The sequence below is a fragment of the Myotis lucifugus genome, unplaced genomic scaffold, assembly GCF_000147115.1.
Source record: "Myotis lucifugus unplaced genomic scaffold, Myoluc2.0 scaffold_77, whole genome shotgun sequence".
Lineage (NCBI taxonomy): Eukaryota > Metazoa > Chordata > Mammalia > Chiroptera > Vespertilionidae > Myotis > Myotis lucifugus.
Window position 1 is genome coordinate 2269842 of NW_005871125.1, and position 72089 is coordinate 2341930.

At 40.5% G+C, this 72089-nt stretch overlaps 2 pseudogenes; one reads left to right on the forward strand and one right to left on the reverse strand.

Annotated features, from left to right (window-relative positions):
* Positions 1-34976: 34976 nt before the first annotated feature.
* On the reverse strand, positions 34977-35413 carry LOC106697511 (annotated as a pseudogene).
* LOC102428707 lies at positions 35412-38074 on the forward strand (annotated as a pseudogene).
* Positions 38075-72089: the final 34015 nt, after the last annotated feature.

Sequence of the window (72089 nt, forward strand, 5' to 3'; positions counted from 1 at the left end):
TATATATGGGTCATGTTTTCTTATCCATTCAGCTACCCTATGTCTTTTGATTGGAGCATTTAATCCATTTACATTTAAGGTTATTATTGATAGGTACTTATTTATTGCCATTTTTCTTTATACCTATGTTTCTCTCTATACATTTGTTCATGGTTCTTTAAAAAAAAGAAAGTAGAGATAGTTGTTTAAAGAACCTTAGAATTCTTTCCTCCTTCAGTCTCATTTCTTGCCACTTTGTGCCCATCCCATCCCCTCACCTAAACTAAAATACCGCTTCCCAAATGCCCAGGTTCTCTTGTTGTCTCAGAGCATCTGCACATGATGTGCCATTTGATGTCTTTGCCCTGCTAACTCCTATTTGTTCTTTTTAAAATATAAAATATATAATATATATATATATTTGATTTCAGAGAAGAAGGGAGAAGGAAAGAGATAGAAACATCAATGATGAAAGAGAATCATTGATTGGCTGCTTCCTGCATGTTCCACCATGGGGATCAAGCCCACAACCCGGGCAGCCCAAGAATCAAACCATTACCTCCTCCTGGTTTAGAGGTCAACACTCAACCACTGAACCATACTAGCCAGGCCTAGTTGTTCTTTAAGGCTCAGTTTGAGCACCAACTTCTCAGGAAGCCTTTCTTGATATCTTCTTCTAAACTTCCCCAGCACCTAGTGCCTCCTGCTATTACAATGTTTATCACACTGTATTGTAACTGTCTATGTAGATCCCTCTCCCTCTCCCTTTCTAGGTTGTGAGTTCCTCAGCTCTGAATATGAGTGCCTGCAATGTGTCAGAAACATAGGACAGGTTCAATAAATGTTTGTTTAATAATATATAGACAGATTGCCAATTGTTTATCTCCAGGAGATGATCAGCAGTTCCACATTGATCTATATCTTATCTTCCTGCAGATTTTGACATTTTGTCATTGGCTGATTGGCAAGGCCAGTTTGTGTCTTGGATTGAATAATGAAGTTAAGATTCATTTTCCATGAGCCACCTCTAAACATTGCCCTTGTGAAGTCCCTTGGTGCCACTTTGCTAATGGAAGGAGCTCAAGGTGAGTGACTTTTGAACCTTCATCATTGAGGACAGCTTGAAGCTAGGTTATTTGCCATCTGGCTGCACTTGAACATCCCAAACCATGTTTTAAGGAGGGGGCTCCAGAAAGACATGTAGGCCTCAAAGAAAGTGTGGCTGCTATGAGTTTACAACATCTCGTGTACACAGGTAGCCTCTTTAGAGTTCTGGGGATTTAGGTGTGATGTTTTTCTCTGCAGTGGGAGGATGAAAAGAGGTCAGTCTTTTAAAAAATTATCAGAGGTTTTCCCCTCTGAGTTTGCTAAGTGGTTTCTAACATGTTAACTCAGGCTGCTGCTTCTGATTGCTGGTTAATTGCTGGCAATAGTGTGGCTGTCCTGACAGCAGCTAGATATTAGGGGTAAGAATAGAATGGTTTAAATGGCAGTAGAGTGCCGAGACCCACAAGCCCAGATTGCCCTAGGCAGCTAAAGAAGCCACTTAGCAAGGGGAGCTCAGAAGGGAAAGCTTGCTTGGGAGCCCAAGGCTACCAGGAGTATGAAAGCAGAGGACATGATTCTGGCAGGAACTGGGACTCTGCTGTGTTAATTTTCATGCTAACCGATAAAGTTGGTCACCATGCTTTTGGAAAGTTGTATCTCAGTATCTCAGTGTGTTGGAATTCTGAAGGAATCCAGGATAAAATAAGAGAAGTATTACCAAATGGAAATCAGAAAATTCAAGATTTTGATAACCTGAGCAAAATTAATGCCCATGACATGTAACAGAAAAGTAATTTCATACTATTGAGATTACCTAATAATTATTGGTAAACGTTATGAAAGAGGCTTTCCCCCTTCACCTCTGCTTTTCCTTCTCTCCTGGGCTGGGGTGGGGATGTGGACAGAGGAAGTCCTTTCTGTCATTCATTTATTGAGCTCACTGACTGCAATGTAGCAGGCTTTAGGGATATAACATGAAACTGGATGGAATTTAAAGGGTATTTGTCCTTTCTGCTTTTTCATTATTCCTCTGAATGTTTAATTCAGCTATTGACCCTGCTGGATGCTATTTTCTTTTCTTTGGTTGGGGTGAAATGGCTGGCTGGCTATGTTTGTGTGTAGGTGAGGCAGATGGATGATAGTTTCAGCAGGAAGACCAGGGCACTTTCTTTGTAACTTGGGACTCAACAGCAGACACACAAGGAAGAAGGCTTGGATTGGGAGCCTTTGGATCTCTGAGGCCTGATTGAATTTGTTACGCTTTGTCAGAGTGAAGTCACCACAGACAAACATATTTGATCACTAGTTACATCTGTTGAGACTTTAGCAGGAAATTGTTGGCACACTGAAAAGGTCTTTTAAAGAGTTTAATGAATGAACATTTTCCCAGAGATATGGGCAGGGCTAAGGAAATCAGCAAGAGATGAAGAAACATCCAGAGAGTAGCAACAGTGGACAGAGCTTTCTGATTAAAATTTGGCAATTTCATGGAACTGTCACTTGGAGACAACATATCAGCTGAGGACTCAAGCATTTGACCATGGTGATGAATCATTCCCTTCCCATTGGAACATCTACAGATATTTTTAAATCATTTTATAGACGAAGCATGTTAAGGAGTTAGCCCAATACCATATCTCCAGTGAGTGGAAAAATTGAGGTTTGAACTCAGATATATCTGAATCTAAATGCCATGTCCCTTTTGGCTATAGTCATTATATCTCTCATACAAGGCAGTAAGAGATGGGGGTAAGGGGTGATGTCATTCTTACCTGTCCCTTTTATTATGAAAACAGAAACTACTGTAGAACCCTCTGGAAGACTTTTACTTATTTCTCACTGCTAAAATTATGTTACAAGGCCTCCTTACACACCCATCCCCACCACTAAACCTGCAGAGAAGGCTAGGAAGATGACAAGTATTTGGTATTTCATCTTATATAGTGGAAAGTGATAAGGGAGTAGCAGTTGAGAATGATTCCTGAGTCAACCAACTAGTGGCTGACTTCTGTATTCTACAGTTCTTATGGCACATTCTTTCTTTAGATAACTTTATACATTGTAGCTGGTTTGGGTCAATACTGCAACTATTTGCCCTCTGGGTATTTAAGGTGGCAGCATATTTCTGATCTATTATGTATTGATTTTAAGTTGAACTCTGAATGCATTTTGATATTTCCTGTCTTGGGGTGTATGAGAGACACCTCACAGGAAAGCCTGTGGATGTTAACAATAATGCCTGTGGTACCAGCTTAGAGCAAGAGTGGAAAGCCCTGAGTATATTCCCTGGCACATAGCAGATATTTGGCAAATGGTGGCTATTATCACTACTCATCATTTGTGCATTTGGATGGGACTTGATGATAGAGAAAGATCTTGGATAGAAATGGATGGCTATGCAGATGGTTTTGACAAATGGGGCTTAGATGTGTGAACTCTGGTTTAAGACACCAGGTTATTCATTCTTGGCTAAGTGTGGAGAATGGATGGAGGGGCAGAACGCATTTGTTCAGAAGCTAGCTAGAGTGCTTTGAATTGCACAGGGCAGGAGAAGGAGAGAAAACCACAGGCAGATAGCTCTGTAAAATAAGTTCTATAAGAATAGGACTTGTGAGTTAAAAGAAAGGTAAAATGATGGCAAATTGTTGCAGTTCACATGAGAGAGGATTGGGGAGTGAACTGGAGATTGTAATATTTAAGCTTTGCCCTCTCATTGGACTGGTCCCGTTATATTACAATCATGTCATATTTACATTTATTTTGCCTTGTCAACATAATCTGAGATAAGACAAGCACCATTCTAATTTTCCTGGAGGGGATGGAAGTAGATTCCAGACCTCAGATATGGCATTAAGTTTAGATGATGGCTTAGATGAAAAAAGAGATGTTCTTGTGCTCTTGTATAAGGGTCTATGGGAAATTATAGTAGTATTGCTTATATAGCATTTGCTATGTGCCCAGCATTGTTCTAAGTACTTTACTTACATTATTTCATTTAATCTTCACAATGATCATATGCAGAAGATACCATTATCATCCCGTTTACAGTTGAGGAAACTGAAGGAAGGGAGGATGAGTGACTTGACTAAAATCACACAGCTCATAGTAGTTTAAACCCTGGCAGTCTGCTCTGGAAGCCAGGCTGATTCCCCATATCAATAGTTATGCTGGCTTAAATTTCTTTCTTTTATAGGATTAATAAATTGGCAATTGCAGTAATGTAGTTGTTATTCCTTGCTTTTGAAATATTCAATTCTGTTATAGAAGATGAATAAATTTATAAAACATAGGTGAAACATTTTAAGGTCTAGATAAGCAGTTAGTAAATAGAGTATGTTTGTGTCAAACAGAGATGGGAAGAAATAAAAAGACCAAAATATATCAAATATTCATGAGGTCCTGAGTGCCAAATATTCATTATAAACTAAATATATATGGGATATAAGATATACTAAATATTAAAAAGGCACAAGGTATTCTGTTTACTAAATGAGCACATAATATTTATGACACCCTAATTCATAGCCATTCTGACCACATGTGCCCCCTTGTCCAAGAAACACAAATAAAGTCACGGCTATTTATTAGCTAAGAAGTGAGTTATAGCTGTGGCCAGAGATATTTGTCCCTACATCTCTCCAATGAAATAAATGTGTAATGGGCTGGGTACCTTCCACTTATGGGACCCCCTTGTGCAAATCTCAATTCCGGTTTTTGTAACCATGTCATCAGTAGGAAACGTGTGTGTGTGTGTGTGTGTGTGTGTGTGTGTGTGTGTGTGTGAGAGAGAGAGAGAGAGAGAGAGAGAGAGAGAGAGAGAACACAAATGTACACTGCTAGCCCAGGATTTAAGCAGTGAGGCCTTTTCACTCTGCACCCTCTTAAGTGTGTTAACTTATCATGATATCACTTCCCTTCTTTCTATGTGTTATAAATGGATCTTTAACAAACCATTCTATGACCTCCTGGTAGTATTTTTGACATTCTGGTTACCTACAATGGCATCAAGGTAATTTCCCACAGAACAGTGGTAGATGCAGACTATGGATACCTCAACAAAGGCCCCTGACAATCATACATGGGATCCTTGTGGGAAAATATAAGCTGGGAACTACTACAAACAGAGGGACACCTGTCTGCTCCTGGTGGCAATATTTTGGGACCTGAAACCCAGGAAGAAGGTTTCTGGTGATGCTTCATCTCTGTGCTCTGTTCTGGTGATTGAAGACACAAGGTAAGCTAATCAAATTTAAAGACATGGTAAATATCGAAAGGTTTTCATGTTGGAATGGTGTTTCATCTGTTCTGATTCTATGAGTGGAGCCGCGGGAAATCAATTCCATTTTGGACGAGATTATGAGATGTGAGGTGAGGGGAAGGAGGAGTGTGGGAACCGGCGATGGACTTTAATGAGGTACAGTTGAGTCCACAGAATTTTGAATGAGGTGATATAGGGAAGAATGACAACAGGGTTCAGCCTCAAGAGGTGTGTATGACAGGAGGGAGATAGGAAAATAGGTCCTAGGAGAGGAGTACCACAGAGCAAGAGGTGCCCAGTAGAGGGGACCAATGGTTTCCCGGGGAATATGAAGGAAGCTGCTAATCCCGGCATCCTGGGAACTAAATCTCTCTGGTATCTAGGGTCTGCTGTGCCTGTGATAAGTGAGCCCGGCTCACTACATACTATTGATAGATATAGGGAGTGTGGACACCTCAAACCTATTCTAGCAATTACTGGGGTTCCTGCTCTCATACTGTTCCTAATGAGTTCTATTCCACTTCCCTCAAAATCTGAATTACTGTGCTGTGGGCCTTTGGGCTGGGACTTTGAAACCTGGTTTACTCTAAAAAGTAGTTTTCAAAAATTTTACCTTGACCCACAGTGAGAAATACATTTTACATCACAATTCAGTACATACATTAACATATATATACATATGAAACCAAAATAAGAGTTTCATGAAATTTACCTCTACCTCATTTGATGAACTCAAATGCTATTTCACTCAAAAAATGCTAATCACAACACACTAAATTGATATAATGGGTTGTGACTAATAGTTGGAAAAAATGTGTTAAAGGATTCAGGCTTGACTTTTGCTCTTTTTGTTGTTAGAACCCTGTGCTATATTGGGTAACAACTCTTGCCCCACTTGATTCCATGGAACCTAATTCATGCCGCCAACCAAATGCCTTAATTTCTTCCTCACAGATGGGTTAAAGATGAGTGAATTTATTTACTGGGGAACCCAAAGACTTTTGACCCAAATAATTTGCATATATTTATTCATGTAATTCTCATAGTCATGCTATCTATCCATTTATATACTTTATTTCTCCTTTCACAAATGAAGAAATGAGGATCAAGAAAGTTGTGTGATTCATCATCAATGGTTACCTAGGTATTAAGTGGGATAATTAGGACTTGAACCCAGGACTGTTTGGCTATAGTTTCAAGACAAGATGCCTCTCTTTATATCAACAAGATTCCTACCCCAAAATCTCTTCTATGTAGCAACTCTGGAGCTTGAATTCCCTTTCCATTTTCCCTCCTGAATCCCAAGCCCTCTTTTTTGCTATATATGCCACTGGAATAACTTGAAAGTAAAAATTTTATGTAGCATTTTTTTGGTCTTGTACATGTATCATTGGTGACTGTCCTCAGCCCCCTGGGTAACAATATATATAACTTTAACTTATCCTCATAAGTATTTCCTAAGAAACATTTTGATTGATGCAAAAATTGCCATCATAGAAGTAGCTGTCTGTTATGTTGTCTCCAATGACACATGACACTTTTCCTCCTTAATTAGGAACAGGATGCACGTATGATTTATATCCTCAAGTTATGCCTAACAGGTGACATCTCAGTTGTTAGTATTTGAAATATCCTTTATAAAGCCTAGATTTAGTACAACAAAATGTGAATGGCAAAATGGCAGATACACCACATTCTGGGAAAATTTCTTATTACCCTGTGTCTTCTTTATGTATAAGATAAATGTGCCAATACATGCCATCTAGAGATGTCTAGAACTGTAGACATCTTTTAAAGCCTTGATGATCTTTGTTTAAATATGAGGTTAATGTCTTTGTGCTTGAAGAATATTTTCAAATGGGTTAGGGTGGCTTTATTGCTAAAAAGAACATGAATCATGCACGAATAAGTAGAAAAGATCCTAGAGTTATATCAAGACAATGGAAATTTGGTCACTTAAAAAATACAACTTTTTTTCTGATTATAAAACAAATACACATTTATTATTTTTTGAAACAAAAAATGTATAACCTGGGGGGCTGAGTAAGGGCTGGGAGGAAGGAGGTAAAGGGGGAAAATGGGAGATATCTGTAATATCATCAACAATAACAAATATATTTAAAAAATGTGTAAAGCAGAAAATGATATGCTCAATACCAGAGTTAACTGTTAACATTTTAGGTATAATTATCTCCAGTGTTTTTTTTCAACATGTCTCAAATAATAAACATATGTTTACAAGATTGGAATTAAACACATTATATTGAAATATAGTTTCATATATCTGCTTAAGAAAATTAAATTAAAATTTGAAAATTTTATAAAGAACTTTTCCTATGCCACCATATAGTCTTTGGAATTATATATTTTTAAATTTATTTATTCCTTTCTTGGGCATTCTGGTTTGTTTTTAGGATATTAAAAGTATAGTCAAATATTGTTATGTTTTTCCATGCAAACTTATGAAATTACTACATACATGAAAAGTAATATGAGAAGGTGGAAAATATTGGAAACACAAACAGTTCATGTAAAAGCAATTTTAACATTAACATTGCCTGGTTGCAATGGTTTGACTTATGAGGGCCTGTCAGCCACACTGCTTTGTTTTGTTCTGTGTTTTGACAGCATAGGTATTTGTTAATTCTCTATATATTTGACTTTATACAGCACACTTCCTCCAAACACCTTCTTTCTTCGGAATGCTACACATGTCCCCTTGATGATTGATGTTAGCTGATGGTGCTGATTAGTTAAATCATTGGTGCAACTTGAGAAAGAATGCCTTTTATTAATGACATTCTTTGACCAGTATATTTTTCATTAAATGTCACTGTTCCACAGAGAGATATTTCAATAAGACCTAAAATATTTCAATAAATTTCTATTTTAAAAAAAGGTTATTTCTAAAGAAATAAGTTTGAAAGGAAAAAATCTCCTACGTTTTCCTCTATTACCATTCCCCTCATAGCTCAGTGAAACAAAAGTGACAGGAAGTCACTTGGCCTGGGTTTGGTCTTGGGTGTGCCTAGGACCCCAGGACAGCCTATGCTGGCTGCCCTTTAATTATTCTCTGTGATTGAAGCTTTTGTTGTGGTTTCCACTTAATATTCCACATAGAGATCTGATTTTCTCTCTGTTGTGTTAACTATTAAATTAACTTTGTAATACAGTGATTTTAAATTGTGCTCCACAAGGCACAAAGGTGTTGATCTCCAATGTAACCGGGGAGGTTGCTATATGTGCTGATTTTGGACCTTAATTCTAGACATTCTGACTCAGTAAGTCTGGAATGGGGTCCACATTTTGAGAGCCATCCTTCTGGGGAGGGGACTGGGTAGTGATAGGCAGATGGGTGGGCTTTAACAATCCCTCTGTCCTACCAGAATAGAAGTTTTTAAAAAAGAATCTGAAAACAACCTTTCTAAAGAATGCTGTTCCTCCACCGTAATACAAACGTCAGAAAAGCAATAACTTTCAGAAGCTCATAGAGACTTTCAGAATCTTACAAGAGGTATCTCTATAACACAAGGAGGTTGCCAGCTGCTCCATTTCTGGAAAAACTTTAAAATGTTTTGTCCATACTTTTGCCTTCTTCCTGTTTTTCCTCCTGTTATTTACTCTCAGCAATTGAACAGACATTCTCTATGATGTGAAGAGTGATATTAGTGGATGTTTTCATGAAGAATGAGAAAAGGGACAGAAACAGCTACTAAGTTTTTGCAATAGCATAAAAATATAGTAACACTAGAGGCCTGGTGCACGGATTTGTGCACTGATGGTGTCCCTTGGCATGGCCTATGCTGTTTCTTTCAAGTGGGTTGTTTAAAATAGGTAGAGTAAGTTATTTTTTAAAAATGTGTGCATGCCATGGGCTCACTCCCAGTCACTCCCTATCAGGAAAGGCTTGTGCCACCACAGGAGCGTTCGCCAGCCATGAGCTCGGCATCTGGCACCTGGCAATCAGCTGAGCAGCACTCCCACTGTGGGAGCGCACTGATTACCAGGAGGCAGATCCCGCGTTGAGCGTCTGCCCCTGGTGGTCAGTGCGCATCATAGTTACTGGTTGATCGGTTGGTTGCTTAGGCTTTTATATATATAGATGCTTCGCAATTTTTAATGTGTAGGGGGTCATCCCACAGTAACATGTGACTATGCTGTTTCTTTCAAGTGGGTTGTTTAAAATAGGTAGAGTAAGTTATTTTTAAAAAATGTGTGCATATATGGCCAATAACTCTTGATTTAAATAATTCAGTATAGACATGTAAGTGGGTGTGTCTGAATTACCTAGAGTCCACTCAAATTTGGGCAATCAGTTAACCTAGGCTGCATGCATGTTTCTAGGGATGGTAGTTGATATTTAACCAAACAGACAGCCCTTCAAACCTTCCAGCCATCTTTATCTGTGATCTAAATGGGACTAGACATTTTGTTAATGTTATAAATTGGTTCTTATTGCTGAAATTAATGGCTTGATCTTTTGTACAATGGCTTTTAGAAATAGTTTTTTTTCGTTGCTGAAATTACCAGAATTTAAAATATATGGATTGTTCAATATATTTTACAGGCACTTTCCAACTCTTTATGAAAAAGTATAAGAGGCTAGGAAGTACATTTCCCTTCACATGTGGGGTTGGTGCCTGAGGCTTCAATATGATATGATACTGAGTTCCCACAATTTTGAAGATTCTGGTCCCTTGAGGCTGACTGAGAGGTTAACTGAATTTTGTCTGTATAATTTATGTTTTTTTTATTATATATTTTTTGTGCAAGGTGTGGTCAGAGCACTTAAGAATACAGAGCCTAGGACTTCATCTAGCTAAGAAAACAGGTTGCTTTTGTGCTATCTGCTAGTAAATGCTTGTAGTTGTTGCAGAATTTTATCTGAGAATTGCTTTACCTATAACTTTCCACAAATATAAACATTTATTAACAATATGTTAACACAAATATACTTTCATGTAACAAAATTTGTTATCAAAATTATAATGTTTTGAACAATGTTTTGAATTATTAAAATAAACCATTCAACATTAAAAGAAAACTCCTATTTGCCTTAAATAGAAATCTAATTTTCTGATAAGAATCAGAATAAATGTAGGTTTAATTTAAATTTTATGATAACTAGTATGTATTTATCTCACAATTAATATATTTACCTAATAATAAATATATTTATCTGACAAAATAATGGATAGCTAGTGCTTTGTCTTTTCAAATCATCTGTGCAAATAGTCTTTCAATTTTTAAAATTATTCTTCATCAAATAGCTAAGGAACAAGCACTTCTTCTGGGAAGATGAAGTAGACATATTTTTCCCTATTTCTTCTGCTAAGTATAACCATGGACAGTAAATATACAATAATCATAAGGAGATTCTGAAAGAAGAAAAGAAGAAGACAGACAAGCTAGGATCCTCAAGACCCAAGGAACACCAAAATGGTCAATGCCCTGGGTTTTCTTTTTGTCTCAGGTATCCCAGAATTAGAGCTTGATAAACTGGTAACCTGGGAACACCAACAAATGGAGACCAAAAAAAAAAAAAAAAAAAAAAAAGCCCCAGCTCAAGCCTGCTTTCTCTAGCCTAAAATCCAGGAAAGGGGCAGCTTAGGAAGGCATAAAACTTTTAGATAATAACTGCTTTACTCCAGCCAAATACCACAGAAAAACCATGGTTCCACTTCACCCCACCAGAAAAGACTTTCCATCCTCTCTGAGCTGTAACAAGGAAACCCTTCTGCTGGAAAGGTACCAGAGAAGACCTTCCATCACTGCACAGTCGTAATAGGACCACCTTCCTGCCATCCATAGTACTAAAAAACTATGCAAAAAAGATACATTAAAAATAATACAGATCAATCTAAATGGAATTCTAAAAATTGTTTAAGTTACTGATCAGATGACAGGAAAAGAAAACAGAAATGGAATACTGAGAGAACAAAAAGAAAACTAAAAATTTAAATGGTAAGTTTAGGCCACAGGATTTGAATGGTTTAAATATATCAGCTATAAGACAGAGATTGGCAGAGTATATTAAAAATGACCCAACTATATACCCTGTATAAGAAATTCACTTCAAATATAATGAAATAGAAAGTTTGAAAGTAAAGAGATGGACAAATATCTATCATGCAAACATTAATCAAAATAAATCAGGAGTGGCTATATTAATATCAGATAAAATAGACTTAGAGAAAAGAAATTTAGAGTCAGAAATGACATTATAAAATGACAACAGGTCAATCTACCAAGAAGAGATAGTATTCTAAAGGTGTATGCACCAAACAACAGAGCTGCAAAATATGTGAAGCCCAAACTGGTAGAACTAAAAGAAGAAATAGGCAAATCCACAATTGTAGTTGAAGATTTCAGTACTTCTCTATCAATTGTGATAGAACAACTAAACAGAAAATAAGCAAGGATATGGAAGAACTCTGCATCACCAGCCTACAAAACCTAATTGACATTTTTAGAAAGTTTCACCCAACCTCATCAATATACATATTATTTTCAAGTGCCCATGGGACATATACCAAATAGAACATATCTTAGGCCTTAATACAAACCTCAACAAATTTATAAGAAGTCATATAGTATGTGCTTTCTGGCCACAATTGAATTAATCTAGAAATCACCAACAGAAGCAAAATCTCCAAGCACCTGGAAAGTAAACAATACACTTCTAAGTAATCCATGGGTCAAAGATTATACTGAAGAAAAAATAAATTGAACTGAATGAAAATGAATATACAACATATCAAAATTTGTGGGATAGCTAAAACAGTACTGAAAGGGAATTATCCTATACTAGAGGCCCGGTGCACAAAATTTGTGAAGGAGGAGGTGGGTCCCTCAACCCGGCTTGCACCCTCTCCAATCCAGGACCCCTCGGGGGATGTCTTACTGCCTCTCGCAATCTGGGACCACTGGCTACTAACCGCTCACCTGCCTGCCTGCCAGATCTCTCCTAAGCCCTCTGTCTGCCTGCCTGATCTCCCCTAACCACCTCTGCCTGCCTAATTGCTCCTAACTGCTCCCTGCGGACCTGATCACCCCTAACCACCTCTGCCTCACCCTGCACCTGGGACCTGGGTTTCCCTCCCTCTGGCCAGCCGCAGGTACCCAGGATCCGGGCCAGCTTCGCCCGGGCCGGCCACAGCCGCAGGGGACCGTGGGCGGGCAGCTTCACCCAGGCCACAGCCGCAGGCGCCTGGGACCACGGGACTTGTGGCTTGTCCCTCTCCTGGGCTGCAGGCGCAGGCGCAGCCACTGGCACCTGGGACCGTGTGGCGGGTGGCTTGTCTCTCTCCTGGGTCGCAGCCCCAGACACTGGCGCCTGGGACCACGGGACGTGTGGCTTGTCCCTCTCCTGGGCTGCAGGCGCAGGCGCAGCCACTGGCACCTGGGACCGTGTGGCGGGTGGCTTGTCTCTCTCCTGGGTTGCAGCCCCAGACACTGGCGCCTGGGACCACGGGGCGTGTGGCTTGTCCTTCTCCCGGCCGCAGGCGCAGGTGCAGCCGCTGGTGCCTGGGACCGTGGGGCCGGCAGCTTGTCCCTCTCCCGGGCTGCAGCTTGGCTGGTCCCCATTCCTCTCTTGTGAGCTCATTTGTACCTGGCTGGTCCCCATTCCTTTCTCCCCAGTGTTGAGTGTCTGAGCCATCACAGTGTGATGGCATGACAATCATTTGCATATTAGCTCTTTATTATATAGGCTAATAAAACCCTTATATGCAAATTGACCGAATGGCGGAACAACTGGTCACCATGATGCGCACTGACTACCAGGGGGCAGACAATCAATGCAGGAGCTCCCCCTGGTGGTCAGTGTGCTCCCACAGGGGGAGCGCTGCTCACCCAGAAGCCAGGCTCACAGTTGGTGAGCACAGCAGTGGTGGCAGGAGCCTCTCCTGCCTCTGCAGAAGCACTAAGGAGCAGCGAGCCGAGTGGTAAGAAGCAGTGAGCAGGCAGGTGGTAAGGAGTGAGGGGTCCCGGACTGTGAGAGGAATCCCAGACTGCAAGAGGGATGTCTGCCTGCTGGGGGTATTGGGCCTAACCGGCAGGTGGACATCCCCAAGGGGTCCCAGACTGTGAGAGGGCGCAGGCCGGACTGAGGGGATCACCCCCTCAGTGCAAGAATTTTGTGCACCAGGCCTCTACTATAGCATTAAATGCTTTCATCAGAAAAGAGGAAAGATCTCAAATTAATAATCTAGCATCTCACCCCAAGAACCTAGGAAAAGAAGAGCAAAATAAATCCAAAGCAAGAATAAAGGAGGAAATAATAAAGATAAGAACAGAGATTGAAGAAATTAAAAACAAATATAGAGAATACCAATGGAACAAAAATCTTGTTCTTTGAAAAGATCTATAAAATTTACAAAGTACAACAAGATTAACGAAGAAAAAGCAGAGAAGATGCAAATTACCAATAGTAGGAATGACACAGGGAGTATCACTAAAGACCCTGCAGATAAAAATTTTATTTATTTATTTTTTGTTTTCGTTGTTTTTCAGATACAAAATTTAACTCAAAATGGAGCATGAGCTTAAATTTAAAATGCAAAATCATAAAACTTTTAGAAAAAACAGTAGAGAAAATTCAGTTTGGGAATTCAGAGTAGACAGAGTTCTTAGGCTAAACCCTAAAAGCACAATTCATAAATGGCAACTTGATAAATTAGACTTGATCAAAATTTAAAACTTTTGCTCTGTGAAAGACCGTGTTAATAGGATTAAAATAAAACTACAGGCTAGGAGAACATATTTGCAAACCCATAGATCTTACAAAGGACCAGCATGTAGACTATATAAAGAACTCTCAAAACTGAAAGTAAAAAACAAATACTCCAGTTACTAAATAGCCAAAAGACAGGATATACCTGATACATATGGCAAATAAAGACATGAAAAAGATGTTCAGCATCATTACCCATTAAGGCAAGCATGTCAAACTCGCGGCCTGCGGGCTGCATGTGGCCCACAACAATATTTTTATGGCCCAGCCAATATAACGGTATGTAAGAAACGTTTCAATAAAAATGTTGTAACTTAATTTTTACAATATCCTGTTATACATGATCTGTATATATAAAGAGGTAATATGCTAATTGGTCCTAACAGTGTCCCAGTCATGACTGGTCAATAGGCTGCATGTGCACAGGAGCTGGTGGGCAGGGACAGGGGTGGGGACTTCCGCCCCCAGCACAGACGTGTGCAGGCCTGCCCAACGCTAACGTCACATTGCCTTGGAGGTGGAGGCCGCTCCTGATGGAGGAACACGCAAGCAGGAGTTGGTGGGCGGGGACGGGGATGGGGGTGGGGACTTTCACCCCCAGCGCAGGTGCGTGCAGGCCTGCAGCACCTCCTGGCCCAGAGGGGGGTGTCAGGATGGGGCTGGGGCCTTGGCAAAGAGCTCTCAGCACTCCTGCACCGGAGTCTGAAGGCAGGAGAGGAAGGGAGAGCAGATGGGCAGTTAGGGGATTTAGGCCAGGAGGGGAGAGCAGATAGGCAGTTAGGGGGATCAGACCAGGAGGGGAGAGCAGTTAGGGGCATCAGACAGGCAGGAGAGCTGTTAGGGGCATCAGGCAGGCAGGCAGGTGAGCGCTTAGGAGCCAGTGGTTCTGGATTATGAGAGGGATCCCAGATAGGAGAGGGTGCAGGCCAGACTGAGGCACCTCCCCTACTCCCATGCATGAAGTTTGTGCACTGGGCCTCTAGTTATTAATAACAAACTACAACATTTGCTAATGACTGATTACTATCATCATGTTGCATTCATTTCCTTTATGTGCCTTATGCTGAGGCACACCATTTCTCTCCACTAATACTAGCAGTGAATATTTTAGCAGCCAATTGCCACATCATTAGTCTTGTACTGACTTGTTTGGTGTGCGCAACAGGAAGTATTTCACTTTCAGAGAACAAGAAAAATAGGTTTATTTGCGTTACACTTATTAATTTGTCCAGTTATTCAGTGGTAAGTTAATGTTCAAGAAAAAATATTAGTTTTTGTTAAAATGTTTTATTATTTTATGTTAATAATTACTCATTTACTTTAGCCCTTTGTATTCAGCATGTCTCTATAAAAATAAACCTATGTTTCTATGAAAATTGAAGCTTTTGTTTTTTTGTGGTCCACATAAACTGAAACCTTATTTGGCCCATGTTAGCCTTTGAGTTTAACATGTTGCATTAAGGGAATGCAAATTAAAGCTATAATGAGATATCACTACTTACCTATCAGAATGGCTAAACTATATATACATATATACTATAATACCAAATGTTAACAAAGATTCACATAAACTGAATCACTGATATATTGCTTGTGAGAATGTAGAATGCCACAACCTCTCTAGAAAAAGTTTTGTAGTTTCTGTCTATGCAACTATTAAGTTATTTTTTTGTAACATCAATAGCTAGGAACCATAAGAGCTTCCACAGCTGACCTATCTTTGTTTTGATGGACTTGGTCTTTTAAAAATAGCAGTTACTTTCAATGAAGCTATGGTCAATCCCACAAGCCTGGGAGCCATCTTGTCTCAGATGCTTTGGGTTTCTTTTGCTCTTTCTTGAGTATTTATTTTAAGCCATCCTATTGCCTTTATTTCTCAGTTCTTGGTTGAACATCATATCTCTGAAATTTTAACAGCTTTTAGTTTTATAGTTGTAATCATTACTCTTTTCTCTGAAACATTGACTTTGATCCCATTTGGGACTCATAGTGAGGTTTTCCATGACTGGCCCTGAGTAACATTGGGAAAATGGCAAACTTGACTCAATTTCCCACCTGCTACCTCTGCATCCCATGCTCCAGCTGTGAAGCCAAAGGGAATGAATGCACTATTAGTCAAGTATGCACCTGTAACATGAAGTATCTCTGGAAGTCCCACTGAATTCTCAGTCCCAGACCCAATGAAGAGGACTTGAATGACTCCCATTAGACAAATGGCATGTGGCAGAGAGAAAATAAAATTCTGCTGGGGGTGTAGAGTGACTGGACCCAGATGGTCCTTCGGGTTCTGCATGTTTGGCTGACCTCCAAATTCAGTAGTGGTTTTAGGGGTTTCTTTGCCTGTTGAAGTGACTGCCCCAGAGTGATCCCTCCTCCATGGAACCCACAGTGTTATATTCATAGGGCAGACGTCCTTGGGATTTAACTAGACAGTGGTCCAAGTCAAGCCTCTAGCATCCAAAGCCTAAAATGATGCTGCCACCCCATTAACAACATTTCTAACATGAGGTTGGTGGTTTTGAGGTAAGGGAGAGTATTTAGCATGTACTCTCTGCCTGATTCCTTTTCGGGTATGGGTATCTGGGCTCTTGCTAATTTGTCCAGCTGTCCCAGTGTCTTAAAGACCTAGAGTGAGAAGTACTATGTACTGAGTTGGAGAGGTCAGCCTTGTTAGAAATAGATTCTGTCCTTGTTAGCATCTTGGCTTGATTAATCTCTGCTGTTTCTGTCTTTTCCTGTAATTTTTGTTCATTGGCTCTTTGGTTTACCAATTCTTTTATTTCCTGAAATTTGGAAGGTAGAGATAGAAGAAGCAAAGAATTTGAATTCCCACTGTTTGGAGTCTAGCACATGGTGTTTGTTTGTTTTTGCTTGTTTGTTTGTTTGGAAGTATGTGTATAAGGCTAAATTTTAATTTTCTCTTTAGTAGATTATCCTTGGTATTTCATTTTATTCTATCATTTTTCCAATTTGCCCTGTCTGTATGTATCAAGATTGTTTTGTATTATAGGATCTTCAGATATAAGTGGAGCTTATTTAGCTTGTTGTAGTCAGCACACATAGATCTTCAGTTATTTTTTATGATAAAAAACTTCTTAAAATGTGAAGTAGCATAGCTGTTCATAATGAAAAATTCTGGTTGGTGGAAAATAAACTTCATTTTTGAGGCAATAAAATGTCAGAGACAATAACCACTTGCAATGCTTACTTATAATACAATTTCTTGTTAGATTCTACACTTAAACAATAATGAAAGGAAAAACCAAAATGAGAACCCACCTCTCCTGAGAGTTTACTTTTTTTCACTCTACATTCCCTGGCCAGAAGCCTCAATATTTTTAAATCATGAGTTTTAAAAAGAGCATCATTTTGCATTTCCTGACAATATATCATGCAGTGACTCACAGAGCTGTTTCTGTAGGACAGGCACATTGGGTTGCTCTAACTGAGAACAAGACATGATGTCACAGGGTCAGCTCTGTGTAATGCGTCATCCGCCCAATATTACCAGGCAGCACTTGCCTTGATTCTGAATCTCAGATGCTGCAAAATTCTGGAGGGAAATATCTGTCTTATGGGATTGTCTACTGCAGGCATAAAATAAAAATCAATTTGATCCATTGGAGGTACCTTTACTCCTAAAGGATCCCGATGTACTCAGCTCCTGCCCCAGGAGTATTAGTCATACATCTCTGAAACATTGTCTCCTCTGTGCTGGAGAAGGCAGACTCCTCTGAGGCAGCCCTCTCTGCAACAAGTTTTATTTTGAGTGAAATATTAAAGAGCACTTTTAATTAAAATGACAGAAGAAAGTTTGGGGAGGCAAAATGTAACTTCCCACGATGGAATTTGATCAAGACGTAGTGGTTAATAATCCTTTTTTAAAGGATTGTATGATTTATGTGGAAAAGCCCCTCCCCCCTTTATTTCAGAGAACAGTGGGAGTTCTCAGGAAGATGGATAGAATGAAAGAACAGAAGGAAACAGGTCACACAGTTGGCGGAAGAGTGGACAGTACCCAATAACTTGGAGAGAAAATCTAACAGGTTTAAATGGGTGAGAAAGCTATTAGGACATCATCTGTATAAGAAATACGTGTCTGGTGTTTTAGAAATGTTTACTAAAATTGAACTGCCTATCAAATGACTAAGTATACTTTCCTCTTGAAGCTTTTGAATGCCCAACATCTTAAAGATGAAGAGTCCTTAAAAGACCATCAGCTCCATCTCTGCATTCAAGTTTAGTGGTTTAAAAGCATCTCAGAAGGATGAAAATACCCTACTTAAAAAAAATTCCAGGGAAGGAATATCAGAAAGGCAAAATATTAAGTGAAATTCCTCATGTTTCAACTAAAACAGTGTTCTCTTTGTTCTTCATTTAGAGTAAGTGAAAAATAGCTCTTCTCAAATGTTACCCTGAAATGGATTCTGTGGAACCCTGAGGAGAAATTAGGAATCAGATTATGGGCTAATGAGGGTCCATGTTAGGATGGCGAGAACTTGATTTGAAGAATGGGGTCAGGATGGGTGCATCACTGTGATGTCACAAACCTCAGAGAAGAATAGTTATTGTTAGTTTTCTGTTTGTGCTTTTTGTTTTTATAAGGGAGGGGGAGTGATGTCTGGAAGCAGCAGATGAGAGCAGGAAGAATGTCTTCATGGTGTGTGGGAAGCAAGTGAATGAGCAACTTCCACAGAGAGGCCCTCAGGAAAGGGATAACAATACTATTCAATAAATATGTGTTGAGCACATGTAGGTGCTGGGAAAGCAATGTGTCCTTAGAGTCATCTGGGGAGATAAACATGAGGCAGTACCAAAATCAGCACCCTTCTAATCCATCTTTCAGTCAAGTCAAGGAGTGTAAGTCAGGTGAAGGTAGAGCTCCATGGAGTCTAAGAGGGTCCAGTAATTCATTTGCAATGGGCAGGGTCCAGGGTCAGAAGGAAAGTGTTGGAGGAAGAGAGCAGTGAAGGTTTAGGTTAGGGAACCCAGGAAGTCCCTCTCGTATCTCTGTTATGCTGCAGCTGCTTCCTGCTTCTTTTCTTCACATTGGCTTTCTCTTCTACTCTGTCCACTGGCTGAAAATGGCTGTTCTCAAAGCCCCTGGGTATTTATATCTCCTCTGTTCAAGGGGCCAGCCCAGATTGAAACTGCACACTTTTAGCCCTCATTCAAAATTTCCAACTCTGGCCCAACTTAGGTCACCCACATTCGGGAGGGTGGGTCACAGAGGACAGATATGCCTAAAATGCCGAGCTTGGCAAGAGACATTTTCCAGAGAAGGGAGATTGTTGAGAACTGGGTGAGCAACCTAAAACGTGTCTTCCCTAGACTACTTTTTAGGACTCTAAGGGTCAGGGAGAATGTTGGGTGTGTGTCCTCCTGTGTAGAGTTTGCATGGGAATGGAGATTGTAGTAGGTTCACTGGCATGTTGTTGCTATTTTCCTGAAGCCTCCTCCAGACAACTCCAAAGGTAGAAAAATGCCAGAATTTCCTCCAGCCTAATCAGATTAACCTTAGTAATAAAGAGGCAGCTTTACTCCTCTGCTCTAGAATTAAAAGGAATCAACATTGGCTTTCCTTCTCCTGAGCAGGTCAGTGTTAATTAGCAGCATGTTTTTATTCATAACAAAAATATGATATATCTTTAATCCCAATGAAAAATGAATATACATCTAAACAAAGTAACATTTTATTAATTTCTCCCAATCAGCTAAGCTTCATATCTGCACAGTTCTCATCTTGTTGCACAAAAGCCCCCTTTGCTTCTCAGACATGCTCTTTGGGCATCCAAAGGTAATCCGTCAGAGCTGGTGCAGCTGCTGGTGTCCCTGAGTTGTGGTCTGCGTCACTCTTCTCACTTCCAGGTGCAGACCGCAATATCAGCCCCGTTATTGATGATGGCAGTCTTGGCCTTTGGAGTCTGATGGATGAAGCCTTGGCCCACGTTTATGGATTATATTTTTAATGGGACACATTCAAAATTCAAAGAACCTGAATAGGTCCTTGGTTTGGCACTCCTTGCTTGGACAGACTCTGTCAACAAGACTACAGGGGTCTATTTTTAGAGCAGATAGAAGAGGCCTCTCAGGGGCAGAAGGAATAAATCAAGCTTCATCCCTGTATTCACTTACTCCATTCATTTATGAGTTCATTTTTTTCAACACAATATTGTCCACCTGATGTACAGTAATGATATAATGATCTAGACCTACCCCCAGGGAGCTTTCTGACTAGTAATAAGCAGTTTCAATCAGCATGAGTGCTTCAATTGGGTGTGGAAATATTAGGAGACAACTTAGGAAATGTACTGACCCGCAACTCTAGCATCTGAGATGGCTTAAGTGGGAGGTGGTGAGTAAGTGGAGAGGTGAAGGATGAGCAGATGCCATCTGGTAAGGAGATGTGGGTGTGGGAATATTTTTCTAAGTACAGGGCACAACTACTTTGGAGACAGGAGAGCTAGATGTGTTAGAGAATCTAGAGAATTCTAGGAGTACAGGCCTGGTGTGGCCTGGGGCTGGAGTAGGAGCCATGCTATGCAGGCCTCATAACCATCCAAGATGCTGGGACTTCTACCCAAAGGGAATGAGAGCCACCGAAGGGCTTCAAGCAGTGGACAGGGATGAAGGCTCTTCTTCCTTAGTGCCTCCAGCTCCTCTGGCAGAGTCAACGATGCTTTCATTAAATGTCAGAAGTCCAATTTTATAAATGTTCTCAGGCCCACACTTATTTTATCCACAAGCATGAATTAGAAGTGAATTAAAATGAAGAAAATCCATGTATTTGGTCCTGTTTCTGGGATCAGTGAGGGCCCTTCTCAGCTTCCTCTCTTCATATACATACCCAGTTCCTGAAAACTCTTGTGACTGAAGCCCTGGACTCTCATCCAGCATGAGTTCTTGCCTTGGCACAAGAGTGACTTCTGTAGGAGCCCATGACATATTTTTATCTTTGCTTGCCCAATGTGAGCTGAGTTACTCTCCCTGTGAGGCATGCAGGAACCTGTGTCATTTTTGAAAAGTCTGTAGAAAGTGTGGGGACAGGAACCCAAGTCACAGCTGTTACAATGAGGCTGTGCAAGGATCCCCACAGGGTCCAATCTGCTGGAGCTGTACTTGGGCACAGGGAAGTTATTTTAATCTCTTTGGTACTGCTTCATTCTGTGCTTCCACCCAGGTGGCCTTCTTGCCTCATCCCACCATCTGTGTCAACAACTGGGGGCAGCAGGGAGTGGGGAAGACAAGTGACGAAGATTCCTTTTTTGCCAATAAGATTAGTTTATGTACTCTATGCTGGAAGTGTAAAAGGACAAAATTAAGTTTCATTCAATTCAAAGTTTTATTTCTGTCTTTGATTTCTGAAGCCCTAAAGACACTGAAGGTGAGTTAGCCAGGGATATGGACTCCATTCTGGAGCCAATCTGGGCTGGAATGCTGGATCTGCCACCTACATTAAGGGGCATTAAGTCCCCTTGGGTAAGCAGCCCTGCACAGAGGTGACAGCATCCCATTTCACAATTCATAAAGTTAGAGAGGAAGGGGTCAATACAGACACAATCTTAGGTGTGCCAGTTGTTAAAGGACAGCTGTGATCTATACTTCCAAATGAATCTTCAGCATTATTATGGTAGCCAAGGTAGAAGATAGTAGTTTTAGTTTCAAACTTACTTTGAGAAGACTAGGTGCTATGGGCAGGAGCAAAGGGCCCAGCACAAAGCAATACTTTTGGCTACTCCAGCCACAACAGGGATCAGGGCCAACTCCAGGTGGCCTTTGACATGGCAGGGAGTGTGATAAAACTAAAAAAAAAAAAAAAAAGACCGTACCCTTTTATGTAATGATGTTTACTTTGAATTTATATTAGTTCACACAAACACTTCATCCATGCTTTTGTTCCGGCCCTCCGGTCCAGTTTAAGAACCCATTGTGGCCCTTGAGTCAAAAAGTTTGCCCACCCCTGGATCAGGGCCAACTCCAGGTGGCCTTTGACATGGCAGGGAGTGTGAATGTGAAGAAGCAAAGACAGCCGAAGCCTCATGACTTTCCCACATATTGGAAGAAAAGTGAGTAGCATATTGTAGCTCTGAGTCTACTATTGATGATCCAGCTCAAGGGTCTTCATCTAAAAAATGGGTTCACAGGGCTTAGAGAGAGGTCATTAAGGAAAACAACCAGAAAAAAATCTGTCTTTGCTTTGTCAAAAATTCATGAGCAAAGTTGAAAGATGACATTGAGGACAAAGGTGTGGAGCTCCTGAAGTTTTACCCCATGGGTCCCTGTCTTTGCTGAAGTCTCCAGCTGTTGGGACCAGGATGGTATGAGACAAATGGACTAAATTTGGCAGCTCATCTAGCTGTCCTTGAGGCTAGAGCCCGCTGACCATGTGTTCCCTTATAATCCCGTGGTGAAGGCAGGTAAGGAGGCCAGCCACACAGCTTGCAAAATTCATCATCATCTGCATTCATTCATCAACAAACATTTGATGGCCACGATTTACCCAATACTGGGCTGGTAGGATCTAGAGCTACAGAGGTGAAAGTCTTGTGTTGTTTTTTTTCTCTCAGAGTCATGGTCAGGTTGAGGACAGAGACAAGTGGACTTTATAATGCAGTGTGAAAAGGAATAGACAGGACCCCAGGGAAGTATAGGGGGATGGGCACCCAGCCCAGCTTAGTCAGGAGGCAGTGCTCAAACTGTGGCTTTAAGGACTGTTATGAGCTAAAAAGTGTGACCTCCCCCCCAAAAAAAGACTTGTGGGAGTCCTAACCCCCAGTACCTCAGAATGTGACCTTATTTGGAGTTGGGTCTTTTCAGAGGTAATCAAATTAGAATGAGGTAATTAGGGTGGGCCCTAATGCAGTGACAGATACATACACAGGGATAATGTCATGAGAAAATTGGTATTATGCTGACACTTTGACTTCAGACTTCTGGTCTCTAGAACTGTGAGAAAACACATTTCTGTCCTAAGCTAACCAGTTTGTGGTACATTGTTATGGTGAGAACTAGAAAACTAATACACACGCTTGGCGGAGAGTAAAGGGAAGGGAGCTGCCAGCCAAGGCATGAGACAGGGACATTGTGTGCTGTTTGCTGCTACAATTGAGGCATAGGAACAGGAAGGATGGGACTGTGCAGGAATTGATGCAGGAGAGGGCTGTGGGGGCCCTTCCCATCATTTTCCACCTGGATAATCCCCAAGTCCTTGTATTCGTTTCCTAGTTCCTGCCATAAAAAAAAAAAAGGTGGAGAAGAGAGTATTGCTTACATTGTGAAGATCTTGACCTAATGCTAAGAGTTTGGGATTTGTCCTAAAAGTAACGGGGAGCTACAAGGGAGCTCCATCACAGTCAACTTGCCCTTTGGCAGCATTACATAGCCTGAGCTGCAAGGGGTGGAGCTCAGAGAGGGAGGCACTGACCTTCCTCTGAAGCTGTTTCAGAGACTAAGAGAAGGGGGACCTGGAGAAGAAGTTGTTGAGGGAATGGTGACCAGCTGGCTGTGGGGGATGAGGGAAGAGCCAGGGAGCTGAATGGTCTAAGGAATTAATTGGGTGCTGGTGGTCTTCACTGAAGCATGGAACAGTTGCCTGCAGGGGAAGATGGTGCTGTTCTGGGCCTGCTGGGTTTGGGGAGCTGGTGAAGCATTTCAATAGAGAAATTCTGCATGGCCCTGGATAAATGTGGGGAATTTCAGAGACTCTGACCAGGCTCTTGCCTGGTGTGGACACAGTCACCTGTGAAAGTGTGGAGAGGAAGACAGGGTTGAGGATGATTTACAGGTCCCTCTGGGACACTCCCCACTTCTTACTGTGCTCAAAGGGACTGTGTTGCAACCTGAAGAGGCCCCACTCCTTCCTTCCTGCTCTATGGCTGGGGCCCTGATTGGGATCCAGGTTCACACTGGATGGACCACAGCTGGCTACTTAATCCTGCTGACCCAGGGCTGAGCTAAGAGTCAGATGTGTTGGTCTTTGGGGAACCCATTTTAGAGATCTGAGTTCATCTGCTAGTATGAGCCTAACAACTCTTAATCCAAATTCCCCATTTTTCTGGTCTCACTGATCTATGCTGCACTTCATCATAGTCATTTTGAGATGTTGGTGGAAAGAATCCTGGGCTTTGAATCTGGAGCCCTCATGTGGGGTCTGACTCTTCCATAGTGAATTGTACAGGCAGTTTTATTTTGCTTACTTTCTCTGTGCCTCAGTTTCCTCACCTCAGTGCCAGCCAGGGTCTCCATCAGATCAGACTGTGGAGGATTAAAGTGAGATGATACAGTAAAATACTTTGAGCTCTCTGAAGGAAAAGTACTTTGTAACTGTACTTTTTATTATACCTCAGTGTTGTTAATAATATCTTCTCTGCTGGAAAGACGGCTGTATTATTTTCAACTCTTTGTTGGGAGATCATGCTCAGTATTTGATTTCTTTCCATTCATATCTCACCTTTTCCCAAACCTGCTCTCTTTTAAGACTCACTTTCAGGCCCCGGTGAATTATATTAAACTCGGCTCAAGACCTGTAAGGCAACCATTCACAATGAGAGGCAGGAACTGGATTCCTAGTTAGAAGATGCTCAGAAGGATAAAGGGGAAGGCTTTATTACTATTAATATCAAGTAACATTTACCAGGTGCCTAACAGAACACAAGGCTCCATACAGCACAGAGAGTGGTTGCATCATTGACAATAAGGGAGAAACTCATCATGAGGATTCTAATCACCAGTAACCCTTCATATTGGATCCCATGATTCCCAAACCTGGCTCTGCGTCTGCTCTCTAACCTGGAAGTACAGAATCTGCAGGGTGAGATCCAGGAATCCATATTTTTAAGAAGCTCCCAGGGAGATTCAGGCACCTCTTTAAGTTAGAGGACTGTTGCAATGCTCTGAGAGCCACCGTCACCCACAGCACTGTCAGGAATCCCAGGGACTGGATTGCCTTCACCCATCTTCGTCCATATTCTTATTTATTGATGGCTGGCTCCAAGCCAGATGCTGTGCCTTATGCTCGATGCCTTGGCCGACACACCAATGAGCAGGAAGAACATGATCCACATTCCCAGGGACTCATCATCCTCTGCTGTGACCTCACTGAGTCTTGGCCAGGTGAGAGAAGTCCTGGAGTTCTGCAGAGGAAGGTAGGAGCATGGGGGGGACTGTAGAAGTAGGGGAAAACCCATACAACCTCTTCCTTATGCCTTTTCTTGCTTCTTGCCACAAATATTTATGGAGACAACACTTTAGGATGTGGAGCTAGGTTACTCTGGGTCCCAATGCCATACATAGGCAATGTGGTGCTGGGCCAGTTCCTTCTGTGACATGGGGCTCTCTAGAGTGGAGAGAGTGGCATGTGCAGTGTGAAATTAGGGCCTGGACACAGTGAGAGCTTGATGAACTAACGGGACAAGGTCTTCCCTTCTCATGGCACTCACATTCCAATGGGAAGAGGCAACTTAAACCAGTGAGAAAGGAAGAAAAAGTAAGTTTGGATGGTGAGACTGCCATGAAAAGCCATCAGAATTTCAGGTTTAGCTTGAAACTGGTGGCACTGGGCCTTGAAAAGCCAGCAAGATTTAAGGTAGATTCTTCCTTCTTATCACTTTGAAAACACTGCCTAAATCTCATTCCCTGGCCTTTCTTGGGACAGAGCACTAGGTACAAGGCTTTCCTGTTCCACCCCTCTCCTGCCTTGGGGGTGCTGGTGGCTGTCAGGCAGCAGTGGCCTTGTGAGCAGGCACCCCAGACCTCCTTTCAAGACTCCATTCACCCTCGTCATTGATTCTGTCATCCTGCCTGAGTTGTGCTGTTTTACAAGCTTGGGCTTCTAAGCCTCTGTTTCTTTACTGTCTCTGGTTTATCTGGAGCTTGTGTCTAGGGTGGCTGCTCATTCACTACTTCTTGGGGCAAGGTGAGACAGTGTGCTGAAGGTTGGTTGTGGAGGTATGTGGCTCTTCTATGTTACTCACGTGACCCTCAGCTGGGGTTTGGGCTGGTATGCAGGGCTTCTGCCCCATGTTACAGCACTTCTGTGTGAAGGGAAGGGAAGGGGGAAGGGGAAAAGAGAAAGGGGAAAGGGAAAGGGGAAAGGGAAAAGGGGAAGGGGAAAGGGGAAGGTAGTTCTTTCTTGAATTTTCCAGGGCATTCAAGCAAACCCCCTGTAGTGCATGTTTGCTGGCTTTTTTAGCAATAAGCTTTAATATATCTAACAAACATTTGTAAAATACAAATTAGAAAAAGTTGAGAAAGGAAGAAGAAAAACAAGACTAGAGACAAAATGATATAGACATTAGGCCAGTTCAAAATACAGACTGTAAAATATTTTGCTTGCTTATGCGTAGATGACAACTTTGCTTCTCTCACAAGCAGCATAAAGGACAGTGCTGTCCCTGCCTGCCATGGGGCTAATGTCAGTCTCCACTGCTGACTGATTCATGAGGGACAGAGGTGCACTGGATTGCAGCCTCAACGTGCTGGGTAAAGCTCCTCTTCAAAAACACGTCCCTCCTGGGGACAGTGCAGGCAGGGCAGGCAGAGGTTCCTGGGACAAGGCTTCCAGTAGCAGCAGGACTGAAGCAGAGAAATGATTGTGTGCTTCAGGGTGAAGTGCATCTCAGTTTTAATCCCACTGCTCTGCATATTAGCTGTGTGATGTCAGGAAGGTTTCTTAACCTTTCTGAATCTTGGTTTCTACATCATAAAATTGGGCAAGTAAACCTTACCTTGTGAGAACGGATTGATTAATCTAGACTCAAAATGTACTCTGTGAGTGTGGCTGTTAGCATTGTCACCACCAAGATGAGCATGTTAATTGACAATTGGATAATATTTATTGAAAACTGACTATATAAATAGCTAAGCTGCCTTATTTATCCCCATCAGAACCCTGGAAGAAAGGCATTATTACTTTTGTTTTAAGATAAGGAATAATAAATTCAGAGAAGTTAAGAAATTTGCCCTAAATACTGAGCCTCCATCTACCTTCCCTTTAAGAGATTACAAATAAAAAGTGCTTCTAAGAGGAACTTTAATCCTGCTCCAGGAGTACTATAGTAATAACCATTGCAAAAATAATAGTAACCCTAATTGGACACTTTTTCATGTTAGGCATTGTGCCTATGCATTTTACATGAATTATCTTACTTGATTTTTAAAACAACTCTCTGTATAGGTATTACCATTATGTTTGCTTTATCAGTGATGGCACTGAAGCTTAGAGAGGTTACCTTAGCAAGTTGAGGATCCAGAATTCCTGAGACAAGCATAGGAAACTGTTCAATTGTTTTTTCAACAACTAGCCATTGAATAGCTGCCATGTTCTATGCACTGTGCTAGGCCCTGGGGGTTCCATGATGTACAAGACAGACAGTGTGGCTGCCCTCATGGAGCCTGGAAATCTCATGGAGAAGCAGACAGTCATATCCAGCAGGATGGGACTTGGGCCTTGATCTCTTGTCTCTTATTCTGGGTTCCTTCTCCTACACACTATGCTGAAGGGAAGCTACAGGTTTCTGCCCAGCCTGCTATTTCACCAGAGCCAATGGCTTCATTTTCTGGACTGGTGTTTTTGGTTTTGTGTTTTTGGTTTTTTGTTTTCGTTTTTGTTTTTGTTTTTGTTTTTTGCTATAAAACTCTTCCTTTGAGCCCAACCTCAAAATAGAACAAAGCTGGAACTTTCTGTTTGAAGGTTGGGGATGGATCTCCTCTCTCATCTCCAGTGCCACTGGGGGCACCTTCCCAGACTGAGGAGAATCCACTTTGAAATTACTTGTACTTGAGGCTTAGGATGGGAAAACAAACATTGATAATTGTATCTGAGGCTTAGGTTGGGAAAACAGACATTGAAACATTTTCATTCAAGGCAATGGTCAAGTCATGAGGAAAACTGTTCTTTTGATTCTCTTTCTCCCTTTGGTTTCACCCTTTTTACATAATTATTGCTCACTTGTATATTTACATGAAAGTTGACAGAGAAGGTCAATGTTATTAGTGAACAACTAGAAAAAGCTTATTTGGGAGAAGGCTGGAAATGGGAAGCAGACATGGGGATTTTTTGTTGATTCCGTTTATCTGGACTCTGCCAACCCAGTAACCATTTAGGCTATTTTTTATTTGTTCTGTTATTTTCCCTCTTTGTTTTTAGTGTTTTTAGTTTTAAGCCCCCTTATCCTAAGATCCAGCCACTTGAAAACCCTACCCCCCAGTGTCTTATGACCATTGGTTATGCTCATATGCATGCATACAAGCCCTTCAGTTGATCTCTTAACCCCCTCCCTCCTGCCCCCCAACCCTCCCCGGCCTTCCCGCTGCAGTTTGACAATCTGTGTGAGGCAGCTCTGCCTCTGTATCTACTATTGTTCAAAAGTTTATAATGGTCTCTATTATCCATGAATGAGTGAGATCATGTGGTATTTTTCCTTCATTGACTGGCTTATTTCACTTAGCATAATGCTCTCCAGCTCCATCCATGCATTTAGGCTATTTTTTATTTGTTCTGTTATTTTCCCTCTTTGTTTTTAGTGTTTTTAGTTTTAAGCCCCCTTATCCTAAGATCCAGCCACTTGAAAACCATAGAACTAAAAGGATAAAGTGCTATTCCTCCCTTGCTCTGTAGGCATTAACAGTTGTCCATGTGACTACATATACATAGTCACATAAATACATACATACACATATACAGACATGAGAGAGAGAGACAGAGAGAGAAAGAAAGAGAGAGAATGATGTGTGTGTGTGCAGGTGTAGGGGAGAAAAAACTTTTCCTCTACCCTCTTAGGTTTGGTTTGTGGGGGCCTGCAAATTAAACTGACAAAAGACAGATTAGCAAGAGCAAAGACAGACTTTTATTCATGTAAGTAAATACATGGAAGTTTACAGAAAAATGTAACTCAAAGGAATAATTAGAATATGGGGTTTATCTACCATCTTAATAGGGGAAGGTAAGAAGTAAGGTACTTACGGAAAACATATGACTTATTTTTAAAAATATATATTTTATTGATTTTTTACAGAGCAAAAGGGAGAGGGATAGAGAGTTGGAAACATCGATGAGAGAAACATGAGAGAAACATTGATTAGCTGCCTCCTGCACACTCCCTACTGGGGATGTGCCCTCAACCAAGGTACATGCCCTTGACCAGAATCGAACCTGGGACCCTTCAGTTCGCAGGCCAATGCTCTATCCACTGAGCCAAACCGGTTAGGGCATGCCTTCTTTTTTTAAAAAATATTTTTATTAATTTCAGACAGGAAGGGAGAAGGAGAGAGAGATAGAAACATTAATGATGAGAGAGAATCATTGATTGGCTGCCTCTTGCATGCTCCCACTGGGGATCGAAACCAAAACCTGGGCATGTGCCCTTGACTGGAATCGAACCCAGGACCCTTCAATCTGCAGGTGGACACTCTATCCACTGAGCCAAACCACCTAAGGCAAATGTATGACTTCTTAATAGGGGAAGGGAAGAGGAACAAAGGACACTTATGGGAAAAGAAATTACTTTTTGGAAAGATAAATGGGCTCTTAGGAGAATAGATGGGAGATAGGATAGTTTCTTTTGACACTGTCTATGTGTGGTGGTAAGAGTCAGTCTTCCTTGGTTACACCTGGGAACGGGATTTATGACCATTGAGTTCTTTTGGGAGGCTCTGCTTTTAGGCAGATAAGGGATTTCAGGAACTCAAATGCCTTCAGCTCAAAATAATTTTCATGTTACAGTGGTGTATTCTGGACCCCTTCCATGGCATATGTACTTCCATGATCCGTGCCCATGTCCCATTAGGCACAGAGTTTACAGTTGGTGAGAGGGATCTGCAAATGATGATGTCATTTCCAATTTTTTTTTCTTGGTTAGGGAGTTAAGCCTACTCTGAGCAGAGGTCATTCATCTTCATGAGTATGGGTCTCACATGCTTCCATGTGCATGGAGGAGCTGGAAAATGCATACTTCTCCGATTTGTATCACCTCCTTCTGTTCATTGCATAAAGACCTCTTGATTACTTGCCAGGTGGCAAACATGGTGCTCACAACTGGGGATATAAGAATGGAAAAAAATCCCCACTTTTAAGGAGCTTACAAGATACTAAAGGGATAGTCATAAAACTCATAATGAAATATGTTGTGATAAATACTGAGATAAAGAAAGGCCCACTGTTATGGGAACCAGTGGAGAGAATTCTCAACTGTGCCAGGGCAGGGTAGAGCCTGAGAGAAGACTTCACAGGAGAGATGTATTTTAAACTGAGTTTAGAAAGATGGATGGGAGATCACCCAGGGACACAGGGACATTGCAGGCAGAGGGAATGTGTACAAAGGCAAGGGGCAAGCAACCCCATGCTGTGTTTGGGAATTGTTAGTGATGTCATTCGAGCATATGTATGTTACTGGGATTGGTGTTAAGGGGAATACAGATGATGACCCTGGAGTGCTGTCTAAGGCAGGCTAGGAAGGACCATAGAACACCCTGGAGGTTGAGTTAGAGGGAGAGATCACTGTAGGCAAGGGCCCAACAGCAGAAATGGAAATAGAATTATGAGAACATATTAAGATTAATCCGGTGCCCTGGTCGATGTTGCTCAGTGGTTAGAATGTCAGCCTGGGCACCGACAGGTTTGATTCTCAGTCAAGGGCATGTACCTGGGTTGCAGGTTCGATCCCTGGCTCTGGTAGGGGTGTGTGCAGGAGGCAACCAATCAATGTGTCTCTCTTACATCAATGTGTTGTTTTTTTTCTCTCTCTCTCTCTGTCTCTCTTTTTCTCTCCCTCCCTTTCACTCTCTAAAAATCAATGGAAAAAATATCCTCGGGTGAAGATAACAAAAAATATAAAAAATATAAAAAAATTTAAACAAAGATTAATCCTGTGAACAGCCTGCATAAAGACACTTTCACTGTCTTCCTAGCTGCATCAAGAGGAAAGCAAAAAGTTAAATGGCCTCCAATAGCAAGCTGGCTTCTAGCTTTCATTATTGTTACAGAATGTGCACAGCCAGGAAGGAATTATACATATGTATTTCCCAGGGCTACTGCTAAGTTAAGGGAAAATAACATTTGCATTTCTTAAAGAATTGATTGATATTCGAAAGCCACACTGTAAAGTTAATGGTAAAAATGCACAGCTTGAAAGAATTTGCTTTTGGCATGGAGAGTACAGACCAGATGGACTCTAACTATGGCATAGTTAGTAATTAAGTGTTTATAATGATATATATAGCCACTCAAGAGGCCTTTTTAGTCCTTTGGGGAGGAGACATGGAGGAGGAGACGTCTGTGATTCTAGCAGAAATTAATATATAAACAGATTTTAATGTGTGTTTTAAAAGAACCAAGCAGGAGGAAGCACTTTGTGAGGTGAAACTTGTCACACAAATTAAAACAACACAATGGGAGAAACTTGGCAAATATTACTGAAGTTAAGTGATTTTTACTCCAAAGCATTTGCTACTGGAAACCAGCATTAATACTAAAGAGGTTCTGGTACCAATTTTAATGTGCGTGTATGTGGTAGTTTCCCCACACCAATAAGCAATTCTCAGACACTAAATTCTGACACTCTACCCCAGTGATTCCCAAAGTGGGCGCTACCGCCCCCTGGTAGGCGCTGCAGCGATCCAGGGGAGCGGTGATGGCCACAGGTGCATTTGGGGGCGTTGAGTAACTGCTATTAAAATTAAAAAAAATTAATTTCCCGGGGCTGAGTAATATTTTTTCTGGAAAGGGGGCGGTAGGCCAAATAAGTTTGGGAACCACTGCTCTACCCAGAGATAGAATCAGATTCCATTTCTGACCATAAATCAGAGGATCCTATGACTCCCACCTTGGGTTTGATTAATTTGCTAGAATGGCTCACAGAACTCAGGAAAACCCATTTATGCACTAGATTACTAATTTATTACAAAGAATATTAAAGGATATGAATCAGCAGCCAGATGAAGAAATACATAGGGCTAGGTCCCCAACAAAGAGCTTTTGTCCTCATGGAGCTTGGGACTGGCAAGGTGGCTCTCTGAAAAAGCGCCAGTGAGCTGTCCTTTTTTTGTTTTTTTTTTTTATTGAGGCTTCATTACCAGAAATCAGGGGGTGGGACTGAAAGTTCCAATCCTCTGAACACAAGGTAGGCTCCTATTGACAATCAGCTCCTATCCTTGGGTCAGGGCCAAAGTTCATTCATTAACATAACAAAAGATATCATTGTTGCTCTTATCACTTAGGGATTTCCAAAGGGTTTCTTCAGAGCTGTGAGCCAAGAAAAGGGGATGAAGACCAAATGTATATTTCTTATTACTAATCACAATATCACAAATACCAATTAGGAAATTAGATAACACTTTCAAGTTAATTAACGTATTGATTTTTATTCAATAAGCATTATATTTAGTAAATACCAAATGTGTCCTCAAAGCAATAGTACTGGAAATTAACTGTCATGAACAGATGAATCCCTATTTCTTATGGAGTCATTAAGTAACATCAGTGGCCTGATCTTGAATCCACAATGACAGGACAGGACGGTTAGACAAGGATTTAGCTAAAACTAGACTCAACCATGTTACTCATAGAAGGAGTGAAATATAAAATAGTAGCTAAATTTCCTCCTTGCTTCATACCAAGTAAATGCTTTCAAGCTCCACTACTGCAATAATCTCTAGATATGTCTCATAAGGTGGGCTGTGTCTTTGAGAGGAAGGATTGCTATTAATATCTGTGCTTTTTTAAATGTTTGGCATTTATGTCTAATTATTTGGGAATCTTCATAGTGTTGGCTCTGTTCTTGACAAGTAATACTTGATTGCCCTATGGAGATGTGAGGTTAAAAGCAAAAACAAAGGCATTGTTAAGGAAAACTGCTTAAACTGGGTAGACTAACTGATGTTTGTAACCATTACAAACATCACAGCAAGAAAAACACAGTCTTTAGAATACTTCCTGAGCAACACTACCAGAGTGAATTCCCATTTTGTACAGCCATGTAGCACTAATAACCTGGGAAATTGTGTAGACTGTGATTAGGTCCTTCCTCCTCTCCCCCCCTCCCCCATCTTTTTTTTCCCCCAGAAGCAACCTGCCTACCTCTGGAGGGCTCCCAAGGCTTAGAGCATTTTTACTTGCCCTAACCTGCCATTTCTCTGCCTCCACTGCAGGGATAGAGTAGGACCCGAAAGCCATTAGGAAACGAACAAATATAAGTGAGATCATGCAATATTTGTTTTGCTCTGACTTATTTTACTTAGTATAATTTCTTCAAGGTCTATCCATGTTGTCTTAAATGGCAGTATTTCATTACTTTTTAAGGCTGAATAATATTCCATTATTTATATATATGTGATATATATGATATGTATTTTATTTATTTATCTATCAATGGACACTTAGGTTGTTTCTATGTCTTGGCTATTGTTAATAATGCTGCTATGAACACAGGAGTGCATATACCTTTTTAATTTAGTGTTCTAATTTTCTTTGCATAAATACCCGAAAGTGGAATTGCTGGATTATATGCCAGTTCTATTTTTTATTTTTTGAGGAACTGCCATATTGTTTTCCACAGTGGCTGCACCAATTTATATTCCCACCAACAGTTCACAAGGGTCTTCTCTTCTTCACATCCTCCATGGCATTAATTATCACTTATCTTTTATAATAGCCATTCTAACAGGTGCGAGGTCATATCTCATTGTGGTTTTGATTTTCATTTCCCTGATGACCAGTGATGTTGTGCACCTTTTCATGTACCTGTTGTTTATGTGTATGTCTTCTTTGGAAAGATGTCTATTCAGATCGCCTGTCCATTTTAAAATCATATTCTGTGGGGTTTTTTTTGTTTGTTTGTTTTGCTTTTGAGTTGTGTGAGTTTTTTATATATTTTGGATATTAACCCCTTATCAGATATTTGATTTGCAAATATTTTCTCTCATTTGGTTGGTGACTGTGGGGAAGCACGGGACTTGGTTGGAATGTCTGTGAGGAGGATTCTTTGAAAGGTCAGGGCCTCTGAGGGGACTTTGCCGAAGGCGGTAGCCCCTACCTTGACTTTTCCAAACAAGTCAGGTGTTTTGCTAGAATCTCTATGTTTAGTCTTTAGCCCTGTAGAAGCATGTGCTTTCTCAAGGATACTTACCCTGCTGGTTGTATCTAGAAGTTAATTTGAGTTCAAGCTGTTGTTACAATAAAAAGCCAAGGAGGCAGACAATCAGGGCTATTTGCTCCTAAAGTAAACTAGCCCCTTAGCCTCTCTTTCACAGAAATGTTTGTTGGGGTAATCTATTCATCTGTCGCTCAGGGTCTGCTGGTCAGCCCTGGCAGGTGACTTTTTCATTTTGTTAGTGGTTTTCTTTGCTGTGCAGAAAGTTTTTAGCACGATGTTTATTTTGCTCTTATTGCCCTTTGCTTTTGGTATCAAGCATGGGGCATCTTATTTGGTCATTTTGCTCTGCAGTATTGAACAGACGTGGGGAGAGTGGGTATTCTTGCTTTGCTTTTGAGCTTGTGGACTCTTTCTATTTCCCCAATGTCTGTATCCCAGAGGACATTTTTAACTTTCTATTCCTATGTTTGGGTTGGTGCTTCAGCTATTGCTTTTGATGACTAATGTTCCTATTTCGGAGATAATAGTCTACTGCATAATTCTGGAATTTCTACTAATAATATAGAACTGAGATTAAATATTTATGGAGCATTTTCTGATCACCCAAAACATAGTTAGAGGCTCCCTTCTATATATTCCTTCATACTTTTTCACATATACCTACTTTATAGCAGTAATCATATTGCATTATAGTAATTCTGGTAAGGTAAAGAACTAAACTAAACTCTATCATTTTAAATATAAAAGTAGGTAGCCACACTCATGGCAGACATAATTTAGTTACTCAGACAAAAAAAAATTATTTGTTACGTTGGTAATGTGCCTGTAAGACTGACCTAGTAATTCTTTTTGGCAGAATTTTATGATTTTATTAATACAAATACAGTGTGTACACAATCTGTCTATTTTGTTCGCTGCGCAGCCTGGCATTGGGATTGGTGACTCTGAGGGCCAGCTGTGCTGCTCTTTCCACAATGGCTTTGCGGTTCTTTGAGGAGATATTGTGAGCAACCTCAGCACATTAAGACTTGTTGCACTTCAGCAACACTTCAAGCTCTTTGATGTTATGGACCAGAAACTTCCGAAAGCCACTGGACAGCATGTGCTTTGTTTCCTTGTTGCTCCCCTAACCAATGTTGGGCATCAAGATCTGGCCCTTGAATCTTCTATGCACCCTATTGTGTCAATGCCTCCGGGTTTCCGCCAGTTCCATTTAATTTTGACATATTGGTCTGACTGGTGCCAGATGAACTTCTTGGTCCACTTTTTGACAGTCTTGGGTTTCATGAGGGGTGTGAGGGCAGTCATGGTGCCAAGTATGAGATGGCTGCCACCTTTGTAGGAAGTGCTGAGGAAGAGAGGGGCCCTAGTAATTGTTAAATACAAATTAGAAATAAAATACAAAAAGGCTCTGGCCGGGTAGCTCAGTTGGTTAGAGCATCATCCTGATACACCAAGGTTGTGAAGGTTGTGGGTTTGATCTCTGGTCAGGGTACATACAAGAATCAACCAATGAATGCATAAATAAGAGGAACAACAAATCAGTCTCTCTCTCTCTCTCTCTCTCTCTCTCTCTCTCTCTCTCTCTCTCGTCAACAAAAAAGAAATAAAAATACAAAAATAACAAAGTGAAAAATTATATTTTATAGGCTCATAGAAATTTAAAATTGATAGAGAAGTTAGATAATATAGCCCAAGTTCTCATTTTATAGATAAGGAATAATGGTCCAGAGAATTTAAGAGGCAGAACTGATATGTCCTAAGACTTTTAAAATATATATATATATATATTGATTTCAGAGAGGAAGGAAGAGGGAGAGAGAGATAGAAACATCAGTGATGACAGAGACTCATTGATTGGCTGCCTCTTGCATGCCCCACACTTGGGGATCCAGCCGACAACCCAGGCATGTACCCTGACTAGTAATCGAACTGTGACCTCCTAGTAAAGCAAGTATACAAGACGAGTGTGGATGGGAGAGTTGGAAGGGGTTGACTTCAGCGAACGTACCTCAATCAGATTGAGGACATTTTTAGCAAAGGCCAGCTTAGGAGTACCCTAATTAAGTTAATAACAATGTACCTACCTATATAGTTTAAGTTTAAAAATTTGGCTCTCAAAAGAAATTTCAATCGTTATACTGTTGATATTTAGCTCTGTTGACTAATGAGTTTGCCAACCACTGTCCTAGTTCATAGGTTGATGCTCAACCACTGAACCTTGCTGGCTGGGCATATCCTAAGACTTTTTATGCTATTGTGTTTTTCCCAAAAGAAGATAAAATTTTGATTTTAAAATATTGTTGTTTATGAAATTGTATATTATTATACAAGCAGTACATAACTGCATTTTTGTAAAAGACTCAAGCAACAAAAAGGATGTAGAATAAAATATGGTAAACCCTCTAACACAGTGGTTCTCAACCTGTGGGTCGCGACCCCTTTGGGGGTAGAATGACCCTTTCAAAGGGGTTGCCTAAGACCATCGGAAAACATATATAATTACATATTGTTTTTGTGATTAATCACTATGCTTTAATTATGTTCAATTTGTAACAATGAAATTGGGGGTCACCACAACATGAGGAACTGTATTAAAGGGAAGGTTGAGAACCACTGCCCTAACACCTGCCATCACCAACACACACATGCGCACCCGTGCACACACATACATACATTCCCCTATTCACAATTAATAACATAATTTTCTAGTCATTTCACTGCTGTTTTGCATGCATATGCATATATACACACATATATTAATATAGTGGTTATTTTATCTTGTTTTGCTTTGCAAAGAAGCATCTGTGACTTGCTCTTTTCCACTCGATGTTATTTTAGAGATCTTTTATTCCAGTATCATTGGTCCACTTTCTTCTTTTTTTTTTTTTAATCCTTACCCGAAGATATTTTTCCATTGGTTTTTAGAGAGAGTGGAAGAGAGAGGGAAAGACAGTGAGAAACAGTGATGTGAGAGAAACATATTGATTGGTTGCCTCCTGCATGTGCCCCAACCAGGGCCCAGGCCAGGGAGAAGCCTGCAACCGAGTACATGCCCTTGACCAGAATCGAACCCAGGACCCTTCAGTCCCCAGGCTGACTCTCTATCCACTGAGCTAAACTAGCTAGGGCCACTTTATTCTTTTTAATAACTGTATAGTATTCCATAGTATGGATTACTATAATTTATTTAACCATCCTTCTATCAATAGTACTTAGTTTTAGGGCTCCTTCCGCCTTCACGTTCTTACTATTATAAACAGTGTTGAAATAAATATCCTTTTAAATATGGTGGGGTTCAGGACATGCTATCCCAAAATATGGAGCTCATACCCTTTGTCCTATTACATTTTCACACAACTTTCTAATTTTCATCAAATCTTCAATAAACTTACTTCTTCAGGTCTTCATTTTCTTATAAAGCCTTCTGTGTCATGTAAAAATTATATTAAAATAGGTTCAAGCAGAATCGATCTGATTGGCTTACCATAAGGAGTCTCTGTCTGTCAAATGGAGGTATATTTCTCAAGACTCACTATCTTTTTTTTCTCCAAAAGCTTCTCAAAGGGCATGCTGTCACCCATCCTCACACTAATGATGAACTTCTTTGTATTCTGTAGAAATCTCATCCCAGTCTTTGGGCCATATACCTCACCCTCTGAGTGTAAGCTGTGGGATATGTGGACAGTGATATACAGCAATGATGGGAACTTAGTCTGTTACAGTACATCCATCAGAGGAAGAGGTTTAAAGACGCTGGGTGGGAGCTCTTGGCTCTGTAGCTATGCCAATTCATTTTATCTATGGGCCTTTGAATCCAGTGAATTCCTATCTGAAGTTTTTGGAGCTGTACAGGAAAAACTGCCAAGGTCCACAGTGTTGATTCTGAATGACCACATTAGCCACTACCCACAGCTAGAGAATCCCATGGGCTTCCTGAATGCATGTATGGGCTTCATCAACTCCTGAACTGAAAGAGTAGCTTCCCTGTATTACCTCCTCTACTCTCATCTATTGCGTATTCCATTTAGAAAGAAATGCCCCAAAGAGGTCCTGGTCACCAAACACTTCTCTCACAAAGGTCCACCTGACTCATATTGGTGAACAACATATAGGAAAAAGCCAGAAGAAGCTCTGACTAAGGGTGACCTAATAGTCCACCTCCCATTCCTTTGACATCTGATCAAGTGTATGGACTTGCCTTTGCCTTTGTGTTATTAGGAAAGTCTGATGAGCACTACTACTCGTGGATGCAGAAAGGCAGACATTCTTTTGCTTAAAAGTCTTTTAACATTTCTATGGACTTTTCTGAAGTATTTAGAAATGTTCATCTCTGGCCCAGCCCCAATTGGAATCTTATAGTAAAGAATGAGGAGATGGTGCCTGCTTACCTCTCCTTGAATGGCTTTAAGGGCCCATGCTTTTGAAAGCATTCCATGTAGCACAGCTTCAAGGGAGAGTGAGTCTCCCCTGACATAACTTTGGATTTATTTTCTCAGCTGCATCTAATTATAGACATTTTGTTAAAAATATATTTTGCTTTATATAATGCAGCATTCTAAGTGTATTTTAAGACTATGATTTACTTACATGTATTATTTATATTTTAGAGGGGTAGTAAACCAGCAGATACTCTGGCAAAGTAGTGAACCTTATTAAACATATTTAATTTCTGAATAAATTGAATTAAATACAAATTATTTACAACATTTCCTAAAAGTCACAGGACATTAAAGACCAATAGCATCTATGCCAGAGAGTTATTATTAGCTAAAAAGATGAACTCTAACAGCAAATAACAGTCTGACTCTTCATACTTCAGTGCTTCAAAGCACGTCCTTCACAAGTTAATGTAGAGGGGAGGGGAGTGTTTACAGTCCAAATTACCCTGCTGAGTGTTCACTGATTCCTTTCATGATGATTTCTTCACTTCTCATTGGTTGTCCCAGATAGCTCTGCAATTCCTGCCCTTTATAGAAAGCAAAGTTCCAGAAACTGAAGCACAAATTCTGAAATGCCTATGAGTAAATGGTGCTGACTACTTTTTTTTAAAGCCACGGTTTCATTGTTTTAGTTAAAACAGGATTATTAAATGATTCTTTTAAATTCTTTTTTAATTAGAAACCTCAAGTACGACAACTGAAAGTGGAATAAGTGTTTATTTTCTATTAGTAAAAATGAATTTTGACCAAAATAAAAAAACACTGAGTATTTGTTGAGCCTCATAGTGACTCTTGACATGGGTGCTCTTACCACTCTTTAGTCACAATGAGCACACTGAGGAACACAGGCTGGGCTACAACCTGAACTCTGATCAGCTGATTCCAAAAGAATGCTTCTTTTCTCCCACAGAGAGGTGACTTTTTCATCCCTCCACCCCCACTCTGGTGAACAAGACACATCTCAGAGCCCTTTTGTGGAATGGGTCTCTGTGCTAGTGTTGTATTTCTGGAACTCGGCTAAAAGTCTGGTATTCAATTAGAAGAGAGATCAAATGACTCCAGGCTGCAAAACCAGCGCCTTGCCCCTCCTGAGTTAAAGATTCTCATTTACAGCTATTAATATTGAAAGAGATGAGATATATCATTGTATCAGCCATCAATTTCCCCCTGCTTTCATTGTCAGACTGCGGGATAATTCTGGGCACAATTCAAGGCACCTGAGAAAGTAAGGAGGAGTGGAAGCAGAGAATTTGAGGATTTAGGAGCTGTAGGGCTCTTAGCTTTTTATCCTTCTTCCTCATTTGATAGATGAGAAAACTGAGGTAGTTAAGTCACTTGCTCAAGGTACATGAGACTGGAGCAGCTAAAATTTAAAGTGCACACAAAATCACTTGGCATCTTGTTAAAGTGCAGGTTCTGATTCTGTAGGACTGGCATGGGGCCTGGGAGTCTACATTTTTAACAAGCTCCGAGTGAAGCTAATGCTTCTGGTCTAGGAGCTGTGCTGTGAGCAGGAAGGGAGAGTGAAGCATTCCGACAGAGGCATTTCCCTCAAATCTTTTGCACATCTAACCCCTGAAGGACCCAAACTAACACAAGTTGTGCCAGGAGTGGTCTGAAAAAGTAGTTAAGATGGGCTTGCAAAATGGGCTTAAGCCCATAAAGCAAAGAGGGCACCATCCTGAGTAGTTTATGGGAATGGGTAATGCCTGGCATAGGATGGAGGTTCAAGTACTAAACTTTTCGTGAGTGGGGACATGGGAAAATGCTCTAGTGAGGAGAACTTCCCTTAGGGAGCAATTTGTCAGCATTTGAAATATGATTGGGGTGAGGGAAATGTCTACAAAGGCAGTGGACTTGGCTCGTTACTACTTACAGGCATACCTTGTTTTATTGTGCTTTGCTTTATTGCACTTCACAGATGTTGTACTTTTTACAACATTGTTGTACTTTTTACAAATTGAAGGCACAAAGATTATGACTCGCTGAAGGCTCGGATGATTGTTAGCATTTTTTAGCAATAAAGTATGTTTTATTTTCTGTTTCTGCTCTTCAGTAGCTGAGATGATTATTTTAACAAACACTTTCTTTGCTCCCCCCACCCCCACTCCCTATAGCAGATATTGCTGGTGTCCTGCTCATATCCTCTCAGACACAGATTTCTACATGCAAAGGCTCCCCTACTATGCACTTGTTCTGACTGTAGCAACACACTAACTTTGCCCATAATGCAAAACAAAAGTGACAGAGAATCAATGTGCCCCTAAAAGTAACCTTTGACCAATGATAGGTGGGTTTTGGTGGATACCCTAACTTCCTTGCCCCTCAGGTGTGCTGACTGTGGAATGTCCTTCAGAGGTCCCAAATAGGATGAAGCTCTACTTGCCTTCAGCACTAACTTCCTGATGTAGAATCTTTAATGGGCTACTCATATTTATAAGATATACCAGCTGGGAAGCAGTGAGTAAATGAACATAAGGTTATCCAGGGCAGTGAGACCATTCAGGAGGCTAGAAGTAGACTTATCAACTCAGTCTGAGGAGGAAGTTGGCTGCCAGACTTAACTGAAGATGGAATGTGTGGCTTATGGGTGTGGTGAGTTCCTGGACTGTGGCAGCATTTAAGGAATAACAGGTCATGGCGCTGGGGTTTGAAAAGGAGAATAAAACAGCAGGTTAGAAGCTGTAACTCTAAGATCTCTTCCAAGAGTGAAATTCTTTAGGTTCAGTCAGCAATAAAGTATTTATAAATTAAGGTATGTATATATTTTTTACACATAATGCCATTGCACATGTAATAGACTACAGTATGGTGTACTTTTTTAAAAAATGCTCTTATATTTAGTTTCTCACCCTTTTTAAAAAATATATATTTTATTGATTTTTTACAGAGAGGAAGGGAGAGGGATAGAGAGTTAGAAACATGGATGAGAGAGAAACATCGATCAGCTGCCTCCTGCACACCCCCTATTGGGGATATGCCTGCAACCAAGGTACATGCCCTTGACTGGAATCGAACCTGGGATCCTTCAGTCGCAGGCCGACGCTCTATCCACTGAGCCAAACCAGTCAGGACAGTATGGTGTACTTTTATAAGCACTAGGAAACCAAAACATTTGTGTGACTTTATTGTCCTATTTGCTTTATTGCAGTGGTCTGAAATCAAATCTTCAATATCTGAGGTATGCCTGTAGTACTGATTCCCTGCTGAGAAGGAGATGGCAATGGCGGCCTTCCTAGGAGAAACTGGGGGCCTTTGCCAAGCAGTTAAAGGCTAACCATAAGAGCCTTTGATAGCTTTCAAAGAGACCCTGCTGAGCAGTGTCTTTAGAAAGAATTGCAGAGCTCAGAGACACCCAGTGTTCACTGAGGCAAGTCTGTCACACTAAGGTCAGGGCCCTGGTTGAGAAAACCTGGTACCCTGAAACATGGCAGGGAGACATTTGAATGGCTGTCTCTGAAGAATTCCTCAGAGTTTTCCTAGTACAAGCTAGCACTTCCCCTGTGCTAAGAGATGCTGAAGAGACCTCATCTCCACAAAACAACAGAAGCTGCTCCCATTTCCTCACCTGGCTGCCAGGTGGATGACAGTTTAAATCTCAGCATAACCTGATGGACCATGGTGGGCCTGATAAAGGAGGAAAGATTATACACTGAAGGAGCTTTAAAAATTAGCTAGAATGTACCTGCCATCAGGAGAACAAGTACTCTTGGAACTAGATTTTGAGGGTGCTTGATCAAGGGGACTAGAATGTATGACTAGATCAATAAGAAGTTACTTTCTTGGGGACACTTTCTAGGGACATGGGCGTTAACACCCTGGCAAGGACCACAGGTATGAGAACTGAATGTTTGTGTCCCCTTGCCCACAAATTCATATGTTGAAACTCTAATTCCCAATGTGATGGTATTTTGAGGTGAGGTCCTTGGGAGGTAATCAGGATTAGATGAGGTCAATAAGGTAGGGACCTTATGATGGGATTATAGTGCCCCTAAAAGAAGAAGAGACATGAAATCTGTGTGTGTGTGTGTGTGTGTGTGTGTGTGTGTGTGTTCACCTGAATGCACCACCTGAATGCACCAAGGAAAGTCTTGCGAGGACATAACCTAGAAGAGGGCCCTCACCAAGAACCCCACTACCCTGTCACCCTGATCTCAAAATTCCATCCGCCAGAACTTTTTTGAAATAAATGTCATGATGAGAGATTGCAAAGAAGTGAAAGAAGAAGAAACAATTCTTCACCACAAACCTGGCTCCTTGGGTTAGGCCCCACAGAAGGCTTTGGTGCCTGGGAGCATGAAGGTGTTGGGTGCAAAGGATGGGAGGGAGGGGACATAGAAGTGAGACGACACTTGATCATTTTACTATTTTAAGGCCAGTTCCCATTCCATGTAAATCTTAGTGTAAAGTTTTTCAAAGAAACATTAAAAGCAACCATGAGGAAGAGAAGTGGTCCTGCCTCTCTGAGCAGCATCCACCATACCTGACTCCCTCTATGAGAGCACTTGCCTTCCCCTTAAGGCCCTTCAGAGCCTCACACAAAGGGCCACACATCAGATTCATGCTCCAATGAGAGCAAGTTCATGGAACAGAACAATGTGACCTGGAACTTTTTGAAGAGGCCTGAACATTTAAATTATTATGAACAAGTTAGCCCATTTCAAATGAGGTTTTCACAATCCCACATACATCAGAATTACTTGAGAACATGAAATAAAGTTTTCCATGGCATTTGCAATGTGGCTGGACCCATGCTTATATTGGGCCCCACTATGACCAACATCTGGACTTGTCTACAGAAGATACATTCAGTGCATTTCCTCCCTGAGGTGTGGTTGAGGACAAGGGACAAGGGGATGGAAGGAATTGAAATACAGTAGGGAGAAAGTGGATGGAGCTCTAGTCATTCTCTATGACAGGTGGCCTTAAAAAGTTAAGAAAGTGAGACTGAATCACTGCTCTCATTTGGCTGATGTGAGGATTGGACTAACTGTGAGAACACATTTAAAGTATATAAAAAGTGGCTGGCATTTAAGTGCTTAATAGATACTTATTGATAATAAGAGCAACACTATCTTTTTGTGTTATCCTTCCACTTACTTATAATACCATCTCTCCTTCTTCCCACCTGCCTAATCTTACCTGTCCTCCTGCTTCCTCTATGAAGTCTTCCTGACTTGGTCCAGATCTATCTATACCCTCGTTGGGCACAGACAACATTTAACTTGTATTCTGCTCTAGGCACAGATCTTATCTCACTTGGAGAAAATAAAGGCAGTGGAGGTAGTGGTTAGAGCATGAGATAAGAAGCCAGAATGGAATTCCATTACTTCTTAGCTATGTGAGCAGGTGACTTAGCTTTTCTAAGTCCCGGTTTCCTTACCTGTAAAATGGGAATCTATAACTTATCTCATACATTTGTCATAAAGATTTAGAGAAAAATATGCAAAGCATCTGGTATTTATTTATTTATTTATTTATTTTCTTCTCTCTCTTTGTATCTCTGTTGGAGAATTTAACAGGTAGGGCACTATTCAGTTCATAAATATTTGAAATAAAATTGAACCGTGTTTTTGCAATCATTTCTTAGATAAAGGTTATTTTGAAACTGGTACCTCCCATAGTTTCCTGGGCATATGAATCCCTTGGAAAATCTAATTTGGTAGATCTGGAGTAGTGACTTTAGCATGATGATCTTCACACTTAGAAAAACAGCTATAAACTCAAAGGATGCTTTAAACCCTCCATTACTATGTAAGGGTATCTGTTGCATAAAAAGAATGGATTTAAACCAGCCTCTTAATAATTGACTCATATTGCTGTCCAACCTCTTTGGCAAAAGTGACCAACAGGAAGAGGTGGATAGTGTGGATAAGTAACATCGCCATCTTGCTATCATTGGGTTAGAGCCATTAGCTGCTAGAGCAGGTATTACATCTCTAAGCGGGCTACAGTATTTTCTTAATTGAATAAAATATTAATTGAATGAAAATTTCAATTCATTTCAAGGCTGTATAATGGGATAACTTGAATCCTAGTTACATCTATTGCCCTAAATGGAGATCCTAGGGTTATCTCACAATAGTTAAGAGGCCTGAGCAGATAATTACAAGCACTTCACTGTGATAATTTCCTCAGAGAGCTCCAAGGAAAGAATGCCTGTAGAACTAAAGGCTTTGAAAAGCTAAAGCACTGCTTCAACATCAGGCATTGTTATCAATAAAGAGATTTTGTCTTTTATGAAGCCAGGGTTGTGAGAAAGAAAGTTCTTTCACATGTCATTGGTTTCTTTTTAATTCACCAGTCCACAATGAATTGGCTTTAATAAAGCATGGACTGGGCTGAGACCAAGATGAAAGAAGAGCAACATCTAACAGGGAAGAAAAAAGAACATTCAACCCAGGAGCATTTTCCGTTGTGCCAGGATGATCTTGAAGGAGATTTTCTATGGTAGCATTTGAAGCTTTAATAGCAGACTTGAAATTTAAACTTAACCTATTTTCAGGCAGCATAGATGGTATCTTTAGAGATATCCAGTATATTTTAATATACAGATAGATTCAGAACTAGTAGACAACACCTGGAATATTTCACAGGGTGCAATCCAAGCAAAGTCATTCCAGAAAAGTAGGTAGTGCTCTATCTGCTTAAACCTCAAAATCAAGTCCAAAATCCAAGAAGCTGGTTTTTGAATTCCTGAAATAGGAACTGAAAGACCAACCCACAAAGCAAGGATATATATACATGAGGTGCATATACTATCTCACAGAACATACTATTTGATATAATTCTTTATAAAAAATATTTCCTCATTTCTAAATCTTAAAGTAAATGGCATTATTTCCAAATAGACACTATATTATCTTACCTGAAAAAAGTGAAGGCCTTCCTCACTGATTGAACAAATATTGTCTTACTTTATAGAAAATGTTTTTGAAATATTGATGATATTGATGTCACATTTTTTAAAATATATTTTTATTGATTTCAGAGAGGAAGGGAAAGGAAGAAACATCAGAAACATCAATGATGAGAGAGAATCATTGATTGGCTGCCTCCTGCATGTCCCCAACTGGGGATAGATCCCTTAACTGAGCATGTGCCCTGACCAGGTATCAAACCAGTGACCTCTTGGTTCATAGGTTGATGCTCAACCACTGAGCCATGCTGGCCAGGCTGATGTCACATTCTTTAGAATCAGTGGTTTTCAACCTTCCTAATGCCACAACCCTTTAATATAGTTCCTCATGTTATGGTGACCCTCAACCATAAAATTATTTTCGTTGCTACTTCATAACTGTAATTTTGCTACTGTTATGAATCGTAATATAAATATCTGATATGCTATCTGTGTTTTCCGATGGTCGCGACCCACAGGTTGAGAACCGCTGCTTTAGATAGTTGTATATATGAGATTTGGATGGTACTGAGGTGTTTTATTTATGATGATAAAGTCATACAAGTGTTAGCTATAATTATATATATAAAAAACATGTATATATGTAAACTCATATAAAGGTGGCCTGCAAATTGAGATATTAGATCATTTCAAGTTGGGGACTCAAGTTGGAAGCAAGTTCGATGATATGTCATATTTCCAGACTGGTATGTGAGATCAAAACCTTTAGGTACTGAGTTCACCTAGCCAACTGCCCAGACCTCCACATCTCATGATGGTATTCATGAAATAAAAAGAACTAGATTTTTCTGTGGGTTTAAAAAACATTTGAAAAGAAAGTTAACCCACTGCTAATAGAAGTAAAGAGAAAGTTGAGGTCGAGGACAGTTATAGTTCTTAACTAGAAAACAGAAGTTTGGGGTAAATCAAGCAGTGGAATGTGAAATTCAGCAGTGACCCGGTTCTAAGAATATAAGTAATTCACCATTTATTTTCCAGAAAAAAGTACTTTGTGAAACAGTTTCAGCTGGTCTCAGCTAGTACAAAAATTGCTCATCAAGCGAGAGATAAAATTTTAGTGGAAATTGAAAAGACAATTTGTGTTATAATGATATGCACAAGAAGCCTGTGCTATACAGAAAACTGATTTGGGTAAATTTCTAGAAGTTTCCATAATTAAGATCTTGGGGATTTGTGGGGAAAAAAAACAAAAAACACCAGATACTTGTCTTTCAAACGGGTCAGGTATTTGAATAAATGTCTATCATCTATCTATCTATCTATCTATCTATCTATCTATCTATCATCTATCTATCATCTATCTATCACCCATCCATCCACCCATCCAGTCATTCTTTTTTAAAAACCAGAAGTGCTCTGTGTCGGGCATTGTGCTTAGAGGAGGGTTATAAACTTCAAAGGATATAAACTCCTAAAAGAGGAGATTTTTAAAAGAACACTTATATGGATTAAGGACTGATCTGGGACAGGATCAAAAAGAGCATAACCTTCATGGTTTACCTTCTCTTATCCATTTACTACTCACTCTACTTTTCTGCATTGAAGAATTTGACAGATCTGCAAATCCACTGAACCTTACCAATCCCTTGATACTTTTCTTACCAAATGTTTGTCAAATAATCCTTAACTAATTAGCCCTATAAATTGTACAACATAAGGCAGTTTGTTAACAAGATAGAGTTCTCACTTTGGTTTTCTGTGACTTCCTATAGGTTTCTGGTGATTTGAGAATAAGTATTAAGGGTTCTTTCTTGCTTCTGACTGTGTTTTCCACAAGGATGGGAGAACCATCATCGATGCTAATGATTAAAGTGGTTTCTGAAGGAGGACCCAGAATCTGGGACTAGCTTTCTATCTTTCAGGATCTCAATTGCCTCACCTTATTCTCCCTTTTCTACATGAATACTATAATAGCAAACACATTATGACAGTTATTAAAGGGTCTTTCCTATATTAACTCAAAGTTACAGCTACCCTAGGAGGTAGATGCTATTATTATCCCCATTTTGCAGATGAGGAAGAGGGACCAAGAGAGATTGAGTCATTGTTTAAAATTACACAGCTGATAAATTGCAGAGCTGGAATTCAACCCCAAAATGTCTGGCCTAGAGGGCTCCAACTTCACTGCTTCTCACACCAAAGTTAATCCAATGAGGGAAATATCCTTCATCTGTCATATCCTCACTCACTATTAGATGTGACAAAGAGACTCAAAGAGGTCTTCCTCCCAATGGATCTTTTATCACCTGTCCATCCCAATCTCATTTACTTAACTCATGGAAAAAGGACAAATATTATTAAGAGTTTTAAAGCACCTCTCTTTGGGAAATGGAAGAATTCTAAAACCAGGTATGCTCTGGTTGTAGTCCTGGCTGCATATCCATTAGACACAATAAAGACAATTAATAAGGTGATAAAAGGTCCTCAAAAGCAGACATGGTATGTTCTATAGAAATATGTCTCCCTCACTCTGTACCCAGTAGGTAATGAGTTGCTGTCTGGTGAATAGAAGCAAAGAAAGCTGTTTGGCTTTTAGAAATTTCAGTTTCCTCCATTTCTCACTGACAACTAATGGGTACTGGATGTGAGAGAGAGTCTGCATAAATTCTGGACTGGTGCAGGCCACTCCTTCCTGACCTAACATCCCCAAATGTCTTTCACTCTCTCCCTTTAAAGCTGCAATAAAATATACCAGAAATAAAAATTAAAGTTCTCATCTTAGCTCACAACATGATTGAGCCAGCTTCATGTAACCTTGAACTTTTCTCTTTTCTGTGAAACATGTTTTGAAACTATTTTAAGTTGCTGATGGAACATTCCATTTGAAAAAAAAAGGTAAAGTAACTGTGACTAGGTTGAGGGGACAAAAATCCAGGATGAGGTCAAGTTCTAGGGACTTAATTGAACTATTTCTGCCAGTTTTGCAAAAGTGCAACACCCTCACCCTGGATTGATTGGATGACAGGGTGATCCATGACAGGCATCTTCCCTGTGTCTGGAATTCATTTCTCTACACATCTGCCCAGGTGACCACTCTGAGGCAGTGTGGTGAGCAGTAGGAGAGCAGGAGAACACCTGCTCCTATTGAACTTATTATCTCTGCCTTTTCCTCCTTTTCCCTCTCCTTTAGGACCTCAAAGTGTGCATTTTGATTGAGGGGAAAATGCAATTCAAAAGTGAACTCATCTGGATGTGGTCATAAATGTTTTTGTCCCAGCTGTCCTGGATCTGATCTTATCAGATGCCGTGTGGCACTGAGGGAATATGGCACATGGGACCAGGTCACAGCTGAATTTCACATTCCACTTCTTGATTTACCCCAAACCTCTGTTATCTAGTTAAGAACTTTAACTACATTTGACCTCAACTTTCTCACTGCTTCTATCTGCAAAGAAACTCCATTGTTCCTTTTCTCTTGTTTGCTTTATTTTCCTAATTACTATAGTTTCTTTTTAAGTAATTCAACTTTGGACTGAATAAAAAGGAAAGAGTATCTATTTGTACATCTGAATCTTCCATTAGACATGCCTTCCCTAAAGGACACAGTGACACAGAACAGAACTCATTAATGTCCACTAAGTAAGCAAATAAACACTTGGGCCACTGAAAATAGCTGCAGCACATCCACTTTTTTCAATGACTACACTTGACTCTTGGTGTCAGTTTCCTAACTGTGAATGAAGCCTATGTTTTGCCACGTACCAACTGTGTGACTTGGCAGGTCTCTAATCTCTTAGTGTGTCAGGGTCCTCTTTTATTAAAATAGCCCTACTTCATTGGGCTGTTGGAAGGTTAAATGAGACAATCCATGTGAAATCTTATAGCGTTGTCTGGCTTATAGTACCTGTTACTTCTGGCTCAATGCTCATACTTCCCACAGGACAGCCAGTTGAGTTCCTCTTTTTTGTTGATGGACACCTCTGATGCTCAGCACACTTTCAGAGTAGAGGTGACTGGTTGGTCCTTTGTATAGTGTAGAGCGAGGCACCTGAAAAATACTCAATTCTTAGAAGCATTAAATAACAACCATCTTATTCACATATTCTGTGAGGCAAGACTTCAGAGTACAGTGGGGATGTTGTCTATTCTACAATGTCTGGTTCCTCAGCTAGGAAGATGCAATTGGCTGGGGCTGGCTTCACCAAGGCTTCATCACTCACATGTCTGGCACCTGGGCTGGTATGTTAGTTTCCTAGGGATGCTGTAACAAAATACTAAAAATTGGGTTGCTTAAATTAATAGAAAAGTATTTTTTCACAGTTCTGGAGTCTAAAAGTTTAAAATCAAGGTCTTGGCAGGGTCTTCCCCCCTCTAAAGCCTCTAGAGAAGAATCCTTCTTTGTATCTTCCAGCTTCTGGTAGTCTCCAGGTGTCCCTTGGTTTGTGGCAACATAATTTCAATCTCTGCCTCTGCCTTTACATGCACATCTTCTCTGTGTGTCTTTGTCTTCACAGGGTGTTCTCGCTTTGATAAGGACATGTTAAGGTCCCACCCTTTTCCAATATGACTTCATCTTAACTAATTACATCTGCAATCACTGTGTCCAAATAAGATCACATTATGAGGTATTGGGGGGCGGGATTAGACTTCAACATATCTTTTTGGGAGATACAATTCAACCCCATAACAGTTGGGATGACTCAAAGGCTGGGCTTAGCTGGCACTATTGACTAAAGCACCTGCCCGTGGTCTCTCAGGTTTGGGCATCTCACACATTAGTCGCAGCGGTTCTCAACCTGTGGGTCATGACCCCTGAAAATACATCCTGCATATCAGATATTTACATTATGATTCATAACAGTAGCAAAATTACAGTTATGAAGTAGCAACGAAAATAATTTTATGGTTGGGGGTCACCACAACATGAGGAACTGTATTAAAGGGTCGCGGCATTAGGAAGGTTGAGAACCACTGCTTAGTGGCTAGATTCTGAGAGGGAGCATTCTGAAAGCAAGCATTCCAAGAGAACCAGATAGGAGCCAAATTGTCTATTTATGACCCAGCCCTGAAGTCATACAGTGTGATTTCTGCCATACTCAATTGGTCAAACCAATCACAGTCCCCCCAGATTCTATCACTTCATGGGAGGACTGTCAAGGAGTGTTGGAGCTATACTTTAGCTGACCCCCTCCTTCCCCCCTACCCGCCGCCACACACACACACACACACATAGCTTTGGAATAGTTTTTCTGAATTTGCTCATTTTGATTTCCATTTTAAAATATAGAACACAGGATACAGGATCTCTCTGAGGAAATAGAAAGGTTGTTCTCTCCCACATTCCATAAAACATCTTGCAGTGTTATTTTGAGATAGGATACTAGGCTGAACTAGTGTATCTTTATATTTTAATTTAAAAATCACCAAAGAATTTAAAGAATAAAAAAATTAGACTAGGAGGAAGTATTTTTGAAAACTTTTTTTTAAATTTTAATTTAAAAAAAATTTATGTGAGCTGAAAATAGATGACATGACATGAGCTGTTGCCACGAGGCAGGATGAGTCTGTCAGGCAAGAACGCTGTGATCCCACAGCAGTGAGAATCAGGGCTTGTGGCATAAGCTTACTCGTTGCTGCTTGATTTTAGAGAACAAACTATCAAAATATTGTGGAGAGATTATGTGAATATCAAATCATCCTACTTTTTTTCTAATAGATTCCTAAATACACACAGCACATACTTTCTTATTGAGCTTTCTAAAATGGGGCCAGGGAAGGCAGACAGATACATGACCATCTATTATGGGGCCAGATATGACTGAAAAATATGAGTTGCTACATATATTCACCAAAAACATGTATCAGGATGTTCATAGCAGGACTATTTAAAATAGCCCCAAACGGGAAGCTATCAATATGCCCACCAACAGCAGAATGGGTACAGTGTGGTTATTAGCAGTGGGATACTGTAATATATAGTGATGAGAATAATATACAGCTATACCCAACAATGTAAATGAATCTCACAAATGGTGGTGAGCGAAATAATGCATACAAAAAAGAACATACTGTATGATTTCAGTTTCATAAAGTACAAACCCAGCAGCAAAACTAACCTATGCTGTTGTAAGGCTGGTTAATAATTACTCTTTGAGGAATTGCCTAGAAGGGATGAGGGAAAAGGCTTCTGGTGATTTTGTTTCTTGATCTGGATGATGGTTGCATGGCGAGTTCAGTTTGTGAGTCTCTACACTTCTGATATGTGCATTTTTCTGGATGTATATTTTACTGGAGTAAAAAAAAAAAAAATAAAGTACTTGCACTTGCTCGCCCCATGTGGCTCAGTGGATTAGTGTCAACCCATGAACCAGGAGGTCCCAGTTGGATTCCTGGTCATAGCACATGCCCAGGTTGTGGGCTTGATCCCCAGTAGGGGGCGTGCAGAAGACAGCTGATCAATGTTTTTCTCTCATCATTGATGTTTCTTTCTCTCTCTCCCTCTCCCTCTCTCTCTCAAATCAATAAAAATATATTTAAAAGGAATTGTCTTTAAAAAAAAAAGTACCTGCACTCAATCTCAGGCTATGACAGAAGAGTGAGTACGTATTATTAGAGAACACACAAGAACTTGTGTCGAGACTTATAGTGCTCATATCCAAATGGCTGGCTTTCTTGGCCATTCGGGTGATATGTTTTATTTTAGCAAGATATTTTTATTTTTATTACAGTAAAATGGATACTGTCACTGAAATCTGTAAAAAAGGTAGTTTGACTCTGGTCCTTGCTTAAAGGATGAGTCAAGGAATATAGGGGCCTTTGAAGGCAGGAAATTGTTCACTCGTCACTTTGAAGGGATCCAAGACTGCAGAACAATAGAACCATTGGCTACATTAGCTGGAGAGAAGAGGGAGTACAGAGGGGACAAAAATGCCCATTTAAAACATGGACCTTATTGGCTTTCCATTCACTTCCCTTCCCTTCAGATCCAGGGCTCTCACTGGTCAGGATCTTCCAGGATTCCAGTTTTTGCTCCACCTTCTATCCCTCATTTCCATTACCCATGTTCTACACCCCTAGTATATTCACATGGAATTCTGTAAAAATCCTTTCTCCTTTGGGTGTCCTCCTTGTTTACTTTCTCGACTGGGACCAAGGCCACCTCTCTTGGGCGGGTCTTAGTCTTTTGTGACAAACCACACTCAGCAGGTTTCATTGAGACCAGTTTGTTCAAGAGCCTTACCGTCTTTGGGGAGCAGACAAGCTTCCAGATTCCCTTGCCCTGTGATAAACCAGTTGCAGATAAGATGTGTATGGTTTGAAGCATGTTCCCCATGCAATGGCAGGGAAGGAATGGGGTGCATTAGTAATTTTGTCAAGTTGGCAGCAGCTCCCTTGGAGAAAACTGTGCCACTTGTGCTGATTGAAAAGAGTACCTATTGAAAGGGAAAAGCAGTCACAGGTTAAAGCTGATCAGTTCCTCGAATGCAGCCATAGAAAATGTTCTCCAGGGCACCGGGTCCACATCACTGACAAGGAAAGTTTCCCCGTGGTTTGAGCAGCACTCTGCTTCTCCTGCCTTAGTGAGATGAGCAGCACATTTAATTTCAGCTCCCGAAGCCTTCTGCAACCACTCAGCTCTTCTCCATTCCTCAGCTGTGTTTGCGTTGCTGTTCTCGGACAGCAGCGTTTTCACTTGGTATAACATGTGAGGAACCGTCTGATCATGCAGATTGTTTACTAGTAAGGAAACTGGCACTGGCAGCTTCTCAGGCTCTGCTGAGAGAAAAGAAATGTCTTCACATCAGAACAGTTCAACTCAAAATGTAACATACTCACTGGTTGAAATTTAGAGAGAGAGAAAAAAAATGTAATTGTCAGGCTGTGGTGAGTAGTGTCACAATTACTTAGATTATGAGAAATATATCTTTTCAACAGTTTAAAGGCCACAGCTCATATTTTTTTCTAGTATGGGCAGCTCAGACAGGATCCAGAAGCCCCAGCCTATAACTCATAGTTTTGTCAAAAACTTAGCAAAGGAAGCAGGAAGTATTTGACTGTAGTGTGGAGTGTTCCCTATTAGTCATATGATTCTATTAGCTCTGCTCATTCTTGTCAGATTAATAGATATATTAGAGGTAATTAGAATTAGAAGGGTCCAGAGAGAATCCCATGGTCCCTTTAAAATTTCTTTAAATTAAAAAACGACTCTAGGGTCAGTGAGATTAAGTAACTTGCCTGAAGTATTACATCAGCCACAGAGCTAAGACTGTGGTTCAGTTTTGCACTCGCCTCCCCAATTCACTAAGGACTCTACTGTGCCACTCTGATGACCCACTTCATGTAGAAGTTTTTCCATGTCATTCTGACTTCTTGCCTGAGAGGTACATGTGTCTAGGATGAGGTCCATTTGGGAGATAATAAGGAAATAAATAAGATGAATCTATTTTCCCCAGTCCTTTTTTTCTCCACAAATCGAGACTGTCCAGGCCCTTGCAGCTCCACTCTGGGGCTGGGACTGAACACCAAGGACCTCTAAGGAGCCTGCTTCAATCTGTAATTGCTCTGGGAGAGCTGGTTGTACACTGAGCCATTGCTGGTATAAGGGTCCCTTGGGGGTCTTAGGAAACATCGGTAGATGGGGGCTGTTCTGACTTAAGCTCGGGGATTCGATTCTTTGTGGGACATTCCCCACTGCCATCCCAAGTCTGTGCAATGATTCCCAAATACCCAAGAGAATAAAAATGTCTCCCCTACTCCTTAAAGTCCTTCTGATGTTGGAAGACCTAAGACAGAGGCAAACCTCTCAGAGACTTTCAGCTAGGGTTTAAATTTAAGTCTAGCAGAATTTGAACATTAGGACACTGTAGTGTTTATTTAGATAAATTGCCTTTTGCATGGCATTTTTTATCCTCAGAAGACATCCATAGTGAGTTCAAGAGAAGATTCTGCTATTTTCTGCTCTGTAGATGACCAGAGTTTTGCCAGGCAGGGTTATAGGTAATAGCAGTAGAGGTAAAGGGAGTTGCAGCCAACACTGTGTGCCAGACTCAACCTTGCAAATCATGGCACAGTTAAGTAACCTGACAATTCCGAGTTTCTGAGCCCATTCCTGTGACTAGTGCAGCTATCAGAGGTAGACGGCCCATCTCTGGGAATCCTGGGGATATTTTTGAAAGGTGAGATTTTAGACATACAAGCTCTTTTATTTGCTTATACACATTCTCAATGTCTATTTCCCATTCCCTAATTTATTCAACAAGTATCCCTTCAACATTTGTTGGAGACTCTTGAAACAAGCTGATAAATGAGCTTTTATTAAGCTCCTACTCTGTGCCAAGCAAGCATTTACACACACATTGTCTCCGTTGCATTCAAAATACCATTGTGTGTTAGGTTCTCTTTCATACAGATCCTGAAATTTTGGTTCAGAGAAGTTAGGTGAATTGTTCAAAATAAACAAAGACACAGAACTGTGACTTGACCCTGGGTCTGCTGATTTGGGCTTCTGGGTAGTTTTCTACTATATTTGCCTATTCTAATAGTGTACCCTCAATCAGTGAAATTGTGTGTGACTATTTTACCTGAAAAAAAATCCATCAAACTCAAAATCTTTGGTCAACATGCTAACTTAACTATACTCAACACATAAATAATGGTGATTTGATATAATGGATAGTACATGCAATACAATTTATAGTCTATCCAAAAAATGTATTACACATCTTTTTAATAATAGATTTAACCTTCATTATTTGCTCAAAATTAATTGAAAAATTTGTTTTGTCCTGGGCTCATATCAAATCAAAAGAGAAGTTATCTGGATAGCAGCTAGAAGTCAGCCTGGGAGAATGGTGGGTTATAACCCCAAGAACCCAAATGTCAGCAACAGTATACAATCACAATAATATTAATGACTAGAACATCAAATTGGAAAACACACACCAGTCATGCTGCAGAAACAATTAAGTTCCTTAAGAGTCTTGCAGTCCTAAATCTGGGAACCATCACAGCTAAGAGGATAAGCTGTCAAGTCTGAGAAAGCCGGTTCAAAAATATCTCTGCTTGTCATGTACCAACTACAAGCAACTAGGAAGTGAGTTAAACCTGAACTAAACCTCAGTTTCCTTCTCTGAAAAATGGTGTGCATGGGGGTGGAGCACAGTAGAGTATGATACCTCCCTGATAGGATTGTTGGGAGGTATAAATGCCTCTTAGCACAGGGTGAGCACATAGAAAATGTACTGTAAGTGGCAGCTATTTTTATTATTAAATATGATGTGTGATGATAAGCAAAATAATAGCTTTACACATTTTCATTCAATACATTAAATTTATATCAGGCAAGCTGAAGAGCCTCCTAGATTAAACATCTGGTGAGAGCTTAGACAGGTTGACCTTACAATTCATTTTAATCCTGAGAGTCTTCATTTTATAAGCCTTTTTAGGAGTTGAATGGAAATTTTAAGCAAGATCCTAGTGTCCTGTTAATTTTAATTAGGTGGGCTATTAATGAATAGGTAAATAAGATATAAATGAGAAAGAAAACCACATATTGAACACTTGTGCAAAACTTCACAGTAAAGGCATTTAAAACATACAAACCTATAAGAACAAGAGAAGGGGAGAGATGATTGGAAAGAAAAAATTTTGGAAGCTGGAAAGCAAATACTACTAAGCAGTAACATGCTTAGTAGATTAGGGACAGTTGAAAGCTGCATGTATGTGGAAGGGAGAAGCCAACAAGAAAGAATGAGAGAAAAGTAAGGAAATTTTTTAATTTAAAAAAAAATTTATTGATTTCAGAGAGGAAGAAAGAGAGAGAGATAGAAAGATCAATGATGAGAGAGGATCATTGATTGGCCGCCTCCTGCTGCCTCCTGCACGCCTCCTACTGGGGCTTGAGCCTGCAATCTGGGATGTGCCCTTGACTGGATTCGAACCCAGAACCCTTCAGTCTGCAGGCCGACACTCTATCCACTGAGCAAAACCAACTAGAGCAAGCAAGCAAATTTTGATGTGGAACCTTGGAAAGCCTTAGAAAAGGAAACACCTGGAATTGCTGAAGGGAAGGGTGCTGAGCAAGGCTGGAAGCAGGAGGCTTGGTTGAGAGTTTGCTGAAGGAGCACTGGGACCCCAGGTCTCGGCCTCACCACTCAGCCCAATGGCTACCTGAGCCCCACCACTTTCCCAGCTTTTCCACAATCACCTCTGGCCTTCTCATAAGAATTTTTCTGAATTTGCCACAGCTTTTTTTTTAGTCCACTTTACTCCAAAGCATGGATACAGAAGCGTCTCTTCATTCTCCAATACTTACTAACACAATACGAGGTAATGATGTTCAACAAACTTTATAACGAAAAAAAAGGAAAACCTAAAACAAGATACCGTATATCACTATTTTTAGATTCCGTCGTCATGTCCCTTTGAACATGGTAGACAATCTCCTACTGGTTCTCTCTCTCATCTGCCCCTCACCTCTTGCCCCTGGAACAAGGGTCTGCTCTTCTCCGTGCTGGGAAATACCCTTTATCTTGTGTTCCCAGATCTACAATCAAATAGTTGACAATATAATTGGCAGATCTTGCCCAATCAGAAGATAGAATTTGTCACTGTTGGAGTAACAAACATTATCCATTATCTATGTGAAACATCTAATGTTTCAGGACTCCTTCTATTCAGTGCTCTGAAAGACCAACAAGTAGCTACTTCTCTCTGTCCATGACTAAAGACAACTCACAAAAATGAACCACCAAGAATAAATGGGAGACTACTTACCCTCAAGAATGTATTCTAAATTCTACCCAAAAATCAGATGCTTCTAAAAACTATCTAGAACCATTAAAAAACAAAAAAACTAACCCAGATATATCAAGATTGAGACACAATCTCTGAGCAACAAGAGATTGTTGAGGTCTATCTCTAAAATATCATTTGATTTCCTATTACATTTCCTTTCTGATGCCCCCACACAATATTTGTTGTTCCCTTATTGGTGCTCTCATTCTTGTATATTTATACAAATAACAATACAATTTATAGCTCTATTGCAGCTTACTAATATTATTTGTTATTAGGACTGTCTGTCCTGGTAAGCTGTGAGCTATTTGAGGGCAAAAAGTATTTTATTCATCTTTATATTCCTGGCACATAGTGGGTACTTGATAATGCTGCTGCTGAATTGAATTAGCTGTGGTAAAAGAACAAAATACTTCGCAGTCAGCATTTGTTTTCTAGGATCCATTCCAATATACTTCCAACTCAAAAATGTGATTTATGAGACAGGCAGAAAGTGAATGAAACTGAATGTTTTGCAAAACAACTTCTCTTTAAAGGTGGAAGGAAAAGTCAGCCACCTTCCCAAATTGGCTATTCTGTCCCACAGTTTGAAGCATGAAACAATGAGTGCTGTGTTCAGAGAGGACTCTCAGAAATAAATGAAAAATCCAACTCTTGTAATGCAGCCATAAGCTGGGAGGGAAATGACAAAGGATATCATTATTGTCCTGATATTTTTAGAAGTACTTCGGTGACAGGTCAGATTTTTGAGAATTGGAAAATGATAAAAATAATCTTGTTATTCCACAAAGGAGGATATATATATATATCAGGCTGATTTTGAACACTGCTTGAGAATGTTGAGAAAATATTTTAAGTGTTAGTGATATGATAGGTTTTGGGGGCAGACCCAGGCTTGCTTTATAAAAGATTTATCTTGGTGCTGGGTTGGTGGAGGTGGGGGTGAGGGATTTTAGTGGTGTTGGCATCATAAAAAAATTAGCAGTGGATGTAGGTTTTATTTCCCAAATTTTCAGGAAACGGCTCCACATGGTAGAATATCATGTGATGTGTAGAAAACTGAAAGTTGCTTTTGAAGTTATTAGAGGTGCCTGTGGAGTCCTCCTGGCCCCCACCATATGACCATGCTATCCAGATCTTAAGGGGCTTTCATTTTTCCTTACTTTCAGACTTCAGGATTCTGTAGGATTCCTTCTGCAGCTTCCATTTGTAGCTATTGCTGAGCAGCCCATAGCCATGTATCTAAAGGGGTGTGGGAGTCCACATTTCAGGTAGAATGGACCCTCCGTTTATTTGTGATGTTTGTTTCTTTAAATATTTAGCCATATGCCTCTCTAATTGTTTAGGATTAGCCATAAGTTAAGTAGGACAGAAAAAATATCATAAATAGTTTATTGCATATTCATTCAAGAAATTTAGACTACGTTTATAGTCCTAGCCACTAAAAGAGAGAGCCTATGTATTCACTTAAAACATTTGGTTCCTATTTCATTTAGAATACACTATTCTAATAAAAATGATTCTATAAGATTTATATGTAAGCTGCTCTTTTCCTCGTATTTATTTTGCTACAGTTTTATTATTATGTTTCTTAAGTCTGAATTTGAGCCTTGAGTTTTTTCCCTTTATGTCTTTTTTGAATATTTTTAAAAACATCAATTAAAAATATAAGTCCATATATCAAGGAGACTTTGTGCACTTATTTCTTTGTAGTGGAGAGGTGACCACTATCAATAATCTGAGTTTATTTTACTAAATGGTAGAATTTTGATAAATTGGGTCTTACTGGGGCCAAGGAGACCTGATATAAAACTGACATAGTATTAAAATGTAAAATTCAGAAATACATAGGAGCCAAAAGAAAAATATTCTATATTACTACAGTAAAGCGTAGCTGACAATAGGACCTTTAAGTGGCCTATGTCATCCATAGTGTGTCCCAGGACAGCTCTAGCATCCTGCCTCATTGTGGTGAAGTGAGGAGTTTTGAGTTATTTGCTTCCAAGTGCCACTACATCAGTATACCTGCTACAGGGCACACATGTTCCTCCATCTGTCAAGACTTAGGCACTGAAGGCCTCCTGCAGAATGCAAACATGTTTCTGGGAGGGACAATACATCAGTACATAGCATCTGGTATCATTAGTTATCAAGTTAACTGGCCTGTCTCCTAAGTGTGGCTCAGAGAGAACAGGAAGGAGGAGGAGATCTGGAGGCATCTTTGTTCTGGCCCAAATGGAGGGAGTACTGCACCTCCTGTCTCTAGGCAGCCAGTGTTGGGGGAGGGGAAAGGAGAACAGGAAGATAAGGAAGGAGGAAGGATCAGGTGGTGGGGGGGCGGGGGGGAAGAGGGGGCGGGAACCACAGTGACTTCACAAAGTTGCTATGAAGCTGCAGTTTCCAATTTGGCAGAGCCACATGGAATAAGTAATATTTCAGAGGAAATTTGTATAAGCTGTCTCCAGTTTCTCATGGAGTTTCCACAGGTCAAGGACTCTGCTGTTATATTAACGTAAAACATGCCCTCTTTAGAAACTCTGCTACCCTGTGGCACAGCAGGAGTTTGACACAGGTAACTTGAATGTCCCAGCTCCATGAAGACAGGTATTGGGAGCTTCTCTCTAGCAGCCAAGAGCAGCATCCCATCCAGAATCTTCCTGGAGTTCCCCACTCCAGACAGCCACTTGCCCTGGAAATATTCTCCCCACTACAGCATAAGCAAGAAATGCAGGAGTATCTCCTATGTCTTGGGACTTGTAAAAGATGTCAAGAATGAGGGTGGGTCAAACATACAGAAAAGGGCTATAGTTGGGGTTCCAAAGGATCACTGTCAGAGTCCTTTGGAGGCTGTACACTACATTGGTGCCAGTCACTTAGGGTGGATCTTTCCAGGTTCCTGATGAGCCCTTAAAGCCTTAGTTAAATGTGCTGACAGATCACTGGTGTTCATGAGCCCAAGTAGAGAAGAAGGCTGTAGGTTGCCAGCCTCTTCCAAGGGATTCCCAGAGGAGCGAACCTATAACAGCAGGACAAGGCATTTATATAAACATCTCACTGGGGGCTTGGCTCTGGGGCAGAGGATTTTCTGACTTTTCTTTTTCTTCCCAACAAGAAGCATAATCGGTGGGAAAGTAAAAACTTAGAGTGAGGAGGCCATACATCCAATCGCATTCTAGCAATTTAAAGCTCTTGTCATTTAGGACAATTAATTTAGCCTCATTGAATCTCATCTTAAAAATGCAGATGATTAAAATAATTGCTTGATAGAGCTGTTGCGAATATAAAATAAGGTCAGGAGTGAAAATTTGACATTTATCAAAATAATGTTTGTGAGATTCCCAGGGGCAAGGACTGGCTTCTGATCAGATAGATAGTCAGCCTTTCTGAAGGGAAAAATTTCAGATGCCTCCTGAGTGGACTAAGCTTTGGGAGCACTTTCCTGAGATTTTAGATATGAAAGAAATCTTAGAAACCATCTTGTCCAACCATCATACTTTAGTTTGTATTTAAATTTATTCTTTGTTAAAGAAATACCTCATATAGTTTTAAAATAAAATATAATAAAAAACAACAATTTCATACCTCCAGTGCACCTCAGATACCACTCTCTATAAGATAATGTCTTGACAAATTTAATTTTAGACAGTGTCTTGTATTTGTTGCTCTGATATATGAATATTTAGTTTATAATACCCACCATCTATACCTGTCCTCCCAATATAGTCTTATCTCTATTTTTAGTTTCTTCAAGGCATAACTTTGTAACTTCAAAAATTAACCAATTTTATTTTTAAATTTATCATGAGGCTATAATCCTTGACTTCACACTTTGAAAGATGAGGCCATTGGCACCCCTCCCTTCCGTTCACCCCTCTTCTCTGCTTCCCACTTCCTAGTTTCTATCATTTGAATTTTTATGTCTATGTTGCTAAAGTTGACATTTACATTCTGTTTTATAATTAAGTGTCTCATGCCTTGTTTATAGATTTTTTTAAAAGCTTAAAATCAGTAAACTGTTTACCTAAGTGGTTAAGTAAATGTGGTTTACTGTAGAGCCAAGTGGAAGACAGTGATTCCACTGCCTCATGTACAGCATTTTGTTTTTCCTGGAGTTTCTAATTGAACGTTTTTTCTTTATCACAATTTTCCCTTGTCATTTGCTTATTTCAAAATTTTTAAATTATATTAGCTATTCCTCGAGTCATCTTTTCCCCCCAGGAAGCTTCCATTCTCCTTTTGTTGATTTCTATATTTGTGTTCATATTTGTTATTCTTAGACTTGTCTTTGCTTTTCTGGGTTGAATCTTGTGCTTTCTGGATCTCAAGACTTATATGTTTCTTTTAGTTTTTCATTTTTGTTTTTATTTATTTTTTAAATATATTTTTATTGATTAAGATATTACATATGTGTCCTTATCCCCACGTTACCCCCTACCCCCCCCCCCCCGCTCATGCCCTCACCCGCCGTTGTCCGTGTCCATTGGTTAGACCTATATGCTTGCATGTAAGTCCTTTGGTTTATCTTTCCCCCTTACCCCCACCCTCCTCTACCTTCCCTCCAAGGCCCTACAGTCCAATCAATGCCTCTCCGTCTCTAGATCAGTCCTTGTTCATCAGTTTATGTTGTTCATTATATTCTACAAATGAGTGAGATCATGTGGTATTTATCCTTCTCTGACTGGCTTATTTCACTTAGTATAATGCTCTCTAGTTCCATCCATGCTGTGGCAAATGGTAAGAGTTCCTTTTCTTCCTCTTCTTAAAGAATACCTTTCAGCATTTCATATAATGCTGGTTTGGTGGTGATGAACTCCTTTAGCTTTTGCTTATCTGTGAAGCTCTTTATCTGACCTTCAATTCTGAATGATAGCTTTGCTGGATAAAGTAATCTTGGTTGTAGGTTCTTGCTATTCATCACTTTGAATATTTCTTGCCACTCTCTTCTGGCCTGCATGGTTTCTGTTGAGAAATCAACTGACAGTCGTATGGGTACTCCCTTGTAGGTAACTGAGTTTCTTTCTCTTGCTGCTTTTAAGATTCTCTCCTTGTCTTTTGCTCTTGGCATTTTAATTATGATGTGTCTTGGTGTGGTCCTCTTTGGATTCCTTTTGTTTGGGGTTCTCTGCACTTCTTGGACTTGTAAGTCTATTTCAGTGATTCCCAAAGTGGGCGCTACCGCCCCCTGGTGGGTGCTGCAGCGATCCAGGGGGGCGGTGATGGCCACAGGTGCATTTGGGGGCATATATCTTTCTGTTTAATTGCTATTAAAATTTAAAAAAAATTAATTTCCAGGGGGCGCTGAGTAATATTTTTTTCTGGAAAGGGGGCGGTAGGCCAAATAAGTTTGGGAACCACTGGTCTATTTCTTTCACCAGGTAGGGGAAGTTTTCTGTCATTATTTCTTCAAATAGGTTTTCAATATCTTGCCCTCTCTCTTCTTCTGGCAACCCTATAATTCTGATGTTGGTACGCTTGAAGTTGTCCCCAAGGCTCCTTACACTATCTTCATATTTTTGGATTCTTTTTTCTTTTTGCTTTTTCGGTTGGGTATTTTTTGTTTCTTCGTGTTTCAAATCTTTGGCTTGATTCTTGGGATCCTCTTGTCTGCTGTTGGTTCTCTGTATATTATTCTTTATTTCAGTCAGTGTATGCTTAATTTCTAGTTGGTGTTTTTTCATATCCTCCAGGGTCTCACTAAATTTATCGGCGGTTTCCAGAAAATTCTTGAAAAACCTTATAAACGTGGTTTTGAACTCTATATCCAGTCGTTTTCTTTCCTCCATTTCTGTCATTTGTGACCTGTTTCTTTTCTCCGCATTTTTTATGCTTCCCTGTGTTGGTAGAGTGGTTTTGTGTGCTAGGTGTCCTATAGGGCCCAGTGGCTCAGCCTCCCCAGTTACCTGAGGTGGACACTCTTGGTGCACCCCTTTGTGGGCTTTGTGCACAGTCTTGTTGTAGTTATGCCTTGATTGTTGTAGGTATCACTGGGAGGAATTGACCTCTAGGCCAATTGGCTGTGAGAATCAGCTGTGTCTGCAGTGGGAGAACATCTGTGCTGAAGACACCCTTCTGGGGCAAGACTTGCTTCAGTGGGGCTTTGGTGCTCACTGAGTCTGCCCCCTGAGTGTGTCCCTTATGGATCTGAGGAGTTATAATCTGGATGGTCCCACTCTGACCACTGGGTACACTGGCTCTTGGATCTAAGGAGGTGCTAATTTAGCCTCTGCCTGAGGTTACCCAGCAGGAGCTACAAAGAGATCTGCAGATTCCCCTTCCTTTTTTGGGGTTTGGAGGTGCCCAGATGAGGCCCAGCTGTGAAGCAATGCAAGCTGCTGTTGGGCCTTGGGCCTTCTCTTAGAAGTTCTGAGTCTGTCTGGCCCAGCTGCAATTTGTTAGGTAATTTTCAGGTTGCAAAAGGCCAGGGCATTCATATGCAAAAGCCTCTGCCGCAGCCTGGGTGGGGCGGGGTCTAGGAATCAACAGGGCAGAGCAAGCAGCTATGGTTGATTCTCAGCCCTGCCCTAAGGGGCCGTGAGTCTCAGTGTGCTGGTAATTGCTGCAAGCACCTCTGAGGGAAAGCCGCCCTCAAGTTCCGAGTTCTGCCTGCTGCCAGACAGTCCAGTTTCTCCCCTGGGTCCCCAGAGACTTCCCGGAACCGAAGTTCAGAGCAGTCGGGAGCATGTGACTCCCTCCTGATTCAAAAAGACAGCCGAGTCCTCAGGTACCAGCCCCTTTCCGCACACGCTGGAGCCTCCGTACCTCTGTACTTTACTTCCGAACCTCCTCTGAGTCTCAGTGCTTTTCTCTTTCCTTCTAGTTGTAGAATTTCCACTCAGCCAGCCTTCCTGTAGTTCTGGATGATGTCCGTTTTGTCTTTTCGTTGTATTTTTTTTTTAAATATATTTTATTGATTTTTTACAGAGAGGAAGGGAGAGGGATAGAGAGTCAGAAACATCGATGGGAGAGAAACATCAATCAGCTGCCTCCTGCACACCTCCCACTGGGGATGTGCCTGCAACCAAGGCACATGCCCTTGACCGGAATCGAACCTGGGACCCTTCAGTCCGCAGGCCGACGCTCCATCCCCTGAGCCAAACCGGCCAGGGCTCGTTGAATTTTTGAAGTTGTTGTGGGAGGCAGCAATTTCCGGTGTTTTCCTATGCTGCCATCTTGGTTTCTCTCCTTGTTTTTATTTTTAAAATTTTACTTTATGGGTTAAAGCAGATCCTCCAGTAATTTCCTAAAAACAGGACTGCCTCAGACAAATAATTTTTGTTGGGCCTCTTTCTTACATAAATAACTTTATTTATTAAAATATTACAAAATTCATGGACTCATGGAATATAATGTTTTTATTGGACCTAATTTAGAATATTGGTTATGGATGAGATACTTGCATATTTAATATTCAATCATTATATGTGAAGACTTGTTCCATGTTCTTTATTGTCAAATGCATTATTTCTGACTATTTCCCACCATGAGAAAAGAGTAGCAATACTGTTATTACTCACAATGCCAAGCTCTTGAGAACTTATTGCATTGAAATAATATAGATCTGTATTTCTGCAATTCTGAAATACTGTTTATTGAATGCTGGTTCTATTTTTACTTAAGATGCTGCATCATCCATCATGCCACTCATGAATATTGGCTTCCAATTACTCTCTCAGAGGTTGTTGCTACATATCATTGATGATGACCACAAATGCAAGTCTTATCCAGAATATGCAGGAAAGTGTGAACAATAATTTGTTTCCTGCTTATGATAAATTTACCACTTGGATTTTTATAACATAAACATAGGACAGCATGTCGTCCAACTTTGTCTCTCTTAAATTCTTTATGTGCTAATCACTGTATTCCTAGAAAGGAATGATTTTTATTTTAATGTTAACTGTACTCTACCTTCCATCCACTACCAGCAGTGGAGAGGACTGTAGGAGGAATGAGAAGAGCAGCCTTATGGGCACAAGGGATGTCTGTCCTTCATAAGGCATGGCTTTGGCCTCACATTAAAGGAGATAGGAAAGGACATCGTTTGGGGTCACACAAAAGGAAGGATGCCTCCTTCCACCCTGGGCTGCTCTTGGAGGCAGCACCAAACACAAAGCCGGGCAAGACTTGACAGACACATGGGCCGACACATACAGCTCAAGCCAAGGGTCTACCATGTTGAACCTAGAACTTGTCCTGTATTCGATATTTGAGAGTCACTTGAAATAAGCATGTCAGTGCCATTCTGGCAGCCCAGTCTCACATGATTCGGTGAAAGAAAGATGACACCAGGCAGCAGGAGCAGTTTACTTGCCAAGATGCCCTTCTGGAACCAGAGTTAGTTCAGGATCTCGGGAAACCCCATGACATGAGTCCAGAACTCCTTGGGGTATCTGGACAAACTCAGGTTCAGGCTAGATTGTAGGAGAGCACTGGTAAGGGGATGAAGGGGACTGGAGCCCATATGGATCCTAGGGTGTCCCACCAGGAGGGTTCTGCTGGCCCTGGCTGGTCCTAGCCACTAGAGGAGGGAGGCCTTCATATATTTCTGGAGACTTCTGGAGACCAGCTCTCATGAAAAACCAGAATTGAGCTTGTTTTATCCAGCACTGCTAAGTCCCAGGCCCAGGAAGGGACTTAGAACTTGAAGAAAAGTACCCTCAAGAGGGTAGGAGTCTCAAGATAGTGTTGCTTACAAGTGTGAAATGTAATATTTTTCAGTTTATGCATTTCTAAAAATGGCTTTTCCCATCCACATCCTTGATTGTTAGGTTGAGTATGAAATTCAAGGTTGACAACCATTTTAATTCAGAACTTTGAAGGCTTTTGCTCCATTGTCTTCTCAGATCCAGTGTAGCTGATGAAGAGATGTCTGAAACTGGTCAGAGTTTTTGTTTTTTATAGTTAACTTTTAAACTTCTCTCTTTCCTGCTGAAGCTTCTTAGTATCTTCTCTTTATTTCTGATGTATTGAATTTTTATAATGCTGAGTCTAGATGTATATACATATAAATAACTTAGGTAACTCATTGTCTTGGACACTTAATTAGCATCTTAATTTGTATCTTCATGTCTTTTGAATCTTGGAAAATCCTTTGTGATATTCCTTTAATTTCTTTCTCTTTGTTTCCTTTCTGTCACTCTTTTGATTAGATGTAGGACCTCTTGGATTGATCCTCCATATATCATACCTTTTATTTTTTCATATCTCTTAATTCTACTACCTGGTGGTTTTATTAGATTTTATAATCTATTTGAATTTCAGAGTCAGATTTTAATTTTACAATAGTTCTTACTGTTAGCTATTGGTAATTTTGTTAATGCAATAACTTTTATTCTTTCTGGGAATATTAGACAATCTTTTTAAGTATTCAAGCATTTTATTTTCATTGTATTTTACAAAAGTATCAAAGTTTGGAAAAAAAAAGAACAAAAAATAAAACTGGAAAACTTATCCTTTACTTCATATAGTTTGAGAATCATTGTAACCAGACATGAACCAGACCACAGGCTCATCTTGAGCTGTGTGTGTGTGTGTGTGTGTGTGTCTGTCTGTCTGTCTGTCTGTTGGGAGAAGGGGATGCTTGCAGGCTGGCAGTTTCCACTGCCATTCTCTTCAGAGATTTCCTCTCTATAAAGGAAAAAATGCCCAACAAATTATTGGATTTTTCCCCCCATCATAATCACACCACTATTTTACTTATTTACTTACTTACTTACTTATATTTTTTGTTAATCCTCACCCAAGCATATTTTTCCATTGATTTTTTTTTTTTAGAGAGTGGAGGGGAGGAGGAGAGACAGAGAGAAAAACATGGATGTAAGAGAGACACATCGATAGGTTGCCTCCCACATGCACCCCGACTAGGGCTAGGGATTGAGTCTGCAACCAAGGTACGGGCCCTTGACTGGAATCGGACCCAGAACCCTTCACTCTGTGGGCCAATGCTCTATCCACTGAGTCAAACTGGCTATGGCAAATTATTGGATTTTTAAAAATAATACACTATAGTAACAGCAAAAGCTTGAGAGAGGAACACAAGTCACCGAAAGTCTCCTGGTTGCCAAATCCAATGGATCTCTTTCAATCTTTGCACCATAGCACTTCTGTGCAGTATTTTACTTTTCTGACTACTCTCTCCTTCAAGAGCTCTCCTGCCCCCCCCCCCCCAATGCCTTCAGTTTTATGATACCATTCTTTCTTGGTTCTCATTCTCACTTTTGAATGACTCCTTCTCAGTCTCCCCCATTATCTCTGGCTACCCCTTAATGCTTGGCTTTCCTTAGCTCCCTCCCTGGTCTTCTCATCCTGATCCTCGTAGGTCATTCTGAGCCATGGCTTCCACCTCTTTCTGAGGATTCCAGTTCTCCAACCCTGCTCAGACTTCTCTCCAGAGGTCACACTCCTGTTTACAACTGTTGCTTAGACATTTCTACCTGATTATGCCCCAGGTTCTTTAATCTCAGTATTTCCCATATAAATCTTGTCATCTTCTCATTCCAAACTGCTCTCCTGCTATGTTCACTATCTTCCCTATTGCCTAAGACAAGATGATGAGATTGGTTTGGACTTCCCCTCTCCCTCACAGCCTGCCTTTTCTTGCATTTAACATTTCTTGAGGCAATAGCTTCCATATCCAGCCCCTGTCATAGTTCAGATAATAAAAGCTTATAGAGCATGTACTCTGTTCTACAAGTTATATTAAGGACTTTACATACAACTCATTTAATCCTCACAGCAATAACTGTGAAGTGAATCCTATTATTATCCCCATTTCACAGAAGAAGAAACTAAGGCACAGAAGTTTTATATTGCCTATCCAGTCACACAACTGGTAAATAACAGATCTGGGATTGGAAATCTGGGAAGACAGGGTCTCACCCATGCTGTTTGACAGCTTTCCAAACACCGTGGACTGATCCCAGCTGAATAGGTCTAAAGATTTCTGACTGGTCCTCTGCTCTTGTCTTGTCCAGCATTGTACCTGGCACACAGAAGGGACCTAAAAGTATTTATCACCATCATCATTTTCCATGTTTTCCATGTAGTCCAACCAGCCTGAGTGTGTTTTCTAAAATGCGAATCTTCCCTTTTCATCTTCTTACTTAAAACCTCAGTGGGTCCCAATCAGCCCAGGATCATGTTTCAGGTTCAGAGTCCTTCAGGAGCTGGCCCTTATTGGCCTTTCTAGCTTTGCCTTCAAGCACTTTCCTCTTTGCACATCTTCACACATGACAGGAAACCACCTGCATTCTTGGAACACCAGGAGCTTCTTCATAGCTCTGACCATTCCTGTTCTACCTTTCAGTCTTATCTCAGATATTTCCCCCTCCATGGAGCGCTTCCCAAACCCTTCCTCATGTCCCCATCAGATACACTTCTTTCTCTGTTCTCACAGAGCACTAACTACAAATGCTGTTGGTGCTGACATGTCTTCTTTGGTGGGCAAGTGAACACCTAAAGGCAGCAGGGGTTTTACAGAGGCTGGGACATAGGAGATGTTCAGTAAATATTTCGGGGACTAGTAAGAATTGTTTTAGTACTTTATGGCCAGTTGAGTTCAGTGGTTAGAACATGAATTGGAGTCTAACTCAAGGCATTGGTGTATCAGCTGAGGGACACACCCCTGGGGACAGTCACAGAAACAGAAGTCATTTGTGTCAGGTTGAATTTGGCAGTGTGATCTTGGCTGCCTGATAGTCCTTAGAATAATATAATTAAATAGTATGACCTGCCCTTGGCTTTGAGAATCTTACCAAATAGTAAGGAAATAAGAAACAAGACTTCCAACAAAGACAGCATGCTAATCAGCTCCTTGTGTCTTGTCTCATGTTGCAAGAAAAAAAGAATCATGCAAATGTTGTATAATTGTTTGTCTTCATTATGTGAGCTTGTTCCTCACTTCATTATGCACAGAATTTACAAGTTGCTTTCTGCCTCGTTCCCATTTCAGATAGATGATTTCAAATCTCAGGAAAGGTACATGTTAATTAGCAGGACTCCATAGAGCAAATATTAATGTAGAAACGGGTGTGAAGCATAAGCATCAATTTATATCATCCATTATAAAATGAGAAACTGTGCACAGGTTTTCAAGGCCCAGTGATTTGGGGAGGTTGGAATCTATTTTGAGGAAATACATAAGCACAGTTGTGAGTAGATTGTCCCAATTGCTCCTGGAAATGGCAGCGAAGTATGGATGGAATGTGATGTTGAACATGGTGTACACAAAAGAGGTGTGAGGATTAAAACTAAAGAGGAAAAACCCAAAGCAAACAGCAAATGGCCATGGATAATGCCTGGACAAGTTTTCAGGGACGTTCACTCAGGCCAGACATTTTAGTTAGTGTTCTCTGGAGTGACCTGAGCATAAACAGTATGGTTGGTTTTCTTCCATATCACACCTTGTGGTTACTGCTGATGGAAGAGACAATCCAGGAATATGCTGTAAATAGGGGACCTGTTCCTTCACAACCATGTGATGCTGCCCACTCCTCCCCAGAGCTCCTGGGGGACCTGAGTGGAATGAGGAGAGAGAGAGAACAGAGGAACTCTTTGGGGATCGCAGCACCTTTCCACATATCAGCTGGGAGACATTAGCCAAGTTACTTGCCCATTCTGAGCCTCTGCTTCTTCAACTATGGAATGTGGATAATAACATCTACTTCCTAGCAGGGTTCTAGTGAGGATTAGAAATAAGGGCAGTAGGGTTTCTGGAAGGAGCATAAACAAAGCAAGCCACTATTATACTTTTCTTGACCAAAAGGGAGAAAGCTTCAGTGTCCCAAGTTTCCCAGAGGAGAAGTCTCAGTGGGTAGTTCCTGAGAACCTGTGCAGCCCCTTTCAGCAAACCCCAGAAGATTTCTGATAAAACCCCAGCAGATACAAACATAGGTTGGCATTTTTATATTTCATCAAAACCCCAAAGTCCCAATTTCCAGCCATTGTGTATGTTTAATCTTAGCCTTATTCTTAATTCTTAGTGAACTACAGAGTTGACCCAAGAGGTGACATGGTTTCAGGGGCTCTGACATTGCTTTGGGGATGTGATTGAGACTTGGAAAGACACAGGACTCTGCTTTGAGCTGTCTCCTTCTTGATATGCTGAACACCTTTCAGACTAGTCTCACACCCTAGCCCTGAACTGGGGAGTCTACCTGTGCAAATGGGAATGGAGGTGCCAGTGGTACTGCACTCCATGATCAGGAGCCGCCCCCATAATTAGACCCAGAAATGGAAACAGAATGAATACAACAGATCTTTTGGAGAAATCCAAATCACCCAGCTCCACGGGGTTTGGTGAAAAGCCTACTCTTTCTCCATCTCCCCAGCAAAAAGCCCTATGAAAAGTTCAAGCACCCAGGAAGATGGCTTTTAGCAAAGTACTGAAGCAGCCAAATATATATATATTTATGGGTTTTCTAAATTTAGACCAGTGGAGAGACATCCTGTTTATAAGTACTTGAAAGGTCCAAACATTAAGGTAAGAGAAAGCTGAAGAGCTGCAGAAGAGATTATATTTTAGAATGTCTTGTGAAATAGGATGAGCATGAACTTATCAAGGAAATGAAGTCCAGAAGAGGCCTGCCAGTCAGGGGCTGGCCTTTGGGGAAGGCAGGTAGGCAGTATACCTGTGCTCTCTGGCCTCCTCTCTCAGGTTGGAGGTTGGGCCTTCCAGGGATTGATTCAGGAAGACAGACAAGATGAATAAAAGTCAAATTTTTAAATGTATGGTGAATGGTTATTTTCTATTGCCTGTCTTAAGAGCAGAGGCTAAGATGAAGCAATAGTAAAGTTGTCGAGGAGCATTTGGGGTGTGGAGAAAAATGAACTCTCTGCCAGCTTGAAGGCAGTGGTTATCCAGGTCACACTTGGAGAATCTGATAGATCCATAGCAGCCTGTGGGGCAACAAAGGTTTCCACGGGAAGTGGGGCCTATTGATCTTAGAATAGAAAAGTATTTTGTTTTTAATTAGAAATGTTAATTAAAGATGCAAAATTCCCTTTTGAGTGACCTATTTTCAGTTAAATCAATAAAGATTTAGATTGAGAATAGAAGTTTCAACACAGAAATAATGCTTAAGTGAGCAGACATTTACTAAGTAGAGAAACATCAGGCAAAAGATACTTCCCAAGTCAAAATGATGCTATTCATAAGTAAAAATATAGGGAGACAGGAAGGAACCTAAAATGCATATTGTATTACTAAGTGAAAGAAGCCAGTCTGAAAAAGTTATAATTTGTATAATTCCAACTCTAAGTCATTCTGGGACATACAGGGACAGTGAAAAGATCAGTGGTTGTCAAGGGTTGGAATGGAAGGAAAACAAAATGAATAGGTGGAGCACAGGGGATTTTTAGGCCTGGGATTCTGTGTGACACTATCAGGGTCGATACATGAAATTATGCTTTGTCAAAATTCACAGAATGTACAACACAGAGCAAACCCTAATGTAAACTATGGACTTTAGTTAATAATAATGCATCAACACTGGCTCATCAATTGTAACAAATGTTCCACACCAGTGTAAGATATTAATAGTAATATTAATAATAGGAAAAAACTAGGAGGAGGATAGGTGAGGGGGAGAAAGATTATATGGAAACTGCTTCTACTTTGTGTTCAATTTTTCTGTAAACCTAAGACTGCTCTTATGAAATAAAGTCCATTAATTAAATTTTTAAAAAATCAGCTGGATAGCTGAAAAACCTCTGGTATTAGAAGAAAAAAAATTAGTGATTACACTTATTTTATTTCATTAATAAACATGTATTAAGCCTAATAAATACTGGGCACAATGCTAGGCTCTGAAGAGCTGAGATTAGATAGAATCATTACCTTCAAACAAAGCAACAACCATATCACTAGCCCAACAACAGTGACTAATGT